Genomic DNA, 72,089 nt, shown 5'->3' on the forward strand with positions numbered 1-72,089 from the left:
AAAGTCTAATTAAGCAGAAATGTGAGGCGCATTGGCTGAGAAATGCTGCGGCCGGATAATGGCAGTCATAATGATTTGGGATGTATGTCTGTCACAGCAGGCAAATGCACTTATTAGATCAGGGTAATTAGAAGAAGACAACAGCTGTAATAGGCAGAAGCGGATTGAGTCGTGATTAAAGAGGCCGACTCTGCAGTACATCAATTGTTTTCTCATAAAAAGGCTCAGCTCTGCAAACGACTGATGAAGGTCACAAAAGGGGATACATCTGAAAAAAAAAAGAAATTATCTGTGACAATAAACAGTGAAGACTTGTTCTTTTGGATAATCTAATGAAGACAACAGTGATTCATTGTCTCGGATGAGCGGCACTATACTGAATCACCCCTACGTTGGCTCAATACGAGGCTTTATTGTGGCGGGACACCCACCGGCAGCCAGCAGCACCGCTGAGGCCTCCACTACTTGATTTACTTCCGTTTCTTGCAATATCAACAGACATAAATGGAGGTGGTTGACTCGACGCTGTGAAATGTATGCCAAATCAATATGCTGTGATAGAATTGTAGGGGAAACACTGCTAGTTAAGTTGTTGAAGATGTTTGGGACATTGAAGAAAAGTGACATGGCTTCTCGTCTGTTGGATCCCCCCCCCCCCTCTCTCCCCATCAGCCCTCATCAGTCAATTCCCCCTTAAAGATTACCTAACACACCAAACGATTGGATCACATTGGCTGTGTTTTGATGGTTGTGGCATGTAAAAACGTTGCTTAATTATTCGTACATTACTGAAAAAGCCATTAGATTTCGTGCTGAAGGCAGCGAACTCGCCGCTTGCCAATCTCTCAGCTGGAGATGTGTGCGAGCTGCCCCCGCTCTCCTATTAGTGCTGCGACTGCACACAGAGATAAAAGCCCCTTAAGGTATGTAGTTCTCGGGGAGGGGAGGGGGGTGGGGGGGCTACCTAGTGGGCAGTTCCTCGCAGGGGGTCTCCAGAACTGTCTGAAAAATGACTTCAAACCAAGGGACAATTGACAGGAGCCCGTTTATGGGGGGCCATTAACCGTTCTCTCGCTGTACACACAATGTGTGTTGATTACCGAGGTTTCTTTGTGACTCTATAAACTGCATTTTTATTTTCCAACTGGAAAAGAACAGATGCTTGACAGGTGCTTAATCCCCCGCTTCCTCTTTTCACCGCCGGTGTCGATATCTTCCCCCGCCGTCAGCAGAACGCAACGCCGCACTCTGCAGCGCGGCTCAGAATTCCGCCTCGGGAGTTTGTCTCCTTTTCTTAGCTGAACCCAAAGCAGCGGGCGGATGGCCAGAGTCTGCACCGCGCTCCCTTTAGTAGCAGGTAAATCACCGTTCCCACTACTGTCAATTTGGCTGCCGGTGCTGACGCCCCCCCCCCCCCCCCACATTCACAGCTTTTATTGTAATGTACATTCATTAAGTTCAGATCAGGGAACAGCGGCGGCTCGCGGGTCGAAACAACAGGAAGCAGTTATCGCTCTGGAGGCGCTCCAACTCCAGGCCCTCTGTCTCACGGCAGTGCGCGCGGCATGCGTGCGAGCGTGTACAATATGTCGCCGATTATCCACGGTATCAAACAGAGAAAAATCCATAATTCAGATCCTCGGTGATCGTCGTGAAGATTGTGTTTCCTTTTAAATCATAACCTTTCATCGACGCCACATCTGTTGCATCATAGACTCGGCTGGCGGGGCACCCAGACGTGCTCACGCTGGGGAGAGCCGCGTCAGCGTGGTGCTTTCGTTTATTGCCTCGGGCCAGTTTTGTCTCGGCAGCTAAGCCTTCCATATCTTCAGGGGGGAAAAGTTCAGCAGCTAACGGAGAGGCAACCTTCGTTCAGTAGGACACGCAGGCGTTTCACTTTTTCATCATTGCTCTAGAATATATTCAAAAGGTATGCAATGATATGCGGGCTCATGAACGAAATTGACCTGATGAAGCCATTTCGCGTTGGTTCACAATCTGGTTGCGGAATCACAGTTTGATGGGAATATGGTAATAAGAGGTAGCGCAGGAGTCAAATCAACATCCCAGATGTTTTTACCCCCTGACGTAAAGACATTCAAAAGAAGAAGCCAACATGGCCCATGAAATGTTCCTTATGTGGAGCCAATGGATTTGTGACTGAAACACACCTTTCAGGTCACAAGTTGGACTCCTGAAACAACGGCTTCGTGCATCAGTGGGTTTAACCGGCGGATACACACGGCGTATTTAAGACTGTGACTAAAGGCATCAAGACAATGTCAATTTAAAACAAACAACCAGGAAGGTGGTAATGAGAAGGTAGAATCATTTTGGCGTCTCATTTGAAATCTCTTTACTTTATTTTTTTTCTTATTACAAATGTACCGAAAGACTGGCAACGGGACCAAAGAGTACCAAGTTGTTAGTCCCTCACTCAGAGAGAAGGCATCACTAAACCGTGTTTAAGCAGCAGAAGTCAAAAGGCTCAGAAACTCGTCGAAGCACTACATGCCGGAGAAGCTTCGGCCCAGATGGCAGCAGCACCGATTGAGCTCCATGGTCGCCTTGGGGCAACGGGGCCGCTTCATTTCATCTCTGGCAGTATCTTTCGCTGCTCCGGGGGGAGATGAGGCACGCCTCTCGATCTGTATAGTTGTATCCGTCAAAACGTCAGATGTCGACGACATGATGAAAGATAGCTGAGCATTGGATTGTAAGGATGAAGAAAGATAATATGTTAAATGGACCTGCACTTATATAGTGCTTTTTCAGCGCTTTGCACTACCTGTCAAAATTCACCCGTCCCTACCCTCACAGAAGAATGGGAGGAGCCGAGACAGCAGCCCTAAAGACTTGTTTGGATTCTTGACTGGTCGTTGGTTAGACTAATGTATGCTCTACTACAACTGTGTAGATTAATGAATAGTGAAGAGTAGTAGTAATATAAGGGGCGCCGTTTGTACAATGTTGCACGTTCCAAAATCCTCCCCTGTTTTGGTACATTTAGCATTATCATATGAAATATGCCTGCGTGACATTAAAGTGGACTGTATGTGGCCCCGTACCTGAAATTAGATTAAAACCCCTGCTCTATAACAAGAGCTAATTCATTTGGACTTGCCATCTTGGCTTGCTCCATGAATTACCGTAAATATTGTAATGTTCAGTCGTGTTGTCATGTCTGACATTTAGACTGAACATTTAACATTTACATTTAACATTCAACATTTATATTCATATTCAACATTTATATACAATGCAAAATGTACCAAAACTGCGCAGGATTTCCGAACGTGCAACATTTTACAAATGGCGCTCCATAGCAGAGGTGGGAACAAGTCACTGTTAGGCAAGTCACAAGCAAGTCTCAAGTCATTGCCCTCGAGTCCCGAGTCAAGTCGAGTCAAAGACGAAGCAAGTCCCAAGTCGAGTCCCAAGTCGCAGCCAACAAGTCTCAAGTCGAGTCACAAGTCGAACCATTTTAGTTTCGAGTCATTTTGAGTCCTTTTATTATAGTGGGGACGGGGAACCCTGGGTGATGGTGCGCTGCCTCACAGACCTAGACTACGAAGGGAAGGGTAATGGTGGATCGACTGTGACTGTGTTATAGTACTGTAACGCTCACCCCAATGCTGCAGCGTAAATAAGGAGGCGATGACTGGCTTGCAACTCCGCTGCATTTATTTATATAAAACAACTCAACTTCGGTCACTGTTGGCCGTCACCACGCCGAACGAACACTTCCGCATACACGGCCCCCCAAAACTCGGGTTGTCTCGCGTAACTACAGCTGGTAACAGCATAACGTGAACACATGCAACATCTGCATAACTGATTAACTAATAACTTTAACTCAGCTCATTACAGTACTTTAAAACGGACGTTGAAATAATGTTGGCGAGGATTTCCATCGGAGTCTGAATCCGGGTTCAAAAATCCCGATTTTTGTAACCATGAACGAGCTGTCTCGTTGATACGGTCAAATGGACTGCAGTGATTGGATGTTGTTCAGGCAGCGCGCGCTCTCTGCATACAGGTGGCGCACATTTTTTTGACAGATGCAGATAAACAGAGCGGCGCGGTGGTGTGAAAATGTTTTTCCCCAGTTTTCATGGGAAGTAGCAAGTCTTCGAGTCAAAAGGCTCGAGTCCAAGTCAAGTCACGAGTCATCGGTGTTCAAGTCCAAGTCGAGTTGCAAGTCTTTGTACGTTTTGTCGAGTCGAGTCTCAAGTCATCAAATTCATGACTCGAGTCTGACTCGAGTCCAAGTCACATGACTCGAGTCCACACCTCTGCTCCATAGTAATAAAGCGCTCAGTTGAATTCTGCTGAGGCAAAAGGTTTAGGTAGACACTTTTGCAACTTACAGAAAGCTGTCAAAGCATGTCAATTTCCGTGACAGAGTGACAGACATGTCAAAATACAATATATACAGGGACGAGATGTCACCTTCTGTGCTTGAACTATGACAACCTAACATGGTCCTGAGTGCTTTCTGACTGTTACTCCTCACAAGATCTCTATTGAGAACACTGTGCACACCAAACTCAAATGGCCCCGTCTGTCCTTCCCCTTTCTAGACAGCCTTCCACTATATCCACTCCACACTCTGTATCCCATGTCCTTAGACGCTTCTGCACCTAAGTGACACGAATACAGGCGACTAATGTCAGGTGTACTGCTGAAGGACCCAAGGAATCGCAGCGTTGAGGGTGTTGTGAAGACGATTGTTTCTCATAAAGCTTTAAGCAGAAAGGCCATAAGCCAAGCAGTCATGCCCTTCAGGTCTGTAGCTTTGTTATGGCAGCTGATGTGCCAAGCCATGTGCTCTTGTTGTTCATGAACATTTGAATTTATGTGAACTGGATTGTCAAAAACCCCATAAACGGGCCACCAGCGTCCAGGTTTGCAACACAGATTAGAGGTTAGAGAGAAGACTTGGATAGACAGCATTGGCCGGTTGTGCTACCAGTCCCGTTCTAAAAAAAGTACTGAACAAAACCAAAGAAACGTCCAATGAAGTCCTTCAGCAGGTTTGGTGAGGTGAGGAAGAGGAGAGTGAACAGCAGAACCGACCTATACGGTTTGGCATTTGGAAAGTCCGAGTTTCCTGTTTGAAGCTTTGTCATTTGATAATTTTGGTGCAAACCGACGAATCAGCCGGCGCAGCCAGAGAGACGAGCTTGACGGTTTACATAACATTTTATAAATGATTTTCTTTAATTACAGAAATCCACAGTCCAACATTTCCCAATATTATTTGTGGAAAACTCAGAGCCAACTTCCCAAACGCAACCGAGCCCAAAGTTTCTTTCCCGCCTTGGTTCTGCTGGCACAGCAATTTTGAAAAAGGCACATTCATCACACAAATAGCCTTGGCAAACAGAATAGTTGCCATTTGTCACCATTAAAAGAAAGTGTTTCGGCTCATGTCTTAGTTCTAATGACAGATAGAGTTTCTCTACAACAGGACTAATATATGGTTCAATATGGTTCATAATTGCATTCCATAGTGGCATCATTTCTTCACAATGTTTTGTTCATGGCTGAATCAGTATTTCAGTAAGAAAACAAAGCAACTCTTCTCAATGAAGCAACGCAAAATAATTACACAAATATTATTTCTTAGGGAAAACATGATTATATTTTAAATGGAATTTAAATCGGTGACGCACCGAGCGGCGACATCGTCTCAGGATATTGCCGGTGCGAGTGCCCACAGCATGTCATATCCACCAACAACTTTAACAACTGCCCCGACATAATCTGAGTGGAAGGCATCGCTCGGCTCTCCCCAAACATAATGTGCGTGGGACGCAAGAAGAAGCAGCGAAGACAACTCATCACATCATATTAATGTTGCTATTGTTCAGGGAACCAGGCAGCTCACTGAATAACGGCCAAACGAAGAGGCAGCGGCCCGTGGATCGACTGCAGCGTCGTTCCTCACCCGTACGGTGGGGAGGGGGGGTGCGAGCGAAGGGTTGAGCTCAAGCTTCATCGCCGATGCATCAGAGTGACCAACAGAGTCATTTCTGTGGTCAGTGTAACCTGCGCAGGAGGAGATCTTTGATAATTTAGCTCGACCAGCCAGCTGTGTTGATGCTCCCATTTTCATTACATTGCTTCCACCTACACTTTCCTCCTCCCACTCCCCCCCCCCCCTCCTCCCGAGGGCTCCAAAATTACATTACGGTCCTCTTTGGCCTTCGCCGTGGAAAAATCAACGACTTCACGGTGAACTTCGTCTTATGAGCCTCAGCGTATATATTTGTTTAGTTCAACTGTGGTTTTGATCATTGGGGGGGGGGACGCTGCTGACCTAAACACATGTGTTATTAAAATAGGAGCCTTCACTGTTCGCACAATCAGTTATTAAAACAGAGATCTGCACCAACATGCTGACACGAGACCTGTCATCGAAACTAAATGTTGTAGCGCTACATTCATGAAAGAAATGCTTCCACTCCAAAAAGGTGAATCTCACCTTCTCTAACAATGATTTATTTCTGCGTAAACGACACCAGGGAGTTCAAACCTTATTTTCATTATTAAACAGCATGACTTCCTAACGTCAACGCTGCAGTGCAGATGAAGTGGGGGGGGAAAAAAAACGACATTCCTGCTAAAGAAATGACAGAGTGTGCCGTACAAGAAGTTGATCCAGGTGACTCATTGCAGGAAGTCAATGCCCACTTATTTGTTTGTCATGTTTACGGCAGCCTTGACGACTAATAACCCTCGCCGGGCGTCTCCTGTGGGTGGTAATCGGCTGCAGCAGACCGGCCCGGCCATATGCTCTTTGGTTATTGAAGGTGACGTGGCAGAACGCTGTCGGCCCCGCCGCGCCGCCTCGTCTGAAGTAGACACGCTGGTCAAGGCTCGCAAAACCGAAGCCCGACACATGCTAATGAACTTGCCTCATAAAATATGCATCGGGTCCTTTCAGAGCCGCGCGGTGGCAGAGGCGTGATCTTGCAGGAATTACGGGAACAGTCATTTTCCATTATGTCGACACTAAATGAGGAGCGACCTGCGGGAGGGGCATGTCCGACCCGCGTCAAGACAGTTCCTGGCGATCTCGCACGGGCAGCTCTGCATATCGCTTCTGACTTTTAAGATGGTGGCGGTGACGGGGGGAATGAATGGATCTAGGGTGCGCGGCTAACCTCGTTGAAGTAATCTCCCTCCGAAGACGACGTTCCAAGTCAGTGTAATTAATCAAAGACAATGAAGTCAATGAGGGCTGCGGTTATGAAATTAGAGGCGCGCTGTCTTCCATTACTGTGCAGCTGATAAATGCATCAGGCAGTAAAAGGGGAACAATAATCCAGGTGTGGAAACCATTAGCTGCCTTCCTCATTCCCACCGTTTGTGGTTCCCTTCCCATGTTTTTAGTGTCTTGACAAGGCCAGAGCCGACTGCCTGGGTGTTGATATGGTTTCCTGGCTTGAAAATAAGGTGTGAACAGCCACAGTGCAGTATTAGGCTAATTAGGCCGTGCCTGTAATACGTCTTTGTCTAATTTGTCTCGTTCTGTGAATGGGCTCACGTTCACTACTGAGCGAATGATGTACAGAGGCTGCACAAAGTATTTTTCAGACTGACCAGAGACCAACTTGTATTGCTCCAAAATAGACATTTACAGCGTAAACAAGTTATTGAAACTTCCAGAAACATTTTTTTTTTTTATCTCTCTTTCTGTCGCGCTTTACTCATGCGTCCCATCTCTGCGTGAGCGACATCCATCCCGTGGCTCATGGGTACTTCCACTGAGCGTAGACCGCGACAAAGCACATCGGACGAAAACAAATTAAATATGCTCGCCTGTGAGCTGGATTATATGTTAGTAATCTTCTGTAAGCGTTGCCTCTTTCATGGAACGAGTGTTCTGTCAGACGACGGGCCGCATCAACCCGAGACAATCTCCTGTGGCCGCGGCTTGTCAAATCCGTTGTGCTCCTCGCCAGAGATGTGATGTCGGGGGGGGGGGGGGGGGGAGAAGCAAAGCACCTTCAAGAAATCACTGCGGGCGCCGACATCCCACACGGCGCGCGCGTCAGTTTGATGTATGAAACCGCCAATGCGTCGTCGCCGGATCCCGCGACGGCAACGACGGCCCTTCGGTGTCCGTCTGCGTTGCCGGGGGGGGGGGGGGGCTTTCAAAGCATTAGGGCGTGGTTTTGTGAGGCACAAACATAAAAGCTGCCCTCTCATCAAAGCGTCATTAAATAATATATGACTTTCGACCTCTCTGGGAAATCAAGGGCCTGCAGGAGCAGGGATGGGTCTGCGGCACAGTGGCCCGACGTGAACCCCACGGCCAAAATGGAGTCACAGCTTCCACTGCGGCGAAAAAGTAATCCAGCTAATTGGAGTGTAAATTCTACACAACCCTCTCGCGCACTTTGCATTCGAGGGTCCTCGTCCGCTCGCCGGGTTAGCGGCACTGAGTGAGCCGCTCGGTAGCCGGGCGCCATCAATCCAGGGCGGCTACAAGCACAAGTGCTCTCCCAGCGCACAGTTGTTATTTGACAGTGAGAGGAAATGGCCCTTTTTTACCGTTGTGATTTCAGTGTTCACATTGCACTGGCCTCCGCTTGCCAGCAGGAAAATGGGCATGAGGCAGAGGGATTATTGCGGGTGTCTAGGGAGCGAACTGAAAAATAGGAGAGATTGGATTGACAATAACCTACTGTCGTTTTTTGAAATGTTCATTTCTGGTGTCACATGTGAAAAGACCCAAACTGGACGTTGTAAGCAGATTACTTACAAATATTGGTTCACACTGAACAATGCATCTGCAGCTAAAAACTAAAGCAAATCAAGGGGAAAGCCAGTCAGAAAGTGTCACCACAAATCAACTACATGAGGGCTGTGTGTAGTACCTGGAGAGGGATAACTCTGCATCATTGATACACAGCAGTCAATGCGGGTAACAGCTAACTTTCTAACTCTGTATTTTCTCCAGGTGATGAGCTCCAGATACCTCTGAAGGGGATCCTGACTGACCCGGGAAAACTGCCCTTTCTTTCGGACCACCGGCGCCACCGCCCCCCTTTCCCCACCCTCCCCCAAACCCCCCCCACACCCCCCACGCGCACAAGGCGTTTCAGCGTGGCTCGGCTCTCGTCACTGGACTTCAACTTGGGGACCTGAACCTCACAGATCGCCAATGCTAACAAGGAACTGCCTGCTGCTGTTCCTTTGGGTTCTTGTTGACGAAGGCTCAGTCTCTTCTTTGCATCCACCCTCGGCGGCACTGGGACGGAGCAGGCTGGCGCGGGAGCACGCCAGGGGTTCGGTGGGCCCGATGAGGAATGGGGCGGCTGGATTTCAGCGGGTCAAAAGGGGCTGGGTGTGGAACCAGTTCTTTGTGCTGGAGGAGTACATGGGGTCGGACCCGCAGTACGTGGGCAAGGTAAAGAGGCTCATTTTTCCAGCTTTTTATGGTGCAAGAGAAGTCATAAATCACAGAGTAAGGAGCTTGGAAGAAATTGAATTGGTGGTAAATGGAGGGAGCGATAGAATGTCAGGGTGATAAAAGAGGAAAGGGAACAGAAAAGCACTCTAATTTATGGTGTTTGCACTTCTTTGGCTCCAGATGGGCAAAATCAACAATATAAACATATCCCAATTTGTTAACAATTATGTGTACGTGAATAAGAGAATCAACAGCATGGTGGAAATACATTTCTGTCCCCCCTCCAACCCTCCAGCCATCTTGGTTTTTAGTCCTTTTTTTGTTTGTCTCCGCCGTGTCTTAACACATTCACAAGTGAACTCTGTAAGGATAAAGTTGTAATTTGGCACTCCTGGCTTACATGGGATAATGGAACGACTGACTCATCTGCCCGAGTGCCGTTGCAATCAGCCCTGACAAGCCGTGCTGTTTGTGGAAGCCTCTGAGGCTAAGAGCGGGGGGGGGGGGCTGCAGCCTAAATCACTTAATCCTGGGCTGCTGCACTGCTTCACAGTAATTGACTGATTCGTTGCCATATGAAAAGCATTTGTAGATGAGATCCTCAGACCTTTGTCGGGGCAATGTTATGGGAAGGGCTTTGGCTCCGAGATGGTTGCAGCTTTAACGGGATACGGACAGAGAATGAGCAGCCTGTTAGCCCGCCAATGATCGCTTGTCCTTTCATACGTTACTGCCTTATTCTGATAGTCTGTTTGCGTTCAGTGGCCTGCAGAGATTTGGAACAACTGCTGACCAACCAAAGACAGAAACTTTCTAAATCATTACTAACAATATTTCTCAGGTGTCTGCATTAATGTATTTTATTAGTTTGACATATTCAACAATACTGATATGTCTGCAATGGATTATTCACAGTGCTGCTTTAATTTACTTCAGTCTTGGTACGTTGTTTGGCATTAGATTCTACCAGTGTTGGTGTGTTGGCAGTAATTGATTTAAAGTCTTAAGCACCATGGAGAAAAAAAAGCTATGGGGCCTATTTGTGTTCTGATGATGTAGTCTTCTTTTTATAACTTAATGAGATTGTAAGAGTTTTTAAATTATAAATGACTCAAAACAATTGCATACACTGTATTTGAAACGTGTATCCCAAAGCCCTCACACCATTCCCTCGCCCCACCTGTACCTTTTCTTGTGACATGAGGTGAAGGTTGAGATTAGTCCTGAGGAGGGAAGAAGTCCTAAATGACCTCCATGTTTCCAGGGAGTGGTCTTTGTCAGAATAACGGACACAAGCAACGCAACATTTCTTTATAGAGACATTTACCATGACTGCCTTTCCTCTTGTTTCTGTGGGATAGTACGACTACAAAAAAAAAAAAAAGAATGAATTTAGACTTGGATTTTCATACAATTTAATGATCGCGACCTAATTTGAGAAATAGAACTCCAAAAAAACAGAAGCAATGATATATTCATTGCACACAAACCTACTAAATCTTTACATCTAGGCCAGTTGGGCGGTCACTAACAGCGAGGAGACTGAGCTGATGCTTAATCGCCCCCTTTGCTCCTTTGCTGGGAGAAGATCCTGCGTGGTGTTAAGCGCTATTTGTCAATTAGTCCCACATCCATTGATAATGAGCTACTGCCTTGCTCAAGGGCAACTGAAGTGTAGTTGTTAAAAAAGGTGATTAGCTCGTTTGCTGCCTTGTCTCTCCCGTGTCTCGAGGCGCTCTGAGCCAAAAAGATCCCTCCGTGGAAAACTCAACCAGAAGTGTAGAAAAAAAAAGAGGAATAAACGGTCCACCGATAATCGTATACGATATTATACCATTTGTATTGATTTTCTTGTGAGGCTGTGAGGTTCTTCTTTTAATTTGGGCACTACTTTGTGAATGAAAATGTACATTTGAGAACAATTGTAGAGAAAACTATGGGAAAATTGACTTACGTCTGACTTGATTTATTACCTCAGTAAAAATTGTAAGGTTTATGGTCATTTTAAATTTATTTTCTAATTCAATACAGCAACGTCTCTATTTTGAAACGATGGTCCGAAATAGTGGAAAAAGCTTGTCTATGTTGTGATTGACAGGTCATTGACGCGGCTTTGACCTGTCTGCCGGGTCATTCTGTCGTGCACTTTCACAGTGAGTTTCGCTGAAGTAATTGCTAAATTTTCTTTTCCTGAAAAATGATTGTTCAGTCTTAAGTTGTACTTAGAGGCTCTTGAGGTTGCAAAAGGTTGCAAACAGCGAGAAACAACAACGGATAAAAAAAAGACAAGATAAATCCAGATTGCAAGTGTCCAAATGTCAAGAGGCATTAAAATCGTCCCCGGGAAGCAGGTCCACTTATCTGCTTCCACCTTTTTAAAAAGATATTAATTAAAAACCCAGAGGAAGTTATCATTAGAAATCCCTTTGAGCAGAAACATTTAACACAAACCCCACGCTGTGGCTCTTCTGAGAACCTCCTGTGGACAACAACCACATTATTGCTGATTAAGCAGAAGGCTTGAGGGGGTAAACGTAGGAGTCGCGTGTGCTGACAATTAGACAACGCTGAGGCCTTGCCTATGCTGAGCAGTGATTATCTGCAAGAAGAATCTGCCATTAGTGATGTGGATGTATACAAAGCCCGGCTGCCTCATGTCACTCTCTGTTAAACCCTCGACCTTTTAGCTTAAAGCCACTCTCCCATTGAACGTAGTATCTGGAAATTCAGACCTAACATAAGCAACTTTGGTTGTTATTTGTAAAAGGGACACATAAAAGGACCACTACCACTGTATAAATATAATATATTTATACATGCATATTTAGTAAAACGTTACAAACTGACAAGAGTAGCGGTGAAGAAGCATACAACGGAAGGAGAGTCTATAAATCCAACAAATACCCAGAATCCCCAGAAATGATACGTAGCAGCACATGAATGAAGGTCAAAATGCAATCAATTTGGACGGTCACACTTAGAAACTAACAAAAAGGTGTGTGTGTGTGTGGGGGGGGGGGGGGGGTGCAGTACCCTTTACTGCAATCCAAAGCATGTGATGGCACGCAGTGGCATGCTCCAATGCCCGGCTTCGCACACCTGCACATAAAAAGGTCGCTCATTTGAATACAAGTCGATAAACCAGTTTTGCCAGAAAGGGCAGACCCCGTTTCTCCCACAACTTGTTTATTCCCTTTCTTCCTGGCTGAAAAGGAAAGACCATCCTCTTTATTGATGGCTCTTCCTCTCAGTCCCACCCCACACCTGGCTGAGATTTATCACCGACGCGGAGCCCGCAAATTTAATCTTTCAATGACGACCTATGAGGAGGACATGAAAGACGTCCGAACATGACTTATGCTCCAGGCTCGGCAGAGACGGCCTCACCTGGCCTTACTGGCGACACCTGGTTCCACAAAGTTAAATATTCTTGCGTTTAAATGCTTTCGAATTTAGCGGTAAAATGCACGAAAACCCGGAGAGGCCTGCATGAAAGCAACAAACGGGTTTACACGCAGCGGTGCTTATTGACGCCGTTGTAAAAATGCTTCAGCTGGCCTGACTGCAAAGCCAGCAGCTAATTATCATGCAGTCCTAAACGGCAGGATTTTTACAGCGTGATTGCTTTGCAGCGTCCCGTGCAAGAGGATCGTTCGGTGAGTGTGAGCCAAGAGGCAAACGATAACTGGGGGTATCCGTGGCATCAATGAGGCACGTCCCAAAGTAGGAACTCGTCTTATGACAAATAGATGATGTGGTCACTGAGACGGGGAGATGTATCAGCACCACAAGACATTTGAGTGCATTGTTAATAAAGCAATTTAATGGTGATTATACATTGAAGGCCACTAAAGGAACTGCTGTAAAATGGGTGGATTATATTTTTAAATACTCAAATAAAAATTCTTATCCCACAATTCTTTGGGAAAAGGGCTGCCTCAGTGCTTCAGTAATGTGAAAGGATCTCTCTCCTCCAGGTTCTGCATGAGGTGTGCCGGTGATTCAGCTGCTCGTTAGAACATATTAAGAGGTTGAGGACATTTACAATTGTAACATGCGATGATGATGAATGTCGCTGGAAAATCCAGAAAAGAACATCTGAAACCAAAGCTAACGACGCCATTCATCTGTCCTGCCAGAGGAATATATTTCACGTATTTGGTCCTCATGGATAATGGACCTTCCTATTGAATTGCCTGGATCATATTTCCAAACGGCGCTTTAATGCCCCCAATCAGTATCACTTACTGCCCTGGTCAACTCTTTCCATTTGTTCCTTGACATTGATGAGGCATATTGTTGTTATTCTGGGTACAAAATTGCATTTTGTATCAAGAACACTGAATTTCTTAATCAAGTGTGATATGAGAATCCAGCCGTAAACCAGCCGTAAACCAGCCGTAAACCGTGGCCTCTGAGATCAATGACAATCATGTACAGGATCGTGATTCCTCAAAAATCGTTCTCATAACCTCCGTTATTTGCGTGGCAAAAGATGACGTCATAACCGACATATTTTTGGGAAACATTTTGCAATGTACGATTAAGCTGCTTCTTATTGAATCTCATCGGTTCGTCAGATTATCGACAAAAGGTCGCAGTTATATCAACGGCCGTGTTGATGAACCTGCCCGACAACTGCAGGTGAGACGCAGTGAAATCCGGTAGAAAGAGCTTTGACCTCCACTATCGATATGTCAATCTATCAAATATTGGAGCCCCCTCTCCTTCTCTCTCTCTCGCTTCCTCACACTCACATCCGTACACGTGCAAATAAATTGTATTTTATCCCTCCGCCCTCATTTCTCCTTGACGGAGGCATGACACGAGCCAGATAGCAAGCGGCTGCCTGTCAGCGCTAAAGAATCGGCTGGCGGGCCAATATCGATGAGCGATAATAAGCCCCCGCGGCGCTTGACACACTGTTTTCTTCCCGTCAGGCGGCTCGCCGGTGCACCGACAACCCGCCAAACGGCGCCGCGCGAGCAGCCGGGCCGCGTCGTGACAGGCCGCTAGCGAAGGGGGGGGGGGGGGGGGCTGGGAACCGATACCGACGCCCTGTCATCGCCGGGTTGCCGGTGCGAACGGCCTGTGGGATTGAACGGGAGTTTCAGAGCCGATAATGAACGGCGGCATGAAAATGAAATCCGCGACAGCGGTCGGGATGCACAGGAAGCCCCAACGGGCCCAGAATGATTCACGCTGATTAACAGCACATTGGGGGGAATTCTGATGAGGGATGTATGAGTGCGATACGCAAGAGGATCAATTTATTCAAACTGTTTTATGAAAATGCAATCAATGACCTTGTGGTATCAGTGGGGATTACAGGAATATACAGCATACCAGGAAACACCGCTCATTCTACAAGGTGCACGACAGCAACTGTGTTCGTTTGAAGGTTAGAGAATCAGGCATGAGGGAATAATTTGGGTCGACACAATACCAAAAAGTGTGACTTCAATGCAACAATCCTCTGTGTATCCATGTCTGATTAATGCAAAACAAGGCAGTGCCATGATGAAACCAAAGGATATATTCAATTCTCCACTTTAGTTACTGACTTCTCATCTCAAGTGGGGAACATGAATGCTCTACAGAGCTGTTATGCTTTGTATTTGGGGAAAAAAAAGAAAGAGCCATTTAGTTTCTGTTAAACTTTAGACTACAACCCACACTGATTTCTATGCTAAATCAAAGAGACGATTACAAGGACAGGTACGTGCCAACCCGTTTTCAGAATTTTTAGTGGTTTGTGAACGTCGTTGCCGGCGTACGAGGTCGCTGAGCCGCTCAAGTACGAGAACGTAGGCCTGCCATCGAGTCGCCGCCCCCACATGCATTCCTGAGAGCGCCGCCGCCGCATCGTCCCGGCTGCAGAAATCCAATTACAGCAATTTCTACAGAGGTTGGTTACATTCACCTCCGAAATCACTCGTATTAATCAATACGCGGGTTCGCTGCATAACAAATGAGGAGGCCGTGTGCTGCAAATGCCCGAAAGCAGGCGTGAGCGCCGCCCCCTCCCTGCGAGCCGGGAGTCCCCCGCATGGAACAGTCACTGACCTGAGGTGTGGGACTAGTTCACAGCCAGCAGAGATCAGCCATCACTGTTCCCCCCCCGTCGTCGAGCTGCTTCGGTCAATGAGTATCAGGCCTGCCGATATATTTGTTTTGACAGTAGTGCTAATGCAGTGGGTTTGGGGGGGGGGAGGGGGCCCGGCCATCTGCACTGCCTCAACCTGCTCCGGACCGGGGTTAGTGGCTGGGGAGGAACATCTCTGGAAGATCAACCATGCCTAATGCATGTCCACTCAGGACTGTGAAAGTTCACAAAAAGAGAGAAACAACAGCCAAGGGAAACATCTGTTCAACAAAAGCATTAACTAACCTTCAAAAAACTGCTAAATGTTTGACGGTTTGAGAAAAATGTGTGGGAAAAAAACCCCACCTCCATGAATGCAAACACACTCACTCAAACAGATGGTGGGAGTTTGGCTGTGAGCAGGAATCTTATTTCCTTTCCTCGCTCTGTACCTGCTTCTTTTTATAGCTGCCAATTCAACTGGTTCCCAGAGCGCGGCGTCGCGCTAATTATGCTTATCATGAAAAATGGAGGGTGTGGAGATTCTCCCGGAAATACGGGCGCGTGTGATCGCACCGTCTCGCGGAGCAACGTGATCCACATGAGGTGTCACTGAAGCCATCCTTTGACTTATGTGCAGATAATGAATGCGATTGTTAGGAGTTGTGAACAATTTTTTCGTCACTCTCTCTGGACAAAGACGGATGTGACTGAGTGGTTCTCCCCTGCATCACTATTCATTTTCTTTTTTTTATATATAATAACCATTGTTAGAGTAATGACATTTTTTAATTAATACAAGTCAAAATTCACTTGGCCTATAATTAATGAGGCAACGTGCCTATGCTTTTTATTATTTGCATTTCTTTTTCATCTTTAATTGCAGTGCTGAATCATTAGCAGGTGCCTCTCTTGGGTGATGACGTACACTCACCGGCCACTTTATTAGGTACCCCATGCTAGTAACGGGTTGGACCCCCTTTTGCCTTCAGAACTGCCTCAATTCTTCGAGGCATAGATTCAACAAGGTGCTGGAAGCATTCCTCAGGAAGTTTGGTCCATATTGACATGATGGCATCACACAGTTGCCGCAGATTTGTCGGCTGCACATCCATGATGCGAATCTCCCGTTCCACCACATCCCAAAGATGCTCTATTGGATTGAGATCTGGTGATTGTGGAGGCCATTTGAGTACAGCGAACTCATTGTCATGTTCAAGAAACCAGTCTGAGATGATTCCAGCTTTATGACATGGCGCATTATCCTGCTGAAAGTAGCCATCAGAAGTTGGGTACATTGTGGTCATAAAGGGATGGACATGGTCAGCAACAATACTCAGGTAGGCTGTGGCGTTGCAACGATGCTCAATTGGTACCAAGGGACCCAAAGAGTGCCAAGAAAATATTCCCCACACCATGACACCACCACCACCAGCCTGAACCGTTGATACAAGGCAGGATGGATCCATGCTTTCATGTTGTAGACGCCAAATTCTGACCCTACCATCCGAATGTCGCAGCAGAAATCAAGACTCATCAGAGCAGGCAACGTTTTTCCAATCTTCTATTGTCCAATTTCGATGAGCTTGTGCAAATTGTAGCCTCAGATTCCTGTTCTTAGCTGAAAGGAGTGGCACCCGGTGTGGTCTTCTGCTGCTGTAGCCCATCTGCCTCAAAGTTCGACGTACTGTGCGTTCAGAGATGCTCTTATGCCCACCTTGGTTGTAACGGGTGGTTATTTGAGTCACTGTTGCCCTTCTATCAGCTCGAACCAGTCTGGCCATTCTCCTCTGACCTCTGGCATCAACAAGGCATTTCCGCCCACAGAACTGCCGCTCACTGGATGTTTTTTCTTTTTCGGACCATTCTCTGTAAACCCTAGAGATGGTTGTGCGTGAAAATCCCAGTAGATTAGCAGTTTCTGAAATACTCAGACCAGCCCTTCTGGCACCAACAATCATGCCACGTTCAAAGTCACTCAAATCACCTTTCTTCCCCATACTGATGCTCGGTTTGAACTGCAGGAGATTGTCTTGACAATGTCTACATGCCTAAATGCACTGAGTTGCCGCCATGTGATTGGCTGCTTAGAAATTAAGTGTTAACGAGCAGTTGGACAGGTGTACCTAATAAAGTGGCCGGTGAGTGTATAAAACTGAACAGATTGAGGAGTTGTGAATAAACAGACCGTAATTCATTATTTTTTGTAATAAAAGAAATCTGCCCGGCAACAGAAGCGGCTGCAATTCCTCAGAAAAGACGTTGATTAAGCTCCACCAGGTGTTGACTCCACAGGAAGACGTTTGTTATTCTCTCTGCTGGGGGAGAGGGCGACAGATAAACGTATTGTGAACCAAAGCAATCAAAAATTCTGAACAAAAAATGGATTTTCACAAAAGCATCTGTTGCCATGTGTGTGTGCGTCGACCTCGGCTCAGTGTGAGATGTCAAAGCTTGAGCCCCATTACGTCTCCATTGTTGCTCCAACAGTCCATCTGCCGCCCGGCTCCCTTTCGCTTCGCCACAAGCGGAGAGAGAGAAGCGACAACTTTGAACATGCTTCACAGGAAGGAGCGGTGGTGTCCTCACGTCATGTCCCTAAAAGGACAAACCAGGCCCAGTAAACCGCGCTGCGGATCATGTGGACGGATTGCAGGAAGATTACAGGATTACAGAATGATAACAAACTAGCGACGGATAAAAAAAAACTAAAACAATGAAAACCACAAAGAGAGACGCTACCCCCCCCCCCCCGAGTTGCAGGATGCTGCGTCTGATGTAAGTGCAGCGCCCGGGGGTCGAGCAACAGTCCAACCACACAAAACACACACAGGACATGGCGGAAAAGGCATGTGTGCGTTTGACGACTGGGTTCCGTCTGCATCAATCCACGGCCACAGGAAAAACAGAGAGTGAATTCATCCTCTGTTGAACTTTACTTGCTTAAAGCAGAGCGAAGGTTTCACAGAAATCTTCTCGTTTTTGTCGCACACCGAGGCCTCGGTGTGTCGGTGAGAGTAATTATTGCTCCGCAGCCTCACCTGCAGACCATGTCACACCACCACAATCATTACAGCTCCAACAAGTGCTTAAAGACTGTTGCTCTCTTTAATGATGTGAGGTGTTTAATTAGAGGGGCAGCGCTCTGCTTTATTTGGCGGTAGACTGTGTAACTCTTTTAAAAAAACGCCACATGCTCAAACAAAGCAGCATCGGAAATGTTTTTATTCACGTTTCGCTTGGGCGATGGAAGCATCCGGCGTCAGTGAATGCAACAGCAGTGTGAGGCAGGAAATATACGAGCCAGCTCCATCTCCATCTGTTCCTGTTATTCTGACCTCGTGGTTCTCTCGTCTTGTCTCTGTGTAGCGAGCCACAGCGGGCCATAGGTGAGGTGAGGTGAGGTGAGGGGGTGGGCGTGTTTACCACTCAGCCGGTACAATGATGTGGGTTTGTTGATCATGTGTTGAAGTGAAGCATCACATTAAACTAAGGTTTAACACTAATACTAATAATCATGGTAACAGCTTTAGCTGGTGACCACAGTTAAACCGCAGCTAAAGAAAACTCTAAATAGGCCACACAAGGAGTGGGAAGCCTATATATGATATTGCAAAGAGCCTAATTAATCTTCTTCACCAAATGTATCATGCTAATGTTTTAGAGATTAATAATGATTGCAGTTTGCAATTTACTTTTAAAGTCTTTGATTATATTTTTTCATAGTGGAGCCTCATATTCCCCGCAGTATTTAGATAGACGATACTCATAACTTATTGTGCGACCTACTGGTCATGCATCAAGGCTCCCGAAGTAGAAATAGTGCTCACACGTCTTTGATGAATAACGCACCCTGGATGATAACACCACAACTATGTTAGTGGGAGCTGGGTAATTTTCGCCGATTCAGCAGTGTGTGAATTCACGAGTTTGTGCTCGTGTTTGCGCGTCTGGTTTTGTTCTCAGCGTTAACCTACAGAGATTTTCATCGCTGCCTCCAAAATTTCGTCTCCTCTCCGCGCTGTAATTATCACAGAGACTCACCGGATAATTGGCCATGTGCAAATGACAGCGTGTTTACCTTTGGGGCAGAAAGTAAGGGGCTGAATAACTCATTCAGTCATCAGCTTGTGCGAGGCAGCTGCACCACGGCGGAGGTTAGCGAGAGCTCACGGCTCACTACGTGCAACTAAAATAGTTAAGGATAAGGATAGGGTAAGATTGTGGTAATTCCAAGGATAATGCCATTAGAGGGAAGAGAGGCTTTGCTTGACTTATATTAAGGCTGACAAGCCAGCACGCTAATGGTCCCAGTATTTAAATCAGATCAGTTTGACACCACACCCTTTAGCATTGGCTTTGTTGCCCCGATGCCAAAGCTAAAGGTCAGATGCATCGCAGCTTGTGTTTCATTAAAACATCTCTACCTTGTCTCAGGGAATAAGGCTGCGGGTCGATTCCATGTACTTGGATGAAGAGGCTAAAAATCCTCACCCATGTACGGTGATGATCACGTTGCATTAGAGCCCTTAAATATTTCAACGGCTTTGAATTGTGCGGCTGATCTCTTCGGGGAGGTAAACATAACTGTGTCTATAGGCTTTCTGCCACGGCCCACAGTGTGTTTGTCTTGTACAAAGAGAGCTGCCGTGGCCCTGGATATATATTAACAAAGATGTTCTCCCTCCAGAGCTGGCAACGGTGCCGAGAGTCGTCTGGTCGCAGAACCTCCGCTGTCGGGCGTCGACAAATTGGCCTCGTTGAGTGTTTGCCTCTATTTTTCAAAGCCCGATTCGTGCCACTTTGAGGGAAAGATTTTGGAGTCCTCCCTGAATAGAAATGGTTCCATGATGTCGAAGAGTTATCACTGCGGCGTAATTGCACGGAGGAAGATACATTATTTATGAGAGATTTAGCCTCATTAATCTGTGAAACGTTCTGAAAGTACGCCCTTTTCATTTTTCCTGGTGACTTGGTGTTTCGCACATCTTTGCAGAGACACAAATTTGCTCTTTGATGCTCGGCCAGTTTCCTTGACTGTCTCTGTGAAATAGTGTTCTTTGACAGCTCTTCCCCAGTGTTTCCAATGAATCATTATCTGTGCCAATGTTTGCACTCAACCTGTCTTTTCCCCCGCTTTTTGTCTCGCAGCTGCACACTGACCTCGACGGGGGGGACAATGCGGTGAAGTACACTCTCTCGGGAGACGGCGCTGGCTCCATTTTCACAATTGACCAAACGACCGGGGACATCCATGCCTTAAGGAGCCTTGACAGGGAGGAGAAGCCTTACTACACCCTTCGCGCCCAGGCCGTCGACATCGACACCAACAGGCCCCTGGAGCCGGAATCCGAGTTCGTCATCAAGGTTCAAGACATAAACGACAACGAGCCAAAGTTTCTGGAGGGCCCGTACACGGCCACTGTCCCCGAGATGTCCCCAGTAGGTAAGGGATCCAAGGGGCCAGTACTTGGCCTAATCGATAAGAATCATCCACACTTTGTTCTCCCTTCCTCAACCACACAGTAAGCAATACTGCGCCGCCACATTTGGACATTTCGGTTAGTTATTCCCCGAGTATATTTCACAGCTTTGTCTTCATACAGCCCCCCCCCCCCCCCACTCTCCCAAAGGGAGAATAGATCAAGGTAATCCGCCACAAGAAGAGTTCCCTCTGGATGTGAACGCAGATGGAGCCCTAAAAAAATAAAAACTGAAGACATCTGCAGTCTCAAGAGTATGAAACGAAAAGCCGGGCATGCGAAACACTCCTGAGCTGCACGACGCCGTGTTGTAGAGTCGGAGAAGCTGCCAAGCGGCACGATGGTTAGCTGAAGGGTTGGAACCTTCTGTGTGGAGTTAGCGCGTTCTCCTCGTGTTGGTCCAGAGACAAGCGGCTGAGCTTAATGAACGATTCAAACGTCCCATCGATGCGGCACGCGGTCTTCACGCTTCGTGAGTCAAGACTTCAAGTGAATTTATTGTGCTGTAGTTTTTTCTCTTTTTTTTTTGTTGCATTGCGCTGTTTTCTCCAGACATAAGGCTAATGGGACTTTTCCATTGGATTATGGATTATTGCAGACAACAGTAACAAAAGTGGATGATACTAACACGCTTTGTCTGGCAAGATAATCTCCACAAATGAACACTTGCTTGTGTCACTTCTGAAGCACGAATGCAAGCTGTTGTAAGTCATGACGCCAACAGCTCTAGAAATAGAGACTTTTGACTAATAAGAATACACTGTTTAAAAATAATCTTTTGTTGTCACTCATAGTTGAAGCCATTAAATCCCACGGCTGACAATTACGCATTGCCAAATTGTGAGTGACACCACTATGAAAAATATCTCAGCACGAGAACACGACCGAGAGTCTGAAAAACTCAGTCATATCTAGAAAACAAAAAAAACAATCATCAAACAAACAGTCAAAGTCCTCATCAATATTCATAGCAGCAAGACTTGATCAATGGGTTCATTAACGGTTACGTTCTCCTTGATGTCTTAGAATCCCCCTCTGGATGTTTTTTTAATGTTAGGGAGTAAACAAAAACTAAAAGGGAGAGCTGCTGAACATGAATATGCACTAATGGTTGGTAATGAAGACTATGGACAGATTTGATGAAATTGCTTATTCTCAATAATCCCCTAGAGTTGTATGCAATTATTTTATCCCCAATCACTAAGAAAGGAAACGATTAAACAGAACAAGAATTTTATTGAGTGAGGAATTTAAAAAAAAAAAGCTCCCATTGTCTCCAAACATTTACGATAGTTAATAATATCAGATTTAAACACACGGATCAGTATTTCCATTCTTCTCTCTCCTTCCTCATATTCAAATACAACATCTGTATGCATTGTGTCTTGTGCCAAGTTAATTGGTTTCCTCTGCAGTACATTCCAGTGATTTGTTGAATATTGTAATATAAATAATACTTAGTGAGATAGATAATCATTATTTTTGCAAAGGTCTGTATTCCCCTCCCGTGTTCATCAACATGACCTTTCAGGCCGCTTCCTCCTCGCCGCTCACACACCTCCACAGTCGCAGCAATAGGATTCAATTGGTTAGTGTCTCACACTGATGAGAGAGGCACGTGTGGCTTTGTGAGGAGGGATGGACGCGCTAATCTCTCCCACCTAACGTTTTAATGCCATTGTCACCGTCCGCTCGGACCGCAAAGCCCATTTTGGATGTGCAGCCAGGTCCTTTACAGCAAACCGGGAGCTTACCCGCAATTCGAAATGTCCATTCGAAACCGCTCGGGGCCTCTGGTCGGTCGGATCCCGCTCACACAGGCGCTGCGCCGATGCTGCGGTCAAAACTCAAAGTCTGCGACGTCGCCCGTCTCAAACTGTCCTGCGACCCGCCCTCTCTACAAGAAACAAGAATAAAAAGCTCTGGCTGAGGAGGCATTTTGTTGGTTCACCGCTCCAATAAACCTGGGACCTTTGGACTGAGACCGCTGAATTTAAATACAGTCTAAACAAGGAGGGTGTTGGGTGCCAGCTAGTTAATGAGGATGAGCCAAACCTCCAACATGTAATTATTCTGTCCTACTTCCCCAACAGTTTGGAACAGTGCCACCCTAATGCTGTCCTCGCCATGTCCCTTTGTTCTCTTAATGGTAGCATTGTTATTGGCACAATAGCCCTTTTTTTTGTTGCCCTCACTTTATTTGTTTTTAATTAATGCCCACTTAGTAGTACCGCAAATGCGCAACTTTGCACAACCTACAGCAAGGCAATTGAACAACATCTGTGCACATCCCATCTCCTCTTCATTACACTCTATCGGCGCCTTTGACCGTGCATGGTTAGCTAATTGTCCCGGCTGTGATTCACCACTCATTGGTGCCGGGTGAGATTGCTCGATGAAGTTCCAGGAGTTTGGTTTGCAGTCTCGAGAGGACACACATATATTTGAATTCGATGTCTTTCCACTCTTTTTTTCTCTCAGGGGCGTATGTGACCCAAGTGACAGCCACGGATGCAGATGACCCTACGTATGGAAACAGTGCCAGAGTGGTATACAGCATCCTGCATGGCCAGCCCTACTTCTCTGTCGACCCTAAAACAGGTAAAGAACCGGGATGCCACACAACAGGGATTTAGTAAGTGTCTTCCAAACTGCTGGGACCGATGGGGGTACGCAGGAGATTCTATTTGGGTCACCCGGTCAATTAGCATAATATCACATTTTTTTTTTAAAAATGGGTACCAAGAAGAAAGAAAAAAAGTATATAAGAAGTAGAGCAGCTCGAGCTGCTCGTCGTGTTGGAGGAGCGAGCACTTTTTGCAACATATCAGGTGAACTCACAAACTGATCTGAAAACCCACCGGGGGAGGGGGGGTGGGGGGGGGGGGACCGTCTGCGAGGGATACAGAGTACTCAGCAGGAAAAGGGATGCACAAGGCATGGGTGACACTTAAGACGGCTCTAAATCTCAAACGCTTTCCCATGTTGGCTCCCCCCATCTGGGGCAGTTCAAAGCGCACCAGAATAGGCTCACATGTGACAGATACGCGGGAATCTGTTTTGCCGGTTACGCCCCCCCATGCCTGACTTTTTGCAAACTGTGACCGTATTTTAAACTGATGCTGGAAGAAAAAAAAAGAAAAGCGTGGAAGTAAACGTTTGCCCTGCTGGGCCTGCGTGTATCTCCAAGCGCACATCTGCAACGAGAGTGAACACTGCAAGGAAAAGGTGAACAAGGGAAGAGGGGGGGGGGCGACAATCTCACGCATTATCTCTCAGGGATTAACTCAACTCGCATGTAGACAAAATGATGGAAAATAAATATAGCCTTTGATTTGCTATCACATGTCTACGGGGCCTGCGGATCAAATTGTACATCGTCGCATCCTCGGTGTGTGGAATGGAGACGAGTGGAGGGAAAAAGTGCAGACCTTCCTCCCCTTTTAGCATGCCAACCTCCCACTGACCCAACCAATAATCTGCAGTACAAACGCTTTCTGATCTCAGGGTCTCTGATCCTCAAGTGAATCATTATATGGCTCCTCCAGTGTTCCCCATTGAATGTCAAGCGTCTCCGGTTCGTAAAATGACCTCTATTTTAGCCCCGGTGGGAGCTTCTTCCTGGGGCGTAAGTGTATTGTAAATTTTGAGGGAAAATTGTGGAATTGGCACCAAATACATTTCAAAGGATGCAATGTTTACCGTGTCTTTGTCTTCATCTTCACTACTTCTATCCCTCCCTCCCGCCCTCTCTTCCTTTTCCATCTTTATTCCCCATCAATCTTACCCTGCATCAGGTGTTATAAAGACGGCCTTGCCCAATATGGACAGAGAGGTGAAGGAGCAGTACCAGGTATTAATCCAGGCCAAGGACATGGGGGGCCAGCTCGGGGGGCTGGCCGGGACCACCTTCGTCAACATCACCCTCAGCGACGTCAACGACAACCCGCCCAGGTTCTCCAAAAGTGAGTGCCCTTTTGTTAAAAAAAATAAAAAAAAATTTAAAAGATTTTTATTTTGGGAAAACAATAATAACGCAGATGACCTCACGCAGGTTCTATTTTATGACCGGGAAATAAACAGTGTGCAATTACAACGGGGCAGGGGGTGTTCATCGAGTCTCACTGCCTGTAATTGGTTTTCATTATTTGTCATTATGTGCTGTCGTAAGCAAAAACTGTGTATTTAGCGTGATTGCATCTACATATTGCTGGCAAATAAACCAGGGTAGGTGTTATTTCCCTCACGGGGCACCCTTCTATATTTAGACGAGGTTTGAGCAGGATGGGGCTGCACCAGGGATTGTGTCAGTGTAGTTAAACACTGTATTTCATCCGGTATTTTGAATAAGCTGCTGAACCAGATTAATTCGATTGTACCGTTCAGCAGGTCATGTACGAAGCAGGGCTGTAAACACGTTGATCTGTAAAACCTTCCCCTGCTACATTGGGTGCAGAAAATCTATTATATTCCAAAACAGCAAGTGTACAACAGGAAAAGGCCAAACGGGGCAGGGTGTGCACGGATGCGGCGTCTTCAGGTTTCAGGAGGCGACACGCAGTGGTCTCCTCTGAATTTAAATACTACGGGCGGTGTGGCGGTCAAGCTCGCCTGGCTGCAGGGAGGAGATGATATTTCCATAATGCTGTCACAGCAGGGGGGGGGCCAAGGATGGCGGCTCCTCTACCCTGTCCTAAACCATAGAGGGCTTAGAGGTTAGAAAATAACAAGAAATTAAATGGGAGTTTGCCATATTGGAGATGCTCATCGGTTGATTCGGTTTACTTATATTATTGCTCCCTCCCACATCTGTCTTTTTCCTTGAGCCGCCCCCCCCCCCCCCCCCGCCGCCTCACCTCATCTAGATTAAGTATTTGTAAACCGTCAATCCTCTAATGGCACCAGATGCGGTGGCGATGTAATGCCTGTAATGGTCATGGTTAATAGGGGTGTCTAACTGCATGGGACGACTTTGTTGAATTAACATTGAAGAACGGGGACCCACCGACCCCCCAGGGAGAAACGAGGTTTAAACGTGCCCATTGCTTCCAGGACACTTAGTTCTTTCTTGGGAGGTTGGTCCCGTGGCTTTGGTTCATTCATCCACAGCATGATTCATACAACATTTTTTAAGTGTGCAATTTTATTTTCTGATTTGTCCAATAGTTCATCGAAATGAAACTAGAAATTCATCCAATGATTTAGATTTGGAAAATGATTGCATACATAATAACACAAGGCCTCATTTACATATTAAAACACGCGGTTTGAGGGAGCCTAAATAATAACAGCCTTAATGTAAGTAATAAACTGTGAATTTTCATCGTGGGTGTCTGCCCTTAACTGCGGTTTGTTAATTCCTCTTTAACAGCAGCTCCCCGTTTTGCCACTGGCGCTCCTTCCTGTCTTTCAAAGGACATTCACCTTAAAAGACTTTGGAAACGAATGCCTGTCCTTGACAGTACTTGATTATTTATTGAACTCACAGCAGCCAAATGTATCCATTTATCTCAGCTCCCCTTCTCTAAATCCTCGGATCAACACGGAGGGAAAGGCTCAGATCCATTGTAGAATTGAGGAATAGCCAATGAGTTGGCGTGCTGTGATGCACACGCACGGGCAGTGCAGCTAGTGTAGCGCAACATCAAGCATATGTCATTAGGGGAAAACACTTAATTCAATATTTTCCAATGGTCTAAGCGAATTCGGGTATTTTGGTCCCCAACCAAAAATAAGAAATGTTCCTGCCGAGCAGCCTCCGCTTGTAGCGCTGTGAGTGCCTCGACACTCTTATTGTAGACATTTGTGTTCAAATTCATCCACACAAGTACACACTGTTGTCTCTTGCACACAGCCTCTGCTATTCTTAGCGTTTGCTTGTCATATGAGGGCCAAATAAATCAAATCCCAAGGAGCAAACATTGTTGTTTTGCGGAGCTGGTCTTGGCTGATTGGTTGCTGCAGCGGCAGCACAATGTGTCAAGTTGCATCAAACGTAGGAATGTGTTGAGAATGTGTTGAATTAACGCGAACAATGCAGGGACTCGAGCAGGAGGAATTCCACTCGTACATAACAAATAGTCACAAATAAATGTTTGTGACCCTTTTGACACAGCACTAGTGTCAGAAAAACGTGTTTAAAATGACACATTGAAGTATGTAGCCTGAACCCACAAGATGGGAATGAAATAATTTCCAAACTTTTCATAGTGTCTTTTACTAAATTCCCAACGGAGCCACGGTGAAGCCGACCAGATGTTCACTCTGCTTTTGTGATGCAAAATGTTTCACGTCTCCGGGATGAGCAGATGCTACCGTTCAAAAAAAAAAAAAAAAAAAAGGTACTGATTTCAGAGAGCGAAGCGCGGAAATCAATACCTGAATACACCCCCCCCCTCTTCATCGGGGGGTAAGTGAATATCAATCAAAAGTTACTATCGGAGCCCCGAGGCCGTTGTGCTTCTAGCGCAGGTTGAGCCGCCTTGATGTCTGAGCCGCTTTGAATAACGTGCCTTTGGGGTCACAGGTGTGTGTGTGTGTGTGTGTGTGTGTGTGTGTGTGTGGGAGAGAGCGAGGCTGCACGGAGGACGCAGAGGACGCGAGGAGCTCAGTGTCCTCCGCCCCCCAAAAAAGTGCTAAACACTGCGTCCATTGCGGCGTTTGTCTGTCCGCAGGTTTCTTCCACCTGCGGGTTCCAGAGTCTTCGTCCGTGGGGTCCGCCGTGGGCAGGATCAAAGCCCACGACTTGGACATCGGGAGGAACGCCGAGGTGGAGTACACCATCGTGCCGGGGGACGGGGGCGCCATGTTTGACATCACCACCAACGACCACAACCAAGAGGGGATCATCATTCTCAAAAGGGTACGGAGCCTCAGAGAAAGAACTCAAATACCAAGTAGATTGTCAAATGAACTGTGGGCAACATACTACTTTTTCCAAATTTATATTTTTTATATTAAAAGGCCTCCAATGAGAGAAAAACCTGATTACTTTTTATGTAAAAAAAAAAGGAAATGATGTTTTATTACCGGTACCCATCGGAAGATGTTAAATAGTGGCAGGTCTGGAATCAATCGGAGGCAGAAAGTAAAAGGTAACTTACATCTAGATGTCCTAAAGCAGGAAGGTAATCAAAATGTAAAAACACTGGGAATCTGAACATAAAGTACGAGGCGGGAACATCGACATCAGCAACAAATACTAATAATGAGACACAAAAAGTGAGAGGAAACGTAACGTTACGAGAGTGTCAATCAATACAAACAAAGATCATATTAATACCGTATTACACGAGTTGATATTCAGCAAATCTATGATACTTATAAGTTATATTAAAATGCTTTATATTGTTGACTATTGCATTTTGAATATGTATGTGTCCTTAAACTATGATTCAAATATCATAAGAAGTAATGGGAATATAAAAACGGACACCTTCCAAGCTTCATGTTCACAAGGTGGTATGTCTGCCAATGTCATTGCACACACCCAAGGGAGGTTTATGTACAGTGTTTTTGTATTCACGCTTACTGCTAAACATATATGCAAAATAGCGCCGTCCGGGCCCCGCGAAACATGAATAAATCCCGTCACATCTCGACAGCAACACGCCGAGTGATGTCACCGGCAGAGACATTAACATTAACGCCATGGGACAAAGCGATGGAGGGAGTGACTCTTGAAAAGTGATATCGCAATAAATAAAATGAGAAGGACCGTGTGAAAAATAAAAATGCCGACGCGTGAGCACGTCGTACTTGTGTTATGGCGCCGTAGCAGCGGGACACTGGGCGGACGCCGCGGTCGGACCTGTGATCTTTCGGGGGTGTGATGTTGCTCGCGTCCTCGCTCTCTGCGCTTTAAAGCGCAGCTCCGGGGCGATGGAGCAGCTCTCTGCAAGTGCTGGGGCTATATAAAGCATTCACTCAGCATGTCAGGGCCCATTTACTGTGCCATATGCTCTTTTTTTTGCTAAATGGATTGATGCATCAAGAGCATGCTGACCCACAGCGAGGGGTCCCGGCCTTTGGTTGCACCCTCTTTGGATTTAATAGCATCCGTATCTCATTTGATATCTGATTTTTAACGCATGCGGCATTCGTGAGGGGAGGGGGGGGGGGGAGCGGGGGGTGAAAACCCCTCACACAATAGACCTAGAGGCACAGTGATATTAGAGACATTTATTATGCTGAGCAGAAATCCTCCGAGGTCCAACATCTAATTGTAAAAGAAGACCCACAACCAAGCCAGGGGTGAGAAGAGAAGGACAGCGGTGGACTAAAGGGGGAGGAGGAAATAGAGCCATCCATCCAGGACATTGAGTTCTCCTCTAATAAATAGCTACACTATAATAAACTTGTGTATCTATATATATATATATACACAGTACATATTGATGAGGCAAAATTAAAGTGATATCATGGCCTTATTGTGTCTTGGGGCTTCACAACCGCTCCGTGGGGAACACACATTCATGTTGTTCTGGTTTATGAGGAGAGAATCTCCCCTTCATTTGTGTTTTATTTTGAGCTCTCCTCGGGGTACGGCTGGTTAAAGACGCCAAGATCCATGATATCCAAACACACTACTAAGTAGAAATATTATTATTACTCCACCCATAGGCTTCACTGCGGAGACTACGGGATCTCTTTGGACATCCAACGCAATCACTCCATTTTATTGTTACGGTTCCAGGAGACAACTGTTAGAAGAACAACCTACTTCTGAGATTGTGATGAGGAGCAAAGCAACACAGAGGCGATGAATGAGATCATTTTCATTAATTAAATCATCATTAGATCGTGTACGGGAGAACCTTGGCTCACTGAAGAGTGTTGTGTTTGCCTCTTGACTTCCTCTGCTTTTCAACATTGTGCAGGTTTTCAAACTGCAATTGCTCTGTGCCATTACGACTACTCAGTTAAAAAAAAAGAAAAATTGAAAAAAAGCTGCTAATGCGTGCACACGTCTGCCAGCATGCTATTTAATCACATCAAGTCAGAATCTCTTGAACAGCTGGCACATGTTTGGCTCAGTGTCTCTGAAGGCGCCACGCAACATTTAAGAAGCATAATCATAGGAATTCGTCAAAGTTTGGAGAATCTCGCCCACGCATCGCACTTCACAGGTGCAGTTCCCCTTGTTGAATGCACAGTCTGACAATCCCTTCACACTCGGCACTGCATTTTCCCTTCGGCGGGAGGGGGGGGGGCGACCCCCGTGGCTCATTCAAATGCCATTTGTTGTCAATGCTCTTGCGCTTCAATGGGGTAAAAAGGAAGCGCAATGCCGAGTTTGCATAATTCAACAGCCACAAAATGTCTCTCCGATATGGGAAGAGAGAATAATATCAGAAGGAAAGATTTTTGCAAGCAATGCTGTGATGCTTTGGATCAAATGGAATTATTTTCCATGGAGATGTAACTTGTATCTTACCCAAAATACTGTTACCAGGATTTGGCACCAAACTCTTTGAATTAAATGAATAGATGGTGAGAGAGGTAACAGATGAGTCACACACGTTAACCACCACTTATTCTGCTTCACCGTCATGGGAACTTTATTTTTTACCAAGGCTGAATACGTCGTTTAAATCAGTTCACTCATTTAGAATAACTGTATCAATCACATTCTTCACCAAACGTTCATGTTTCAAAATAGCGTCCTTCAGACCATGATCAAAACGTTGCAGATTTTAAACCCAAACTTACTTCTGGAAGATTAAAAACAAGTGGGATCCTCATTAAATCCCCTTTCTTTCATGCAAATTCACCTCCAGAAGATATTTTAAGGAGTAATGCTTTTTTTTTTATTCATGTCTATTTCATTTTGGGGATGAAGCGTATATTTCTTCTGATTGCAAAAGTAGCCAATTTTCATCTGCACTTGTGCCGTTCAGGGTGTTTCTGACGTAAGTCCTTAAAATATTCTTTTAGGGAGAGTGAAAAATCTGCATTTACTGTTATTTTTCGGAAGTAACCGACTGAGGAATTCGTTAACTGGTACATTTTTCAGTACATGCCCCAGCACACAAAGGTGCGTGATCCTTTGATCCCATAAAATATGCAGCTGAGTGAGCAATTGATTCCCTTCTCAGTGTAAAAACTACCTCGGGATGCTCCGTGCATGTGCGCGAACAGGTATGTGTGTGTGAATCGTGTGTGCGTGCATACATATACTGTATGGTCCTAATGTGATCATAAGCACAGCTATAGATCATGGTATGGTGACCTTCTCCCTGACTGTAATGGGATAACAGAACGAGACAACAAGCAATTATAATGTTAATGAGGAGAGTTATTTGTTTACATGGTGCAGACCCTCAGTGGATGGCGAGCATGCATCTTTCCTCCCATTGTTTTCCTCGCAGTGTTTGATATGCCGCCATGCAGCAGCCAGGCAGCATGATGTATTCCCTGCAGTGGTAAGCTACTGCACAAAGGCATGGTCCATGGGGGATACTCTGAGCCCCCTTAACTGACCAAGCTTTGCCCCCCACCCCCCCCCCCCCCCCCCCATCGTGTAATTTACGAAACAACATGTGCCTCTAACACACGTGGGCTTGTGATATTAGCAGGACATGGACGGAGTCAGATAGCGAGAAGAGAAAGGATGAGCAGTGCCTCGGAAAAAAAAAAAAAAAAAAAAAGGTGTGGGGGGGGGGGCTGGAGATGAAGCCTCTCCGAGTCGTTCCAAGAATACTGACCCTCCCACTGACTTGTCTCATTCCAGATTGGTGGAATATCCCCGGAGACAGGTGTGCAAATGTGTGCAGACAATCTATCTCGCTCCCTCTCTCTCTCTGTGTCTCTCCTTTTGACTTTTTCCCCCCCCAGTGCAGAAAATAAAACCCACGGCGGGACGGAGACGAAAGCCACATTGTACACAGAGCACGGTTTGGCAGACCTCAAATTAGAGACTCCGGAATGTTGGTTATGATAAGAGGATCAGGCTGAGTAATGGGTTCAGAGGATGATCGTCTGTTTCCCCCGTCTAACGATACAGGGGAAGAGGGAAAGAGAAAAAAAGAGTCACCGATGCATGCAGGGGGGGGTTTTGCGCATCCCATCTGCAAAACATGGGATTATGGGAAACAATAGGTAAATCCACCAGTGAGTTCCAAAGGAAAACGCTCTGACAAATACGGGCGCTCACAGCACCAGGCACACGTGCACACGTGCACAACTGCAATACGCACAGATTACACACAGCAATAGCCCTCATGTCGGCAGCGTCGGCAGGATAACCTCCGGTTTTGTGTTTGCTAAATAATTCCTGGTCAGATTAAATGCCATTTGTCCATTTGCATGTTTATTCCCCTCCTCCTGGGAGAAGAAGAGATGGCAGATATGCGTAATTGAAATATGCTGTTCTAGGCCTAGAGGAACAGCTTTGTTTAATGGCAGCATGTGTGGCATAATATTTACTGGCTCACATTCAGGGAATCCATTTTAAAAACGGGACTATCTCCTCACTGTAAAAACTGAATGCACCCAGCGGCCACGGTGCAGTGAAAGAAGAGCATCTGCTGCAGACCTCTCGCGCTGCCTCCAAATCCACTGCCCCACGGCGCCAGAGGGGCTCACACAAAACACATCGTGGAGAAGAGCAGGTGACTTAGAGGGCTGCACCAAGCCGTCATTTAATGGTAAAATATGTATATATATGTATATAAAAAGTACATCAAAATGTTTCAGCACCATGGACAGAGACAGACAGGTTCAGAGCGATGGAAGGAGACCATGTTTATTAAATAGTAAATGTATAACCAATACAGTTTTAATAGGCTTTTAATAATGTTTATGACAGTTTAATAAACAATTATTAAGCAAGCATTAAACATATCTTGTAAAGCAAAGTAGTATTTAAATTAAATTGATTAATTAAATTAATTTGACAATTTTCAAAAAGTCTGTAAAAAGTCGTAATGTGAGCTAAATCTAAATCGATTAATAGCCCAACATGTGAGAAGAAAATGTATGTCATTTTATGCTCGGGTAACCTCACCCTTTAAAATAATCAATTATAACTGAACCCATAACAATTGGTAGACATAATTATTTAGCATTTTACTTTTCAGCAGTAAAAAATCCATAAACTAAATGCCAATTCAACCTAGTTCTCACCAGGCGACACACAAATGCCAAATAAATCATCCATTTTTTTTTTTTTTTCAGCTTCCCGAAAAAACAGCATGTGACTAATGCCGCAGTGTCGCATGGCATTTAAGAAAAGAGCTCGTCAACGACAGCGAGCAACACTGATAAACATTTGCATCCATACCAAAATGCCACTAATTGCCTAAATTGCCGTAGCTCAAACGTGGCCCTACTTAGACTCCCCTGAAGTCCCAGCCATTTGCGGTATTGAGGCAAGACGCCCTTTTCATCCTTTCTGGCATCAATTAAGGACTTAATTTCACCGGAGTCAGACAGTGACTGCCGTCTAATTTCTCCATCAGAAATGTCATTACTGGGCTGTTGGAACAGTAAATCATCTCGGAGAATGGAAGCAGTAAGTGCCTCTCAGGCTTGATGAGACACTAGCAGGCAATACAAAAAAAAAAAAAAACTAAAAACATGTTCAAATGACAAAAGTAATGAACGAGCCGCTAACCTGACTGAGGCTCCAGAAAAGATAGAGGAATGTCGGTCTGCTAACTAAAAAACAAAGTGGGCTGTGGCGTGATACGGCGCTTAGCTCACACAAGGACACATCCACGCATTGGAACCTAACTAAGTGTCCTTACCTTGTGAAGGCGTATTGTATAATCTCTAAATTGCCACCGAGAGAATGCAATATATAATAGCTTATAACTGATAGCGTTAAGAGCTCATCCGGCAGCACGGTTCCAACTGAGCCTTGCTCACAGACGGGGGCTGAATCTAATCTATTGATTGTAGTGCTGAATGTTCCAGCGGGTGGCGAAATGAGTTATTTCGGGTACTGGTGTGAAAGGAAGTTCCAAAAAAAAAAAAAAAGGGAGTTTGAGAAGGAACAACAGGACATCAAGGTGTCAAACGCGAATGAATAACTCCTCACCAGGGATCCACGCAGGAAGCGGTGTGTGTGTGTGTGTGCGCACAAAGTAAAAAGAGAGGAAAAGGAGGTGGTGCTCGGGGTCCAAGTGCCTTCTCTCCGGCGGCCTGGGGAGGCGTGGGTGTAATAGATTAAACCAGTGACTGGGAGGGGGGGGGGGCTCATCACATGGCCTAACCCGACCCTATGGAGAGTCTTTCACACTCACTCCACTGCAGTGTGGACGGGGGCTGCTGGCGAGGCTCAACCAGGGGGCCCCGCTGCTGAGAGCGCGCTCGGGGGGGGGCTGGGAGTGTGTGTGTGTGGGGGGGGGGTTGGAGATGCTTCAAGGCAGCCAAGGACACAGACCCATGTGGCTGATGGCAGCACAATAAAGTGAGCATTCCCTCTCCATGGTGCTAAGATCTCCCTCCCCACCCACCCACCCAACAAGAATTCATGGGGACAACAAATTGCTCTCTGAGGCATGTGAGCTTTTCTCTGCTGCTGATGAGCTCGTTTGTGCTCGGCGGCCAGTTGACTGCTCACGGCGCGGCAACGATGGCCAGAGAGGACTTTCTGCAGTCTTCTGCATGGAGGGAACTTGCTGGAGACTATCCGCGACTGCAGTGACCTTATAGAGGAGGCACTCACACGCAACAGAGGAGGATGACTCAAAGCACTGAATCGTGACGCCTCATCTCTGAAGCTCGGCGGGATTATTTTCACCTTGAAGACAGAAAATAACTTCTGTGGCTCATCGGCGTTGTTGGGACTACCGGCTTCCAGGTGACGGGTGCTCTCGCTAGAATTAAGCACCCAGACGCGGCCCTAATGTACAATTAGAAATGTATTATACATATAAATATATATTAGGTATTCTCGGCATGTCTGGCTGAGCTTTGGTTCACTCCCGGAGGATGAATCGTGTGAGTGGGTGTAAACGATTCATACGTGATATTGTAAAAATAAGATTCTCTGCTAAACGGAGTCAAGAATACTCAAATCATAGATTAAACACTTGCACTATTTTCCACCCTATTTAATCTCTTCCACTAATACTTATTGAAATCAGCCCGCTAATGACTCACTGGGCTGTAATCAGGACCTTTCAAGGGGAAAGGCTCTTTGCTGTTGGCAAAAAACTCTTCTTCCCCCCCCGTATTGAGAAGAGTATTGAACTCTGCTATCCTAATACCGAACATTATACACAAGGAAACAGAACATATTCAATATGCACATCTCTCCCTGCTTCTCCAATGCCCCAAATAACCGGCAGGCCATGAAAAGGAAGAAGGTGTAACGCGCTGCGGGGGGAGGGCACCAGGAACCCGTTCCCACTTTGCATACCATCATCAAGTGGATCATCCATTGTTCAGTATCCACAAGAGTAAAACTGACAATTCTCTTGTGTTTGAAGCGAAATGCTGTACCTGCGAGACTGCGATGCCCTGATTAGTCCTCCCGTTATGAATTAACAAATTCCCTTGGAACATAACAGGTTCAACTGGCAGAAAAAAAAAAGTTCCTTCATTCAGTATCACTGGCAGTGCAATGAAGGTGCACATTTACATATCAAAGGGCGCTGCGCCATGTCTAGAATTTCAAGTGTGTTCTGTTGTGATGTTGAAGAGCAGCAGCACTGACATAGGAGGAACTCGCTCTGCGCTCCTTACAAAATTCCTCCGTTAAATACACTTCCTTGTTGTGTCCGCTGTAACCGACAGAAGGTGCGGCACGAGAGGAGCCCTGATGAGACGCAAATTTCAACCCGCGTCGCTGTGTGTGTGTGTGTGTGTGTGCGCAACGGGGCTTAAGGATAATAAATGTGTGGGTACGGGTTATACTTACTCACACAGCACTGGCTGTGGGAAAATAAGTAGGTCATCCTCCAGAAAGAGTAAAAGAAAACCCCCGGAATGAGACGCGCAGTCAGAGAACGAACTGCTGGGGTTTTTTTTTTTTTTACCCTTTCTGAGAATATTCCCTCACGGCCTCCACATCGATTCTCCCCGAGTCAAGCGTTGACACATTAGCACGTCTTCTCATTAACTCTGAGTTTCTCATTACCCCTGACTGGCCCCATTTTATTCCTGGTTAACAGCAGACATCCCAGAAATACTTGGACATTGGTGAATCTCAGACTCTCAGCGATACTGTTCTACACCCGAGACCCAGGAGATGTGAATTCTGAGAGCCTGCCAGTTAGTCACATGGCTGTCCATGCATTGTTCCATCTCTCCTCCATCTTCCATCTGCGTAAAGGAAATGAGCTGCTGCGTCGTCCCCGTCTAATAAGTCCCCTTTAAGAGAAAAGAACCGGCCCTGATTCGCCACTTCAGTGTCTGCAAGGATCTCTGCGTACGTCAAATGAACTGCTTTGCGTTCAGTTGTGAATTGGGGCTACAAGAATCACTTTGTTTTGACGTGCGATGTCGTTCAGTGATGAGACGTTTGAGGTCATGCAACCAGCCCTCTTTGGCAAAGAGAAGAAAAAAAAAAAAAGGCGCTGGGTAAATAAAGCATCTCCTCCTCAACGCGACGTCCTCCGCTAACGCACGATTCCTAAAAGTGAGACAGTTATAAAAAGGTTGAGAGGTTTTTTTGCCCGCGGTGAATAATACAGCGCGCTGAGATGGAAAGCACTCTGTCCCCTCGTCCCACCCCCCCCCCCCCCACGAGGCGCCGGGCTAACGAGGGCCCGGCGTCATGTACACCTCCTCCCGCTGTCTGGTCCAACCCCGTCGCCCTCCTCCTCCTCCTCCTCCTCCTCCTCTGCTGAGCTACGCTACGCAACTCGGCCCCCACTTAGCTAACCGTTCATTTACTTCACATTTCACTTATCGCATACATTCCAAAGATTTTAAAAAAGGTCTCGATGGAATTGCTGCTTTGCGTTCCTTCGACTGAAGCAGCGCCGCACATTCCGGGCCCCTTTGGGGGGGGGGGCGTGAGTTGCCGAGAAGTCTTTTCAGTCTGCAGGTGGGGATCAGCGTTTGAATGACGCCTGGAATAAATTCCATTTTTTTTTTTTCCACGTCACCGTCGCTTCGGGGAGCTCCGTCTTCTCTCGGTGTTGTCACTTGTTGAGAGAGATTGAAAGGGACAGAGCGTATTTCCTGCTGAAGGGTCCCTGTAGCTGCGTCTAGCCAGTTGCATCTGGCACACTGTAATCAAACCAATCACGCTGGTTGATGGTCAATGATTGCTTTCAGATTGGCTCGCCTTCACATTGCTCTCGCTTCCCTTTTTTCTCTTTTTTTACGGACACCTGCCGCAGCAGCAGGCCTGTGAAACCATGGAGATGCAGGAGAGGCAGGCGGCTCGAGGAGCATCTGGAGCCGCCGCGAGATCACGGCCGCGCCGCCTCTGATCATTTCCAGGGGTCTACTCTAATTAGAGTGCTAATTCATGTGCATTTAATGCAGAGAGAGACGACTGGTGATGTGTTTGCACCCACCCCCCCCCCTCTCACACCGCGTCACCATTTCGTTGCGTCGTCAACAGTTGTCTTTTGGCGCGACGTGCCAGAGGCGCCCGTGTCCTGGCGAGGGCCGATAGCATTCATGCCGTGGCGGGTTCCCGTGTTGCTCGATTTGAAATACACAGAAAGGAATGCCTCTCATGTGACCCTCGGAGCAGCAGCGCGTGGCGAGCGCGAGCCAGCGCAGCCCGTCACGGGCGAGGGGGCAGGAGACGGGCGGGGGCGGCGAGGGGGAGGCCTTAAACGCGGATGTCACTGCCGTCGGGTGTTTACACCTCGGGCCGCAGACGCGCCGAGCTTTTCGGATTCCACCCCTCGCCTCCGGCTAATTGACCCCGAGCTGATATGTCGGCTGCTCCAGGAGGCGGAAACATGAACTCTGGCGAAGGGGGGGGGGGGGGGGGGGGGGGCGTCGTTTCTGCTTAACCAAGACAGCGAGGCTTGACATCGGATGGGGGAGTGTTTAAGGGGGGGGCGGGGGGTGGCGGGGGAAGAGAATAAACCATTACAGTGGATTTTGATTGACAACATGCAAATTGGAAGCCATCCAAAGACTGACACTTTTTGGATGTGAGGGGGGGCCGATGTTTACAATCGTTTGCAGTTGCTCACCCTTGAAAATGCAGACGGAAATAAGCGGAAGGCAATCTCGCTGTCATCTTGTTCGCTGCGTTTCTTCAAGTGCTCTTACGCGTTGTGTGCTGCGGGGGAAAGTAAATTAGAGCACGAGCGCTACACGCGTGCTGAACCACAACGCTATTAGCGTTTTAAAATGAACAGTAAAAGCGACATTAAACTGGCTTTTTTTCTTTTTTCTCCTTCCTTCTGTTTCTTCTGTTTAGCACCTGGACTACGAAAGCAAGAAGGCGTACACCTTTAGGGTCGATGCCACCAATTCTCACCTGGATCCACGATTCCAAAGCTTCGGGGCCTTCAAAGACACGGCGACGGTGAAGATTAACGTTTTGGATGTGGACGAGCCCCCGGTGTTCAATAAGCCCTCGTATGTGATGGACGTGTACGAGGACACGCCCGCGGGCACCATCATCGGCGCGGTGACGGCGCAGGATCTCGACGCCAGCGGCAGTCCGGTCAGGTGAAGTCGAACGCCTCTCTCTGAGCTCCAATGGACTCTTCACACACACACACACGAGTAGAAACCGCGTCCAACTGTAGAAAAAAGTATCAAACTTCTGGACGGAAGGGTTTAGAGTGGCGTCAGATGGACGAGGCGCTATCCCGACAACACACACACACACACACACACACCCCATTAGGCACATTTATTTGACCAACATTGGGTCTGATTTTACTGTCGATTACTCAGGCTAAAGCAGTGGGTGTAGCTCTTTATATGGACTCCATTAAATATTGTGCAAGCAGGGCTGAAATGCTTCAGTTTTTTATCCCTAGAAACAGTCGTAATTCCCAATCATTGTTATAATTGAATTGAAGTCAAGGCGGCCTCAGAGCGCATATAATACATTTCTTATTTATTTGTTTGATTTAGTGCTTGCGGTGCTGTAGATTGAACGGACAGAAACACGGCGAGAGAATGTCAGAGGGAAGCTTTTAAAGAAGCGCTAAGTGTTCTCGTGTCATCCACAAGGACCAGGCATCGCACTGCGGGGAATACTGAGACTGAATACAGCGGATCTTCCTGCACAGGTTTTTTTACTATTAAACCAAATATCCCTGGGTGCTCCCGCGAGGATAGAAGAGCCTAAAAAGGGAGAAGTACTGCAGCCAGTGATTGAAGCTTTTAGAACTCTAATCCATCCGTCAATGTCTCCCGTCTCCATTCATCGATGTCATCACGGCCTTAATCTTGAGAGTATTGTCAGCTTTACTCATCAGCGGACTAATCAATCTATGCAGAACGTTTGACATTGTCATTGTCGTGTAAAATCATTCTCACATCATCGCATGGCAGCTCAGGACCTGTTATATATTATGATCTAATGACTTTATTATTAGGTACCTGTATTTTTGTAGTGGAAATAATATTTAGCTTTTGGTCTAACAAAGAACTTGCCGTATATATTCAGTTGAAATGTTTACTCAATTTATAAAGCATTTTACCAAATGGCTTATAGTTAATTAGGACATGAGCGTTTTTAGACATATTCCTCAGCGAAAAGTGATAGAAATAAACTGTCACTGTTACGGACTAGAATGTTGTATGTACACCTTTTTCCCCACAGTTAGATATATTTTTTATATACACAGTAAACAACTTTGTTTAATTAAAAAAAGTTTCAGCTAAGTGAGTAGCTGATGCAAAGTTAACGCACGTAACCCCATTAAGAGCACTATTGAGTAACCTTCATATCAGGCATTCTAAATTAAACATAACGCTGCAGAGATGAGAAACAAAATGAATGCAAAGTTGTTTTCATTTTTCATAGAACTCAAACATTAACGCTCGTCTAAATGAAGTCGTAGCCTGACATCATAGAGTCATTTCACAGCTCACTGTGCTGCAGTTAGTCTCTCCTGAGCTCACCCAGTGGAGATTCAAACGTCACTGCTCTGTTTTATGGATCCGACGCACTGATTCATACTCAGTCCCTCCCATGCACACACAGGTACACACACACTGCACTATAGTCTAGCACATTACTAGAGTGGAAGATAACAATAGATCGTCATTTGCAAAGACAAAAGAAGTGCGTTCTTAAAAATTCATGATGACCGTTTTGCTTCGGACCTCCTCTCACGGTACTTTTTGATCCCGCACATCGCAGTAATGCTTCCTGCAAGATGTGACGCATAGCGCCGATACAGCAAATATATCTGTTGCATGCATAGTTGTTTTATTATGAATTTTTTTATTCCACAGAAAACAAAAGAATGAGAAGAAGTATGTACAAAAAGGATTCATATTTGTCCCAGAGTCTTTAAATATTCATCAATTGCACATCTGGCATTGTTCATTTGTGTGCATCCGAAGGAGAAGCCTCGCGTTCTTCACTTCCAAAATAATAGACCCGAAGACCCATCATGCATAGGGAATTATGCTTTTAGACTTTGGTCGGACTGATCCTGCTGTTTAACTCCATCTGGGGGAAACAAAGGGGCCTCATGAATTCTGCATTGTCGGCCTCTGACTCGAGATCTTCCTATGGTTTGATAGCCTCTCCTGACTGAACTTTAAGTCTGCGTCTGAAACGACGGCATCACAAAGTCACACCGAGGTATGATCACCAACGAGAGAGAGAGAGAGAGAGAGAGAGAGAGAGAGAGAGAGAGAGAGAGAGAGAGAGAGAGAGAGAGAGAGAGAGGAGAGAGAGAGAGAGAGAGAGAGAGAGAGAGAGAGAGAGAGAGAGAGAGAGAGAGAGAGAGAGAGAGAGAGAGAGAGCTTTTAAAAAAGGACGGCGGTGTAAAATGAACATGAACTTTATTGTGATCACCTTTTCGATGCGTAATCTTCTCTGTGCTAAAATAACATTTCGGCTGCTCAAACATGGTGATAACAACGTTGCAGTTATATCTGCAATTTTCAGGTCTGAGTCGAGCTTAAGTAGAGTCTTTAGATCCGTTATTTCTTTCCCACAACTGTTGACGAGCCGTATTGTCTTGAAGATGAACTCAGGGACGGAGTCAATTCCAAGTAGGACTGCTTTCTTTGTGTAAAGGAACGGTTTCATACAAGCAGATGTGTAGTATTGGGTCTGTCTGACCCCAGGTCCACGGACACTGTAACGTACGCTGCAGTAGCAGCGAGACTCCCAACAATCCGACCCCCCCCCCAAAAAGCCTCAGTGCCCCGAGGATGCTTTAAAAGCCACTGATCTTTTGAACCCTCGGCGGGAGTTCGGCCTTAATATTCATCAAAAGACTGTTCATGTTCAGCGCCTTTTTTAAAGAGCGACGTGAAACAGAATTGAATGAACCAAAGCTTGTAAAAAAAAAAAAAAAAAAAAAAACTTTTCTGATGTGTTTTCTTTTAATAACGTTTGGATGTTCTCTAAACCTCTTTATATTAATGACTCAAGTCCCGTTGAAGTCTCTACAGTGTCAAATAATATTAATAGGAAACACCCTTTGGTGGTCCAATAGCTGGGCAGGCAGAATAGTGGTGCTGAAGCCCCCTGAGTAATTAATCCTCCGTCCAGGCATCAAACCCCAACAGCACAACAGCATATTTCCTCCCCTGGGAACACAGCCGAAACACCACAAAATCATTAATGAAAAAGAGTCTTTTAAGATCAAATGGCATGGCGTGATGAACGGCGCCGTTTCGGTTTCGGATCTCTTTCCGCTACGTTGTCGTGTGAATTCAGCGTCCCTGGGTCCGGATCCAGGGAGGTGCTTCTCGGAGAGGACATTTTGCACCCTCCGTTTTTCTTTTTCTTTTTCCTAACATTCATTTTCGTCTCCCCCGTTTGCGCGGCGCCGGGCCAAAGTACACGCGCCCCATTACGGGATTGGAATGTATCTGCGGCCCTCAGCATATTTTCTGGAAATGACCACTCAGAATGAGTAATGAAGGCGACGGCTACATTACTTTACACCTCGTCTCATACACACGAGGCCCGGGAGGGAAAATCACCGTGGTTTAATTCTCCGGGTTTATGTTGGAAATGGACGCCATTAAACAAAAAAACAAAAAAAACGTTCTTTCAGGTATTCCATTGACTGGAAGAGCGACATGGACAGCTACTTCGACATCGATCCGGTGGAGGGAACGATTTCCACCAACGAGCTGCTGGACAGAGAGAGCATCGCCCGGCACAACATCTCCATCGTGGCCACCAAACTCAGTGAGTACGACGGCGGCCAGGTTCCGCCGCCATGATGGGTGCGAAGGGGTTTAACACACTCGAGTCAATACTCAATCCCATTTTGCCGGAAAGGTTCCACGGTGACTATAAACCGTGATGGCACGTATCTCTGAGACATTGTCTCCTCTGGCATGCCCTGCTCAACTCTGATTTCTATTTTTTTTTATGTCTTTTTTTTCCCCACATGTTTATTGACTTTGGCATTGAAAAAGAGCTAGTCGTGCCAGAGTCAACTTTTACCTTCGCCGCAGTAAAATCGGAAGCTTCTGGAGCTTTACGGCGTGTTGCGAAGGAAGGAACAGACGCCCCGGCTGTGGCTTTTAAGACGTGTCATCGAGCTAATTATGTTTTTATGAAGGAAGTGGAGCAAATTTCCCGGATAAATAAGCAAATCCATCGTCATCAAGTCATCAAATCGGCTGAGAACCGTCAAAGTCATTATCCCAGAGGCTGGCTGGTGCTCAATCAAAATTACCCACGCCGTATATTCATTAGAACAGACTGAAATATGGGCTGTTAAAACTTGAGTCACTGTCGCCTTGGCAACTGATATTACTCCCTTCCCCTCAAGGTCATTGTGGTCACATGCTTATTCTGCATCCAGTTGTGTGTGTGTCTTTGGTACATAAATGTCAAGGAGCTGGAGGAAGAGGTGGAGCCAGAGGAGGAGGGGGGGGGGGGGTGATGGAAGGTTTTACAATACAAGCATGTTGCATATTTAGTACATCCAACCCAACCATGGGAGGGGCGTAAAAAAGCCCACCTGCTACCATCTGAGGATGATTCAGGTTTCTACTGGTTTAAAACCAGCTTGGAATGAAGCCTCTGGCCCCCCCCAGAGACGTGCCTGTCATCAGCTCAGATTGGTGCATAAGTAGCTAAACGTTTCAAGGGCGTCTTCCCGTGTCACGGTAACACGTCTCAGGCTTTTCAAATGTCGACTCATGAGATACTTTGTTTTTAAACCTTTTTTAACCTCAACCAGGATCTTTTTCATTAAACAAACTAAAAGTAAAACTCACACAGCATAACATTGGTACCAAAAGTAACTCAACAATGCTTTGGGACACAGGGGGCGTCTATTTTCTGCGTTCCCACCATTAATTGACCTGGCTGAGATTTGACAGAACTTTGTGTCGAGTGCTTACCTCCTCTGAGGTCCACTCTATGGTCATCTTTGGGATGTGGTTTGTCTATTATTCAGACTTTAAAAGCGTGAAAAGAGAGAAATAGATATTGAAGAGAGACACCTTGAAAACCCACAGTAATAATTCCATTTCACGAGGACAGGTCTCGTACTGAATAAAATCTGTTGTGACATTTCGACACCCTCGGTTGGCCCCCGCAGAGCAGTTCTCAACATTTTAGTAAATTCATGCAGAGCTCCACTTTTGACCCGGGTTTCCTGCGCTGACTGTGTGTGTCCTTGCTGCTAATGCTTTTCAATACTGCTCCACCCACACCTTTTATTTCCCATTACGGAAGGACCGCATTTGGATAAAATTCGCACAAAGTCCCGCGTCGGAAGATCAGTCCGGAGCCGCGGAGGGACGCCGCAGTCATGCAGCAAAGCGAGAGCGCTCTCTGCTGCTCCCCCTGCTAACCCTTACCCTAACCACAGAGCGCTGGATGAGGAGCCGGGGGGTTAAATTAAATGTTTTGCCATTTAAGCCCGGAGTGGAAGAGCTATTAGGTGCAATAATGACCTCGGGAGGAGGCACGCTGCACGTCTGCTTACAGCGGATTGAGTGCTGTTTCACGGTGAAGATGGAGTTTGTGTTGAGATGTTTTAGTTATTCTAACCAACGTTGCAGTATTCCTACTACTTTCCCAATACTTTCTCTACCTCGCAGGGCTTTTTTTTTTTTTTGATTTGCGGTTTAATGCCTGCTCGGTTGATTGATTTTTTTATTAAGATGAGCTCATTCATAAAAAAGTAATACCCAGCAACGAAGCAGTAAAAAGCAGGCAGCTTCATGGCTAACCAATCAAGCTTCCTGCAGCATTACAGAATCTGCGTTAATAAAAATAAATAGAGCATTTATGATGGAGCTGAAATGCTGACGCCAGTCAGATTCGCACCTAATCGCTATGCCATTGCTCCATCTAGTGGGCTGAGAGATACATCACCAAGGATAAAAGGAGAGGCAGTTTATGGTTATGGAGATGAGGTCTTGAGGTGATGAGGAGGAAACCATAAACCTTGTATCAGCAACCCAAAGGGCCGTAAAGAATTTTTGGCCCTTTTCTCACGGATATCATTGATCTAGATTCAAGTCGTTCAAACTTTGTGGATGCCTTAGAAGTCAGGAACTCGATGACAGAAGAGATTTTTTTTTTTTTTCAGTCCGTAGTTTAGTGGGTTCGAAGCAGCAAATCCCACGTCAGGTGTCATTTATACCTCCGTGGGAAGATGACCTTTTTCCGTCAAGGTCAGAAACCAGTTGCTAACTGAGCTGCGGCTGCGTCTCAATCCCCTCGAGACGACCCCCCCTTCTTGCATTCTTCCACACACCCATCCACTGGCACTCACGCCCACAAGAGCAAACTAAGCCCCCCCCCCTCCTCCTCTGCAGAGCAAAGCCTATTCCCACATCAAATCCATGAAGTTTACCTTGCTTGGGCTTTCGCACAAAAAGAACATTTCCCCATTGTGCCGCTGCGGTGAGGAAACATTGTAACAAACAACCCCGGATTGGAGTGGTCCCTCTCTAGGGGGCTTTCAAACTCTAATTAATATGGGCTGCACATCTCATGGCTAAAACCCATAACACCACCTGAGATTCTCTCTTTGGAGCCACATCCCATTATGAGAAGCGTGCTTTATCTGTAGTCAGCACACGGGAGTCATCTAGTGTGTGTGTGTGGGAGTTTTTTTTTTTTTTTAAATATTTTTATTTAATTCCCCTTCAATCAAAAAGCACCATAAAACGTCGGCGTGTTGGGTGCAATTCATGCGGCGACACGTTCCAGGCACACGAGGCTCTGCGGCGGCGCAGCAGTCAGCGCTTTAGCGTCCCGCTCAAGGTCACTCCGGCCCGACGCCAGCGACGAACCCCCCGCGCGCTCGGCCCGGGCCGTGGGACAGCAGTACAGCAGTACCTTTCCGTGGCCACGTGATGTCAGTGCTGCAGAAAAAAAAAAAAAAAAAAAAAAAAAAACAAGGGCTCCCACATGGGGTTCTTTTCAGCGTCACAGTGAGCACTCCGTAACGAAGGCCTCTCCCGTGTCTCCTTCTCCAGACAGTCCGGTCCTGACCAGCCGGGTGGCCGTCGCCGTCAACGTGCTCGACATCAACGAGTTCCCGCCGGAGCTCGCCAATCCCCACGAGACCTTCGTTTGTGAAAACGCCAAAGTGGGACAGGTATTTCCTTGAAACGCTCTCTTCTCTGCCTACTTCGTGCCATCCAGGCGTGATACACAGCAGGTTTAAGATGTGTTTATTCTCCAGGGAGTGGACGACTGTTGATTGCCGTGTTGTTTTTCTTCCTTTCAAAACTGTGAGACTGGATGTGAAAGGTGTGGACTCATTACTTAATGCTGGTAAAGTGTCAATGTTTACACTTCAGCCGAAATAAACACTGATGTTTAGGTGTGTGGGGATCCGTTTTTCTCTGCTTTTTGTTAGCATTTGCTGTTATAAGTACACATCGTTAGCTTTCACTTTGACGCCGAACAGATGATTTCGGGAGTTCTGCTCGAGACCACTTGAATAAAACCTTTCATTTCAAAGGGGGGCCGCAGAGAACCCTTCAGCGCGGACTGTGGATCTAAATATTGAACGGATCGTGGCGTGGACTTCGATTCAGCCAGATGCAGAAGAAGCGTTCACAGAGCACGGCGGCCTGGAGTCCATCTCAGATAATATATTTGAGATGCAGTGGAGGGGTTGCCTGAGCGCATTGTAAACCACCTGCGCCTGTAAATTAGCCCATTAACTAGCATCGATATGCAGTTAGCGTTCTGAGGGAGCAGCTTCCTTGGCAGTCTGTCAAATGGCTGCAGACTCCTCATCACAACAAGGAGCTTTTTCTTCGTCCTCGGCCTGTCGCAATCAAAACAGCGGCTGTGCCCTGCATGCGAGGGCATCATGGAGTTGGAATTATTATCAGCATTTAACATGGACTAAGGACTCTTAGAAAACGGGGGTTTGAGGCCAATTTGATGCCGGAATTCTAAAACAAATGAACGAAAGAATGAAGTCAGGCGTCTGAAATCTGCTGCTCCATGCTCTGGGATGCTGCACAGATGAAAATAACCTACAAAATAGAAGAGTAAGAGTTAAAAAAAAAGGCAGAAATCTAAAGCCAGACAACGACAGCCTTGTATTCCGATCAGCTACAGTCACCACGCCTCCCTCCTCCTCCGCCCTGCAGTGCAAACATTCACGTTCTTCTAGTGTTGCCACAGTCTGATTCCACCAGGTGGTTGTGCACAGCTGCTGGATTACAGAGAAGCGCAGATCCTCTCCCTAGATGACTGCACTCCGGCTGCTGAAAAACATACAAACCGCCTGATTTGGAGAGTCCCCCCCCGCTGGGCCGGGGAGGGAAGGAGGCCGCTAATCCAGAGAAGCAACTAACTATGCTTATATTAATGTGCGGGACGATCAGCAGGGAGGCTGAACTGAGACCTTAAAACTGAGATATGCTAATGCTAATGGCTTAGGCAAAGTAGAAGTGCAGACAGTCTCCTTATTTCATTATTTATTGCACTTAGGGTCCCGACTGGCCAACTGGTCAAGTGTGAAATGAGAAAAAGCAACCACAAAGGAAGCATAGAACAAGAATATCTAGTGCTGTTAGGTATTTGGTATACTTAGGACACACAGTGCTGTTATGTGTTCCTCTTTAATGCATTCCGTCTCACAGGCTTTTTATAATGCTAACCCACCGTGTCATTATTTTATGCTGACATAATTACATTTACATTTACAGCATTTAGCTGGCACTCTTATCCGGCGTGGTTTACAATGCAGCAGAGTGCAAAGGCAGAATGCTTTTAAAGCCATTAAACATATACAAAAGAAGCCGGCAGTCAGAGCATGCACGGCTCCACTTGTGATCGAGTGGAGGTTATGAAGCACTTTACTGTGCAAAAAAAAAAAAAAAGGAGCATTTCAGTCACTAGGTTATGATTAATAGACTAATTAGAAAATCCAACATACCTCACGGCTTATAAAAGGCAAATACTGATGATGAATTCCCCACTGAGGGATTGATAAAGTACGTCTGCGCCCTTCTTTTTTAGCAACGGAAGCTTATGGACAGTTTCATTACCTGCACATATTTTCATTGCTACGGAATTCACAGCATATCTATTGCTTCCACATGGCGACGGCTAAGCTATCTATGTGTACATGGGGGGGGGGGGGGGAGAACTATTGGTGGGGAGGGGTATACACCCTTCCGTGATGACACAGTTGATTGGATGTCGTTATCAGCTTCAACCAGCATGTGTGCGCAGAGCGGAGCGGCCTCCGCCCGGTCGGCCGGACCGGGGCGCGCTCACGTGCACTCAAAGCCAGGTGTGGTGTTACGAAAGGGCTAACGAAGTGGACGCCGTCCTCGTCCCTAAGCTGCAGATTGATTGACGGATGCCATGAGATGATGTTGAAATGATCTTCTTGAAAACACACGTTTAAAAGCAGTAGAAAGTAATGTGACGAGAGACAGTTGGACAGTTAGAGTCAAATCAGGTATTAAAAGGTCTGCAACTGCTCCACCTGCGACACCCCGCCTGATTCATGCAATTCCAGGACATCCCTTTGTGGTCAATTTTGATTGACACTACGCAATATTTCAGAGAAAAAAAAATTGGAAAGCTTTGGATTTAATCGTTACCAGGTTAATTTGGTCGCTAAAAAGAAACCGGCAGTTAGCGCAGGACGAGCGGATCCTCTGAGAGACTTTGGGGGGGGGAAGAGAAGGAAGTCGGCTCTGACTCAGCAGCAAAACTTAAATGTTGCTTCAGCACACGCTCCGTGAGGATGTACTTTTGTACAACATTTAAAAGAAGGGGTGTCTGTTCTTGACCCCTGAACAAGCTCCGATAGTTTTGAATTAACTGTGTGCATCACACAGTGTGCTGAGGTGATGTAGAAATGTTAACAAAAAGGACGACTCGGTGCCTCCTTCCAGCGTCAGTTGACCTTCTGTTCAATGTTGAATAATTTCACATCTCCGGCAGAAGTATTTTGACCACGATTTTGCAACACGATTTTGCAACACAAGGCAGTTTCCTGTCAATAAGAGCACCCGATTTATTCAAGCCAGGTCAGAGAACAATACTCTTTTGTGTGATCAAAGAACATTTGTGTTTATTTTAGGTGATTCAGACTTTCAGTGCAAAAGACGAGGATCTACCGACTGCTGGACAACAATTCTCCTTCAGATCACCAAAGGAAGACATAAAAAACAAGAACTTCACCATCCGGGACTTTGGAAGTAAGTTTTCTTTCATTGTTATGTTACTTTAACACATTTTGGGGACATGGAAATCGGTACAGTGCAAAATATCAAACTGATTTCCCATTAAAATTTTGGGAGACATTTTACATTTCAAATAAGCAACGTTCCTTAAGGTGCTCAACACAACATTAAGAGCAAAGCTTAAAGCTTGCCTTGAAGCTAACGTTGCTAACAGTGCAAACAATGCTAACAGCGCCGACAGAGCTGACAGCATTACCGTTTACTATTTACATGAGAGCAGTGCAGGTCAACACGTAGCTTAAAGAAAACGGCTTGTTAGGATCTCGACATGAAGTTTTTTTTGTAATTTTGACAACCATTTCCTATTTAAAAAGGTTGTTGCTCAAAACTCAAACAACTAAAAATAAGTCAATGATATGCAGTCAGGCGTCTGAGGATAAGGGCACATATGACACTCGGCCGAGGCCTTTGAAGTCCAACCACAGAGACGGGTGATGAAAAGCGGGGGCGGGACGCGGCGGGTCGAGGCCCGGGGAAAACGAACGCATTCACCATCCTTGACAACACCGGGTCCGAAACCTCTGATCCACTTTTTACCTTTTGGACATGCCGTCTTGCAGTTTCCCCTGACTGCCAGAGGGCCCCAACCCACCCACCCCCCCACCCCCCCACCCCCGCGCTCTCCAGATGCAGAGCGAGATCTGATGGGCAGGGACAGGGAACACAAACGGAACACAAACAGCACACAGGCGCCGCAGGAGAGAGCGAGCACAAACAGCAGCGCGCTTGTGCACAACGTGCAAGGTGTGCTGGAGCGCCTCACCTGTCAGGGGAAAGTGCGAGGCCGCGTCAGTGGAACAAACCCTGCGTGACAGGGGTCGGGCGGTCTAGCTGTAGCCGACAGACCCGGTCGGCTCTGACCTGACAGCCCCCCCCCCCCCCACTCCCACCCCTCCGGCCTGCGCACTGTCGGCCTCCATCCGCTCGGCCCGTCCTCGCACCTCCGGCTGTCCTCCCGAGTTGTTCCCTTTTGTGTGTTTTTATTTATTTTCCATATCCATCATCTCTCGTTATCTGCCGTTTCTCCGGAGTGACGCCGCCTGCACTCAGAGATAACGGAAAAACAAGCGGTCCCAACCTGCGTGGCGGCGGGGGGGGGCAAGACGCAAAGCGCCTCGGGGGAACGATGTTTCGGGTGTGGTTGGGTTTTTAGGGAGATTTGATCTGAAGAAGAGTTTTATCTCTGTCATACTTGGACCTCCAGACTAGTAATGTAGCTCTGGTGGAATACTTGAGGTGGGGGTGGAGGGGGCGAGGGTTCGTTCTCCAGGCCTCCCCATTCAAATGCAGAAGAATTTTCCAATCCAAGACCACAGGCCCCCCGTTTTGAAGATTTCTTTTTGACCCACTTTCATCCAGACAACACAGCTGGGATTGTGACAAAGCGGAACGGCTTCCGACGGCGTTTGCAGGAGATCTACCTCCTTCCCGTGGTGATCGACGACAACGGCTACCCGCCCAAGAGCAGCACCGGCACCCTGACCGTCCGGGTGTGTGGCTGCGAGTCCAACGGCTCGCTGCTGACCTGCAGCGCCGAGGCCATCTTTCTCCCCGTGGGTCTCAGCACAGGAGCTCTGGTGGCCATCCTTCTGTGCATCATCATCCTGTTAGGTGAGAACTTACGCATGGATCCTAATGGAAAACAGCGAGTTCTTATCCGTGTTGCCTCATTGTCAAGAGTTTAAAACGGCAAAAAGTAGGAAATGTTTAACGTATTCTTCCTTAATGTTTCAGAAAGGGTTATTGTTTGTGTTTGTTGCGGTAAATTCATTCCCTATGTTGAATTATTTTGCATTAGGTTTGGTGATTTCTTCCGTTTAAAGTCCGCCCTGGAGATATTTTTAGGTTTCGATTGGCTCGTGGTGTGTTTTACAGCAATCTAAACACGCTGAGATGACCGTCATACTTGGTCTGGCGTCCCTTCAGGAGTGTCCGCAGTTAATTATAGAACCCATATGAATTTGGTCGTTCAATGAGACGTTTAGGAACTGGAGGGAGGGACGCTTGGCTCAATAAACTTAATCCAATCTCGCTGCTCTGTGGCTGCTTCCCAGGCTTCAGCTTTTCACATTTACCACAAGGTCAAGGTTGTAAAACTCCTCCTCCATCCTCTGCTATTAATGTCTAAACTCATTAACATAGCAGGGAAAAAAAATAAATGTAGCTTCATGGACTTTTGGAATTCTGAATACGACACGGTCGGTTATGATGGGAGCTCCTGTTTTACAGTGGAAGTCAAGGGCAGCCATGACCTTTGAATGGAGGTGTGTTTAGTTTACTCTTTTTTTTTTTTTCTTCCCTCCCTTTTATACACACTGCCGAAAAGAAGCCAGTGTGAAACTCCAGCTTTGTCTCCTCACAAATCACCTTTCGTTATCTGCTTGAATTGAATTGCTTTGTATGCAAGAGAATTAAAAAAAGCACACGGATGACAGTGACAGTGTGTTCACTTCGTGTCGGCGGAATGCCATCAAAGCTCCAAGTCCACCCCCCCTCCCAATTTTTTTCATGAAAGACTGAGGCTGATGCCAAACAGTCACCAAGAAGCATACGGCAGGGAAAAAATCAGAACTCAACGTTTCCACAGAGCCACTTAGTTCCTGTGGAATCCAGGATATTCCAGGATGACCCAGTTGTCCTGTGAGGAGAAATGATGGAGGTAAATTAAACAGGCTTTCATCCCATGTGGACTGGGTGCATTACAGTCAGGAGCCCCGTTCACCCAGGGGGTCCTCCAAGAACGGACTGTTGTTGAAGTCCATCTTGGCGCCACCGGGGGGAGCTGGCACACTACACACATTTAGGGTAGTCAAAAGGAGGCACAAAGAAAGTAAGATTCAGCAAGGATAGAAATAAGACTTTCTCCCCCCCCCCATCTGAATGTATGTATTGTACTCGTTCACATGAATAATTTCTGTTTCATCTTGGCCGTTTCTCTTGTGCCCCGATACAACTGTATATTAAAAAAATCCAAAGAAAAACACCTATTTTCAGCACACATTCCACCGAAGAGGCAGACACAGGCGGAGACAGGAGAAAGGCAGAGGAGGAAATTCATTGAAACGTTTGCTTGTTTAAAATCACACTGTGGAAGTGCAAATATGCAGAACTCAGGCAACCTCCGAAGGGTTTCACGAAAAAAAAAGAAAAAAGAAAAAAAAAACAGTAAACTGTCTGCTTTGGGTATATTCTCAGAGGTACAATTTCCTCGTGCTATGTCTATTAAAATTATATAATGGTGGCAAAGCAGTTTAACTCCCAGAAGGCATTGAAATGCTGAAAACAGGATGAAAACGGCGCCTTAGATTTCATTGGGATTGCGTGTACTGTATCTCGGTGCTTTGCGGGATTTGACAAGGGTAATATGCAAACAGCCTCGGTAGCTGCCCTGCGAGGTCGACAATGTTGCACAAACATCCCCGGCAATCCATCCAAGAGCTGTTTAAATGCTTCAGTCTACCGAGGCGGTGAGGCGACCAACGCCGCCTTTCTTCCAGCAACGCTGCTAAAATAACAAAAAAAAAAAAAGGGGGGACATTTTGTCCAGTTTGAGGCAAAATGACTTAACTTGTGCCCCATGGTCTCCTCCTTTCTGAGGAAATGGGTTTTAATGGTCAGTGATTGGAGTGCGTCAACAGCGGAATAACACTTGTGATCCGCTCCCCCCAGTAATCGTGGTGCTCTACGTGGGCCTGAGGCGGCAGAAGAAAAAAGAAACCCTGATGTCGTCCAAGGAGGACATCCGGGACAACGTGATCCACTACGACGACGAGGGCGGCGGCGAGGAGGACACGCACGCGTTCGACATGGGGACCCTGCGCAACCCGAAGGTCGTCAAAGAGAACCTGTTCCGCCGGGACGTCAAGCCCGAGACGAAGCGGGGCCCCAGGCCGCCCGCGTCGCAGGACAGCGCCGACATGCGGGACTTCATCGCCGAGCGCCTGAGGGAGCACGACGTGGACAACGCGGCGCCGCCCTACGACTCGCTGGCCACGTACGCCTACGAGGGCGGCGGCTCCGCGGCCGAGTCGCTCAGCTCCATCGGCTCGGCCGCCGCCGCCGCGGGCCCCGGGGAGGACTACGACTACCTGGAGGACTGGGGGCCCCGCTTTAAGACACTGGCGGGGATATTTGGGGAGCAGTCGGAAACTCGGTCGGACTTCGCCACCACAGAGAATACGCAGTGATTCACGGACTCGGAAAGCAAATATGTAACAGTGGTCTCTAAGTTGGTGTCGCACACAAACACACACACCTTGTTTCCGTTTACCCTCTTGGTATCTGTGCTCATCTTTTTCCACTGGTTTCTATTTCATTTTGGTACTTTTACCTGCTCGGTCCCAAAATTGTAAAAAAATAAAAAAGAAGGAACACGGGGGGGGGGGGGGGGGGGAAACGCTCTCAGACGAGCAGCTTTCAGTTGAATGTTCTTCACTAACGTTTGGTTTCTTGTTGGGGAAAACGCACACACACACACACACACACACTCGGAGATGTTATCATTTCCTTCAACATCCTTAAAAGTGCCTCAATATAATTGTTCTTTCACTTGCTATTTCATGCCACACATCAAGTGTTGTACCTTCGACCCCCCCCCCCAGGTTAGGCTCATTCGGTCAGCATGTTGTGCTCTGACTGCAGCTTCTACCCAACGTCAACTGTGTGGGGACAATGACGTGGCCGCAGTTTGGCCAAAGATGTTTTGAATGTTATTTATTGTTCTATTTATTTATTGACTGAGTTTGATTGAATTTTGTGTATTTATCTATTTATCTCTCAATCATCGACCTGTATTTTTTATTTTTGGAGACACTCGAGCAATTTTGTAAGTAAAAAGGCCCGTATGAAAGTGTATGTTTCTGTTAGATGGGTCCTGTGAATAGACTTGTACTAGAGTTGAAAAAAAACGAGAAAAAAAAAAAAAAACATTAGGGCTCAATCCTGCAGTTCAGTCATGTAATAAACACAGTTTTCTTAAATAAACCACTCTTCGAACAAAATCCCTTTCTTTGTTCATTTATTTTGCTCACATTGTGTGCCATCTATTAATAGTTAAAGTCCATCGCCCACAGGATTACAAAAATACCGTAATGTGCATGAAGACGAGTTGGAAGTGACATATTCTTTATTCTCCTGCAATTCTTAAACACATCAGGACTGGCCATGCTGATCCGCTGGTCCAGTATCTCATGGAATGTAGACTGCCAAGGAGCTTTGCACAGTCATTCATGGTCTCAAGAGCATGACGCCTGCATTGGTGCCACCACTCGTTTTTTGGTTTTGTTTCAAACGAGTGCTTAAAAATTAATTTTGTGGTGCCTTGTGATTTTGGCTGCAGCACCTATAGACAGTTAAATTTGTTCTTATGAGATTATACAAAGACATATCTACACATATACCTGATGGATTGGCAAATCATCTAATACCAACATTCATGAACCCAAATGGCTTCGGGAGTCATTGGCATTTCCTCTAAAGCCACCAGAGAAATGGGACGGGTTGATTGGGCTGTGAGCTAATGTTCTCCACTGGAATATTTGTAAAACTCAATGTAATGCCATCACATTTAATCTCGCCCCATCATCCAGATTTACATTGAATTTGACCCATTTAGCCAACTCAAGGTGCTTACTAACTAAAGTGGTTGCAGGCATTATTTCCTGAAACCCTTCCCTTTACACTCACCGGCCACTTTATTAGGTACCCCATGCTAGTAACGGGTTGGACCCCCTTTTGCCTTCAGAACTGCCTCAATTCTTCGTGGCATAGATTCAACAAGGTGCTGGAAGCATTCCTCAGGGAGTTTGGTCCATATTGACATGATGGCATCACACAGTTGCCGCAGATTTGTCGGCTGCACATCCATGATGCGAATCTCCCGTTCCACCACATCCCAAAGATGCTCTATTGGATTGAGATCTGGTGATTGTGGAGGCCATTTGAGTACAGCGAACTCATTGTCATGTTCAAGAAACCAGTCTGAGATGATTCCAGCTTTATGACATGGCGTATTATCCTGCTGAAAGTAGCCATCAGAAGTTGGGTACATTGTGGTCATAAAGGGATGGACATGGTCAGCAACAATACTCAGGTAGGCTGTGGCGTTGCAACGATGCTCAATTGGTACCAAGGGGCCCAAAGAGTGCCAAGAAAATATTCCCCACACCATGACACCACCACCACCAGCCTGAACCGTTGATACAAGGCAGGATGGATCCATGCTTTCATGTTGTAAACGCCAAATTCTGACCCTACCATCCGAATGTCGCAGCAGAAATCGAGACTCATCAGACCAGGCAACGTTTTTCTAATCTTCTATTGTCCAATTTCGATGAGCTTGTGCAAATTGTAGCCTCAGTTTCCTGTTCTTAGCTGAAAGGAGTGGCACCCGGTGTGGTCTTCTGCTGCTGTAGCCCATCTGCCTCAAAGTTCGACGTACTGTGCGTTCAGAGATGCTCTTATGCCCACCTTGGTTGTAACGGGTGGTTATTTGAGTCACTGTTGCCCTTCTATCAGCTCGAACCAGTCTGGCCATTCTCCTCTGACCTCTGGCATCAACAAGGCATTTCCGCCCACAGAACTGCCGCTCACTGGATGTTTTTTCTTTTTCGGACCATTCTCTGTAAACCCTAGAGATGGTTGTGCGTGAAAATCCCAGTAGATTAGCAGTTTCTGAAATACTCAGACCAGCCCTTCTGGCACCAACAATCATGCCACGTTCAAAGTCACTCAAATCACCTTTCTTCCCCATACTGATGCTCGGTTTGAACTGCAGGAGATTGTCTTGACAATGTCTACATGCCTAAATGCACTGAGTTGCCGCCATGTGATTGGCTGCTTAGAAATTAAGTGTTAACGAGCAGTTGGACAGGTGTACCTAATAAAGTGGCCAGTGAGTGTATATTCCTGATGTCTTCATTTCACGGGTTCTGTCCCAAATCCCACCATCAAGACCTCACAACCTTCCTGGCAGAGAGAGAAACGACTGCGCGGTTAACTGGTTTTCTCCAGACAAATCAGCAAACAAACGCTCTTCGACCGGGTGTTTCCGGATTTGGTTAAACGTCCCCGTGCCAAAGGGAAGGCAATCAAGTCGCAAGAATTACGAGCCGCGCCGAGGCTTCGGTGAGGTATCAAGCGGTACCATTTCCCCCCCCGGTCATTGAACGGAGCAGCTCAGACCTCTCTCTCTCTCCACGGTCTGGTGACGACGTAATGGAAGTTCTGGGCGAGAGCCAAAGCAGTGGGTGACATACAATGCAGCTCCAATGGATGCAAGGTCTCTCTCCATCACATCCTGCAGGTATCCCTCAAGGCCGAGTTTCACTGAATGTACGCTGAAGTACAACTGTGACATAAGTGACCTTTCTGCACCCATGCAATCCTTTCAAATTACAGCCCTCTGAAACCAACAATGTGGTCACATTTTGAAAAGTGAAAAGACTAATTTGGCCATAAAGAAATCCACGGTAACTATGGAAACAGCAAGATTTAACCTAAAATGCGTTTTTATTCGGTCTTCACGTGCTGCAACAGTGGAACCAATGTGATGCTGAGGATCCATAACACTTCCTTTGAAGGGGAGATTGTTTCTTTTAACTGTGATAAGACTTTTTGTTCTTTCTCATCGGTAGTGCTGAAATGATCGGTAAACTGTTTGCTTGGGGGGGGGATCAACACGGTTCTTCTACATCTTTACCAGCTGAAAGGCGTCAGGTCTTTAGGCTCACTAGCGACACATCCTGTGAAAGACCTCAACGCAGAGATTTTTAATTGCCTTCAAAATTTGGCAGAGGCATTGATGGTTTTCAGGCAATAAATCCAGATGACTTTGGAGTCTTCCGTCTTTGAGGCTGACATTAGTGGTTCGAGTCGAATGGCCTGACACCTTGCAGATGGATTGCCGTTCAATTTCCCTTTAGCTCTCCTTCATCAGGTCAAAGTCTTAAACTTCCCAACACTTAATGATCAAATACCTTTAAACTGAAAGACATTCCCTTCATTCTCCACTGTAATTTGTGATTCGACCTCTGGACTTGTAGTCGTACGTTTTGTACAGTTTTCTTTTTTGTATGACATCATGATAACGGAGTCCGTATGATACCTCAAGCATGAGTACCAGATCCCTGGTTGAACTTGAATCACAAAGCACAATCAGACATTTAACAACTTTTAGTGGAGCATCTAACGCACAAAACAAAATCTCACTACCAGTCGTCAGGTTTCTAACCAGCTGCTACAAACGCCTCCGCTTTGCGTCGTTGTGCAGTGTACTGCTGTGTTACCATGTACGTTGTGTGTGACTCATTTTGATAGTTTTACATAGTACATAGTTTTACATTTACATAGTTCATGCCGCTTTGTGGAGTGTGGGAGTGGAATCCGTTGTATTTCACATACACATTACGGTTGAAACAGAACACAAATCTTTAAATCAAAATAAGACAAAATTGATACAAATCAATAGGACCAGCCGATTGGTTTGGGAGTGGTGGATTTGGTGAGTGCATTATATTTAAATTCACACAGCCGGCTGCTGCTTGGCGCGACGCTTTCCAAAAAACACAACGTTCACACGTGATGACTCGCCGCGTCCAGTCGTACTCGGCTGTAGAGACAGACCAAACAGAGACGTCAGCAGGAGGAGCGAGGAGACGTGGGAGTGAGGGAAGGGGTGGTGGTGGTGGGGGGGCTGCCATCCTATGCATAAACATGAGAAAAACTGGCACAATCCACACAATAGCTGTGGGGAGAGCTGCTATTACTACGAGCCAAAGCAAGAAAAAAACAACAACATGGCATCGATAGTGTTTTTGTTGGATGGGGTTCAACTACGTGTCCCAGGGGACGCCATGCGTCCGCCGTTATTGTTCATTTCCCCCCCCCTGCTGGTGCTCCACCATAAGGACAGCGAAAGCAATACATGAAAATATCCCATCAGATAAAAGTTCATCACAACAGCCAACCGTTTTCTAGGAAACCGCTTCACTTTGTGACATCACCATCTAAAAAGGGTGATGGGAGTGTTGTTCAGTGGGAACTAAGGAGTTTACAGCAAGTAGACCACTCTGTTATTACCTTTAAGTAAGAGGAAAGATTGGAAATAGAGATATGCTTCAGATAATCATGAACACCCCGATATTGCACACACTGAGGCATATGGGTGCTTTAATTAATACCAGTCACTTTACATTATTCTGCACATGAAGGTGTTTTCTGAGAGTGGTCATGCATATGGAAATCAAGCTGTCCCTGCTGCGGTGGAGTGCTCTCCAAGCTGACAGGTTTGCCTCATAGAAATATGCTGATCCCGGTTTGCATATATTTGTAGCCACTAACCTCTTTTAACCCGTTTAATAATGCAGCAGCGGCGGTGACTAACCTTGAGACAGTGGCATGTCAGTAAACACAGCAGCCATCCTTTGAGAACACTTTAAGTGGGTGTTAAGCGATAATCGCGACACGAACTGACGGAGGGAGAAATGCAGTTGCTCAAAAAGGAGAAAATTAACCTGTTAATCAAATAGGCCTGTGGGCGGCTCGGGTTTGATTCAATGGGAAATTCCCACAAGGAATTTGATCTTCATGAAGCCTAAAAGGCTGACTTGCTGGTGACGATATTGCAGAGTGTTAATGTCGGCGTGGTGTTGAAGGGATACACAGTGATCAGTACCTCCGTCAACCCCAGAAGCCCTTCGACAGGGCAAAAAGTTAACGGATGGAGTTTTTTGAGTTTAGGGAACATAGGGCTGAAGAAGCACAGTGTTTAGGGGTCATTTTTCAGTGAGTACACAGAGCTGGGGGGGGGGACATACATAGTGGGGTCAAACCCCATTTAAATATGGAGCGGGGATAAGTGGTTGTGCACCGCTAATGGCTCTATACAGTACATGTGCAGCTCATTCACTTAATCACTTAAGACGTTTCAGCTACCAAACACGGCCTCCTCTTTGGTGTTACACCCGAGACGGGGGTTGAAAAGAAGTCAGCCAGTGAATAAAGAGCTTTGTATTTTTACTGGAAAAAAGTACTACAGAAAAATTAAGCCACAAAGTGAGGTTTCAAATCCGTCGACACATTTCTGGATGATGTGTGAAATTCGACATTCTTCTTATAAAAAGCACCTCTACTTTCCATCTCGTCACATTGCACTCTAACATTTCAAGTGAAATGAAATGTTACTCAAAGCTCAACACAAACGCAGACTGCAGATACGCAAATACGTCATGACGGGACGCTGCGTGATAAAAGGACTCTTCATAATGTCAAATTAATGTCATTAACTCAAAAAAACAGAGCCAACTCACAAGAAGCAGTCACATTGATTTAAAACAAAGGATGACAAATCCATCCATCAAACTACTGCAGTTAAACACTTCCATGTAACACTCATGACTCAGAAATGTCATGCATCTGTCTCTAAGCCCATATACCCCCCCCAATAGCAAAGGAAAATTGACGGCACATTTTTTGAAGCCTCCTGGGTCAAAGTCCAGTCTTTTTTTTGGGGGGGATTATTGCATCATTGATAACTTGTGAGTGACTAAAGTTCCATATCAAGAGGATTTAAAAATACAGTTCTGCAGTGGTGCTTCTGGCATTTTAGCACACGTCACTCAAAGAGAATACAGCGAGCAGACCCGAAATGTTAAAGCTTTTATAGCCACTAAAAAGGTGGTAGTTAACAGCAGTTTGTGTCCATATCAGTGGGTCTGAATTCACCTCGCTGCTGCGTGAAGCCACCCGGTTTGGAGTCTTTTTGGAGAGCGTCAACAGCCCCCCAGCCTTCTTCCCTGCACTGCTGATACTGTAAGTGATTTGACCACAGATCTGTGAAATTGAACAAATGACCGATCAACAGCAGAAAGCTCTCGGAGAGCTCGCGCCCCAACGACGCAGCGCAGCGTCCCCTGCGAGGTGGACGCAGGGGACGTCGGCCTCCGTCGGCCTACATCGTTTTTTTTTTTTATGAGCAACATCGCGATATAATAATGAAAAGAAACTAAGAGTTGCCAATCCCCTCTGCTCCAGACCATGAAGCCAATAAATGCTGCTTTTCACAGCATCCACGCACAGAGCTTTTGTGCACTGCCTGTCAGTGGAAAAGTGACGTGTGCTTTGTGGTTCAGACAATTTAATGACAGTCAATATGTCTTCATCATCCAAACCGGTACTGATGAATAGATTACATGAATTACATATTTATTTTTATATATATATTCATGTCTTTTCTCCATTTGGTAGTTTTTGATTTAAGAGGTTGCAGAAGAAAAAGAAATAATAGTAATTTTGTCCAATTTCAGTGTGCTTTATCATCACAGAATGTAGATTTTATCTCCTCGAGTCCTGTCCCATTTTTGCAATGTGAAAAGTAATTCAAACATTTATTTAGATCCGCGTGGTACTCCGGGGGGGGGGGGGGATGAGCCCGCGTCCACGTGAGAGTGCTGTAGATGTTTGATCTGCTTGGCTGGCTCTCGGTACCGTGTGGATGTGAGATCTGCATCATCTGACCTTCGCAGATGGACCCCACCGACAACATCCAAGAAGATTCCACTTGAAGATTCCCTGTGGCCTGTGTCTGTTTCCACTCTCAGGCAATCCAGTACTCCTAATCCCTAAAGGGGGGGGGGGGTACTGGAGCTGAGCATTTATTTATTCAAGTCATCTGTACTTTTTCCCCCTTTTACGTTTGTGTAATCGCTGTCTTTTGTCTAATACTCATGACTTTATGTGTTTTTCTATTTGTTAATGATCTCCCTATTTGCACTACTTATTGCTAGCACAAACACACCCTGGGGTATTATCTCATTTCCTACGCCTCTGCAACATCATAAACACCCGAGTGTTCTCCTGCCACCTATTCAATAAAGAAAAGGAAGTTCCCCTCCTCTGCTTCCTAAAAGGTGAAACATTTCAACATATCTGTATGCTTATATCCCGTTTCATCAGACATTAGTTTGCTTATTTTTGGAAAGAAATAAAAAGTCTTTCTTGACGTGCAGAAAATGTTCAGCTCTAATGACTTTGCCAAAAGCACCTACATAGCTGAATGTGAAAACTCATTATCCACGTCAGTTTTATTCACTGATGAGGAGCAAATGATTCTAACCGAGCCGCCTGAGGGGGGGAGAAGGATTAGAAGAGAGGACGTGGTGACACTGCAGTGTCCACGTTTAGGCTGGGAGTTTGGTCGTGACAAACTGAGATGGGTTTTGAACCCTGCAAACAACTGAGTGACTGGAAAAAGCAAATTGGTACGCGTTGACATTCGATGTGCCGGCCGACTGCTGAAGGAACGCAGGACAAAAGTGGGACCAAAGCGATGTTCAAGTGCTTTGTGTCGTGGTTTGAATCCATCCGAAATCCACCCGCTGCTCATTTCTTTCAAATTTTGAGGGGGAAGGAGTTTCCATTATGCAGGTTATATAATCAGCACAGCTGTTGTTTGCATGCTTCCCTAAAAAAAAAAAAAAGAAGTTTTTAATTGGTTCTTATAAATGTTTGTGTACTGTCTTTGTCTAACAAGACATGCCAAGCTCTAGAGTTTTGCATTCTGAACTCATTCAAGCACAACATTAGCACAGTTTATAAAGATTTTGAAGTCCTTGTCAAAGGTCTTTGGTGTGTTTACTTTTTTCGATTATAGAAGGTGCAAAATTGTATGCACCTCTCAGATTTGTTGTGCATTAAATGTAAAATGCATTCCCTGTGATTTCCTACCAAATGAGTTTAATGAGAGGATATAATTAATTGAATTAATGTTTTACAGAGATACAATCTAGGTCCTGCATAAATGTACGTGTGTTTAACTTAAGTTTCCCTCATGGATATTGGCAAATGAAATGGGAATTTACATAGAATTAGTAATAACAGAATAATTGCACATCTAAAAACAAGTCTTCCAAACATTTGTATCCGAGAAGCAAACTAAAACGTCTGAACACAAGCAGAAGCTCTTTCTCAGTACCGTTGTTCTCTCACCAGTTCCGTTGAGAACAATCATGCAAATGAGTTCAGCACTTTTATTGGAGCTTGATTGTGAAGATGGGAGCACAATCCGGTGTCTAATGAGCACAGTAGAATAAAGGAAGAATGGAGTTCTGCTTCGACTGTGTGGAATCAGTAAAGAAGTGGAACCAGTCTTCTGCCTTTCCAATAATGAGGGTGGGGGGGGGGGGGGGGCAACTCTGACCGGAGGCAATAAGCTCCAAAAAAAAAAAAAAACCTCTCTGATGAGGAAATGAACTGCATCGGGCCTTGGAAGCTAAAATAGCTTTGAACTCTGCATAATTCTGTTGCGGGTAGTCGTTCACACTGTCAACTTAAAAATAAGATTGTCCTCTCCGTGTGACCGAGGCCGGTCGGGGGGGGGGGGGGGGGGGGGGGGGAGCAGCGTGAGTTTAGTATTTAGGTCAGATCAGCCAGGAACCATAAATAAAGTCATTGCCTGGATCGCTGGTGCAGAATCTGTGGGGAACCGTGGTAACGAGCGAGGTCACAACATGTGACCCTGTGGCAAACCAAGCAGCTGCACTGAGGGCGGGGTCCTTGTGTTTACAGCTTTATTGAGCAGTCACTGGCTGGACGGGACGGGTGTCACTGCTTGTCTCAAAAAAGACATTTCTTTACTTAAACACATAAAGCAATGAATAATAAAATAGTTTTTTTTAACAATCTAGTAAAAACAAATCGAAATGGAGACAGCGTCTCTGTCGTTTGACATTTAGAAAAAGCTCTAAAAACAAGTTGTTAATAATTGATTTGATTGAGTTTAAATTAGATAATATGGACGCCATATTGTTGTCAGAGTGAGCTATAAATGGTTTATCTGATAAGCTCCCCATCGCTTCTTTCAACACGTTTACTTGTTAAATTACCTAAATTCCATCCTTCATGAACAAAGGGCTCCTTTCTCGTCTCCCTTTAGATCACTTTGACCGAAATGAACAATGATCAAGTGTTTGTAGACATGTCCCATATTTAGTTTAATGCCTCATGTGTACACATTAATGCATCATTATTGGTGGGTTAACGTCTTTTTTTTACCTCGAGTGGTACATCCGCCTCCGTAAACATCGCGAAACAAGTCGCAAGGCCGAAATTTAAATCTGTTTGTTCTACGTAGAAAAGCCTTTTCATTCATCTCTCTGCGTCGTGCTGCCAGCTCCCAACCAAAAAGGAACGGGATCACCACATTCATCCTCTGAGAACTCTGCATGTCTGAATTCAATCTTCATAGCACAGTTTGCCGCGATTGAAAAACAATTAACACCCATTAACAATGATGGAGCGAAATGGGCAGCGAAAACAACACACGCTTTTTGACGACGATAACAATGGACGGACAATCAGCAAAAGGACACATTGAAACGGGATCAAACATGTGAGAACTACACAAGAATTTCTGTCTGATAACCTTAAAAAAAAAAAATCCTCGTGTGTTCCTCAAGTCTCAGAAGGGTCCTGAGAGAATAATTACTGATCATCAGAGTCTCCCTTGGCAATAATGTCCTCTGTAGTGGGGCTGTTACTAAACAAATAGTGGGGGGGTTTTTCCTCACGGACTCAAATGTATTTTGCTTCTTGATTGACAGGAACGGAGCGACACCAAAACCGACCGCTACATCTTTGCAGATGGTTAAGAACCCTTGTCGTTGAAAGATTTTAATTGACATCTAATTGCTTGTGTGCCGAAGGTAGAATGTTTTAATGACCAACTAATGTTTTCCTGCTAGATTCTTTTTCAAAGTTTCAGCAAGTGTGACCTGTCAAATTGAACAGGTTAATTTTCACGCTAAGCCCCCTTGTAAACCAACACATACAAACTCAACTCAGTTATAATCCATATTGTTTATGCATCTCCACTTAAAGGCTTCATGCAAATCATTTCATCCCCCCCCCGGTGTGTTCAGCTTGCCACCTGGGTGTTTCAGGTGTGGAAAAAAGCTCAGGAAAACCCAGATTTCCTGGCGTACCCCGAGCCCCCGTGTGCCTGTGAACCAGTGCTTCTGAAGCCTGGGCGTAAACGGCGGATTATGCATGAAGCCCCTTTGCAGCAAAGCACTCAGACAAGGTGACCCCCCCCAGAGAACGAGTCTGGAGTCGAGAAGATATGAAGATCAGCGTGGTCATCCATGACCGCCAGTCCCTCACTTTACACACCACCTTCACCTTTCCCCCCCCCCGCGTTTCCGGTCAAACTGTTCAATTCAAGATACGGCGCCGCGCTGCATCTCCGCTCTGCACCCAGACATTAACGCCTTTATCTCCACCCACACTGAGGGGCCATCTTATTCCAACACAGATGGGCATTTGCCTAATGTAGGGAGGGATTCACTGAGGATGGTAATCGCGGTTCAGGCCCCGCTGGGAACGTGGCCGCTCGCATAAGGAGGAACACCTGTCCGCACCAGGACTAGTAAGCTGGAGTTAGGGCATCACACACAAGAAAAAGGCGCAGCTTTAGCCGACAGCTGCGTTCCTCATTTCAAATTGAACAAGTTCATCTTTGCGTGCCGTCTCTGATGACTCCATTGTGCGATGAACTAAACTAAATAATAAAAAAGGGAATAAAAGCGCAACCGTTGGTCGTTAAAGAAGCGTAACATGTGCCTAATGTTTCTGATGAGAATAGCGTTAGTTTTAATAATTTGAATTCCGAGGTGTGGAGCCGGCTAAAACCATCAAAGACGGTGATGCTCTTCAGCTTTAGGATTCGTTCACTCGGTCCAGGCCCCTCTACGGCACACATGCACCATTACGAACAGTCACGTGGCGCAATTTGGTCCCCAAAGTCCAACCAAAAGGCAGTGAGGTCACGCGCTTCCTGCTGGTGGGCGGCTCCGTGCCCCTCGCCGCACTCGCTGTTCAGCCAAAACTGATAAACTCTCAACACTCCTCAACTTTCTTTCGTGCTTTTGTTTCCGACACCTCTGAGAGATGAGTTTTTTTTTAGTTTTTTTTTAGTTTCTCTTCCCTTAAGATGCCTCCTGAAAATCACGTCAGAGTCTTCAAAGCAACTCAGGCTGACTCTGCCCCATTTCAGTGACAAGACAGGCACGGCATTCTCCTCAAAAACAAGGATCCGCTCCGGAGATACTCTTCTTTTTTTTTCTTTTTTTTTTGCTGGTTGTGACTGTGAGGCAGTGGATTTGCTCGCAGTGCTACAAAGCTGAGCTTTAATAAAGTTTCGGCGTCAAGAAGGAATCCCCCCCCCCCCCCCCCACTGTTTGAGACTGAGGTTTTCTTATCCCTCTCCGTCGGTGGCTGCCTAAACTGCGATATCGTCGAGTCCGACTGTCAAACATCCGCCACGGGGTGGAGGATGAGCTTTGGGGGGCCATTTGAAAGCAAACAAAGCAGACTCAGCCGGGCGCAAAGCACATTTTCTGATGCGTCGCCACCGACCGCTCCTAAACCTTCACCCCACCCCCCACACCACCTTATTAGTCCCGACTGAAAAGCTCCTTATCGCAGGCGAACTCGCCACAGGCCCCTCGGCTGACGAGCTCCACGCGTAAGTTGCAAAAAACGATCAACAGTTCCGCTCGCTTCTCGCTCCAAAAAGAGGGAAGTTTAATGGCCGAGCAATTAGCGGCGGAGGCGCCAGCCGAGGGCAGCCGGCTGTTTCTGTGGAGACGGCTCGGGCTACAAAGCAGCGTGACCTCACTTCACCTGCCTCTCTGTACACACCCGGGCCGGATCAAATATGGAGGGTGTGTGCTCCAGTGGGTTCTTAATTTAGTGGGAGACTTTCGTTTTTATCCTGCAGCAACTGAACAACCACAATGTGAATGGTGCAATCTATTCACATATGTATCACTTGCCTTTTTTGGTTCATTTTTAGACAGCTTCACCTTTCTTAGATCACTTTATGACATTTTATATGTGAATACATAAGAAAATGTGTTTTTAGGATCTAAAGCGATCAGGAAAACTCCGTTTTTGCAACATCATGATTGATGCGAGAAAAATGTTGTGAAAATTTAAAAAAAAAAAAAATTCCTCTCCTAAAAGTCACAATATGATGTCGGTGTTTAAAGAAATAGTTGGACATTTTGGGATGAACACAAGTTTGGTTAAAATATGAATAGTTTTGTATTCCTGCACAAGTTATTCTTATATCTCTGCAAAAACTATAAAGTAAAGTAAATGTCTTTTACTGTTAGACAGCATTGAATAATCACATTATGGTGTGCAATATATGTGCCGACTAGATGCCGACCCAAACTGCATCAGAGCTCTGTCCCTGTTTTCAAAATCCACCATTTATATTACAGGCAGAAAGGGGCTTGAGATCTGGACCCTGGACATTTTTGAGAGCATCTCATTATTTACCTGCAAAATACTTGAAATGATGGCATTGACCATGATGCACTTTGTGAAATCTCATCTAAACTGCCGGGTACAAAAAGAGGAGCCTTTCCAGGCGAGAGCATGCGGGGACGCAAACAACGTGGAAGTGGGAGATGATTCACCGGTTAGAACTGGCACAGAGATTCAATAATCCACAACTATGAGCGTTCAGGGCTAAATCTGCACCTCATCTCTCCATTTTCCCAACGTGATGAAGGGATCCACGTACCCGAAGAAAGGTGTTCATTTCAACAGCTACACTTTCATGAGAAGATGTCCAAGTGTCGAATGAGGCGGTGCATGAAGGCACGGCGAAGGCCGCCAGAGCTTTGACCTGACGACGGGACGCCATGAAATGTCACGGTCAACCCATCCAGGTGTTGCTTAGATACTTCCCTCAAATGTCCCCAAATGTCCACCTCGCGGTGGCACTAGAGGAAAAGTCACGGCGGGTAATTCTGTGCCTCTGAGTCTTTCAATATCTCAGGGCGAAAATCTCACATTATTGCTCAGGTTGTCGAGGGTTTCACCTTAAATGTCAAACTGATGCTGCAGGCATCGCCGGGGAGGCTACACAGTCAAACTAGACAATCGCCGAAGGGCGCGAAATGAGAAAATGTTAACCAACCGAACCAACGGCATTAACTGCATATTACATTCTTTGAACACAATGTATTAGTGGGGTTGCTCCAGCAGCCACTGCACCACCCGGCCTTTTAGAAGTGTTCAGTGCTGTATTTGTAAGTGGATGCGTGAAATGGCCTTTACTTTGATATTGCTGTGACACTGTAGCTATACATTTCTGTACTTAGCAATAGTTGTTGAGCCATTTCATTTTGCACAAGGTGGCGGAACGAAGAGTCGTCTTTTTTTTATCAGCAGGCGAGCTCAGTGCCCAAAAGGAGGCAACGATAACCTTCCCTTCAATCCCCAACAAAAAGCTCATTTAAGGTCAGTCATCGACCTCACTTAACTTCCAACGGATCAACACGAAATGATTGAAAAGTTGTAAGGACGCAGCATCTGATTGCAGAGAAAAACATGCACCATGTTTGGTGCCAAAGGGCAACCCGGCATACGCTAGGACATTACTCAGGATTCCTCATTTGTTTGTTTATTTTTGTTCAAAAGGGAACCAGGTAATAAACCTGGAATAATGAGAAATGCAACGTTTCAATTTCCATGTGCATATAATACAACCAACACAGCTCCCCAGTTCTTTATCTCAATAACATTATTCAAAATACAAATAAACATTAATACTATAACAACAATAATAATCCACCATCATCATAGCGTCATTATTTGCATGTACATTCAAACATTATGCACCACATTCACAAAGCATGCAGTCTTTCCTTAGCAGGAAACTACAACTCCCACAATGCCCCACGGCAAACCAGGAAGTACCTACTTTACACACCAGTCCGCGTTTCATGCTTTAAACATATAAAGCTAAAGAAAGTAAACACAGCAGCAACATACTATGGCGACATCAGACAACATGAAGCGCACATCATAAAGCCGACAAGAGACATTGGAAAATAAGAGAGCTTACCAGGTGGCTGCACACCGGGTTGAAAGTCATTACAAACTAAGTGAATCTCGCGCTTCCTTTTCACCTGGTAAACACCGGTCACATGTCCTCACAGCGCAGTCATCTCTTAAAGGGGCGCCACACTATTGCGCTGCCACACCTCAAAGATTCTCCATAAGTGTTCCAGGGCCTTTATATGTATAGCTCTGGCAGGTGAACATTTGATCACACATGTAAATAAGAAATAACAAAACTTCACCAATTACAAAACACCACAGAAAACACAACACCCATGGCTGTTCACAAGCATTACATAGAAGTGCATCACATGACAGAATACAGAACACATCAGAGACCTGCCAGCTGTCAAATCCATCCGGACTATGCAATTATAGCTGCAATACAACCATTGATCTAGAATTAGGTCAGAAGCAGGAGGAGGTGTTGACCACTTTGTTCAAGACCTCCATGTGATTTACAATTGGTCTCCTCTTTTCCTTTTAGGAAGAACACTTAGCAGTCTTACTTATGTAACTCAAATATCTCATTCCCTGAACCTTTTTCATGTGTGGAATGTCAGGTTGGCTGTTTTGTGAAAGAACCAACCTTAAAATTCTCCTCACTGGGGACCTTAATCATTCACTGAGGTTTTTTTTTTTTTTCCTTCTGCGAATGCCAGCCCCTGCACATACGGAGTGAATCTGAACCTGCTGTAAGCCAGAAAACACACTTATACAAACATCATGTGCACTCAGCCTGGAAGGCGCGTTTCAACACATCGAAGCGCATCGGGAAACAAAGCGCGCTCTGGAGCACGTGGCTTCGGTTTTTGGTGCTTTGTGTCTACGCGCTCTGGAGGTGGACACGGCCGCTGATCCTGAGTCCTGCGGACCTCCCACAGAACACCTCAGGCGTTTTTTTTGAGCACCGAAACCGACCGACCGCTCTTGTTTAGAGAGGTGACGTTCTTTCCGACATCCTTCCAACAAGGAGTGCACCCGCTCTCTTTAAATCGCGGTTCGTGTGCAGTTGCGGAGTCTTTCATTCACTTCAGTTGCTTTCTGGCAAATCAGAACACAGTCTGTCAGTCTGAATAAATGTTTGCCGTTAAAGGTTAAAGAAAAGCGTCACTGAAAATACTTTTCTTTCCCATAATGAAGGAATGAATCTGAAAATAACCACAAAAAAAGGAAAAAGAAAAGCCTGTATGATCTTTAGCAGGTGGTAACTTAGCAATACCGGTTGATGGTTTTTCAGCTGCAGTGGATATTGAATTGGTGTTGTGGTGTCAACACAACTAATGAGACCCCACGCGCAATGCCCTGAGGCCACCAGACGTGTCCACGCATACACACCACCAGGGACCCATGTGTTGCTCATCCTACTTGCATTACTTTTATTTTTATTTAATTGCAATTGAATTGGACAGTGTTTTAGTGCTTTCTTTAACTTTTTTAAGGTTACTCAATGACCAATTTGAGTGATTCTTCAAATATATGATGTAAACAGAGTCCCGTTCCTTGTTGTAGGGATTCTGTACAGGAAAGTATCCTAAGACAAATTAGATTTTTGTTGGACCCGTCCGGAACAAGACGTGGTTGTGTCCCCGCTTAGACTTCACGATCCTTCATCTCAAAGACACTCGCTGGAGACCTTTAATAATGAAGAACCTCTCACTAGTTCAAAGGAGCATGGCCCGGTTCCTTTCTCTGAGACACGTCTGTCAGCGTGTCAAAGACATCCATTTTTTATGGACTTTCATTAATTTGATTGAATAATTCAGAGACCACTTTGATGAAGGCGACACCATTTCTTGTTGCTCTCGTCGTTGTCAGTTTTCACATTTTGTCCAAATGAGATTAAATGCATTCTACATGGTGAAAATGAATATACCAAGTTTCGTAGACTAGCCAAGTGGGCAATGAAATTAACCATATTATTTGTATTTTCCAACTGCTCCAGAGCCTCCTTATTGGCTTATGTAAGCTTAACTCACACTGTGTGTGTGTGTTTAATGGAATAAATGCACTTAAAAACACCCGTTGCTTCACCATGAATCCTCAGGTGCTAAAGGACAGAGGAATTAAAATGCACCTCAATGACTTAGCAAACTGCTGGATGGAGCTACAGCAGCGTTCCGATCATCATCAACGTCACACCTTGGCAGGCGATCTGAAGTTCTGCCCCCGTACAAAAAGTACTCCATTACATTTGGAAAAATAGGGTTCAATTTGTGGTCCAAGAAACGGCACAAGAAGTCAGTGGGGAGGGGGGCCAATTTAAAATGCTGCATGTTTAGATTATAAGACAGAAATTCAAGTCAAATGCCTTCATGACAATAGTCTGAGCCTTTGAAATGTTCCAACAGATTCAATAATTTATTAGTCGGTCGCCCAGGTGAACCAAGTTTCTCTTTTCTGGGACTCCAACCCAATTTAATTTAAATATAAGGATTATAAAGAAAGTGTCTCCATGATATTTGATGGCCAGAAGCAGCATACGTTACCAGAAACATTCATAAGACATAAAAAAAAAAAATCAAGGCTCCGTCAATGCTCATTAAAATGAAATGGACAGACTGAAGAACAGAAGAGGGGAGACAATGGCCTCGGGCTGAACTTTTACCTCGGCGTGACCTCATCTGGGAGCGCCCCCCATTCGTCTGTTCGCATCCCTCACAGCTCCAAGGAAACACTGCTGAGATTCTATTTGTACACGTGGGAGTGTTTCCCCAAACAGACCCTGCTCTAGTTCATTTCATTATGTTTCACTCCGATTCGAATCTCTTCATTCAAAACCTTCTCCACTCTGTAAGTAGAGCAACACACAAATTCACATGAAGCGGACCAGCTCTTTTAAAATTATTTTCATCAACAAGGATTCAAGTTTAATTTATTGTTACCTTGCGATGCTGTGAAATGTTTGAGTTAAATAGGTTCATTCTATACCCTGGAGACCATTGTTTTTGAAAAGTGAATTGAATTCAATGGTGATGCTGTTCTTTCTATTAATGTGTTACCTGTTTTGATTCATCGGATCACAGGGACGGGCCCTTTTTGATGATGCAACAACTTGTTCATGTTAGAATGTGCCTCACCTGGAAGCACTTAGATTGAACCAATAGCACAAAAAGGCTCGAATTAAAATCCGTTAATTTGAATATTTCATAACTTTGACACATTACTGCAGAGATAGCAGCCACGGACCGTTGTGTAATAGAGTGGATCTCCTTACGCGTTGGGTTGACTCATTCATTATGAAACTGCTGCTCCTACTACGACACGGTCCAGCGGAATCGATGCAATTTACTCCCGTCGGGTCCACTGCAGGACAGATGTTGTGCTGTTGGCTTCCTGGAGGCGTCCTGCACTGTATCGGCTCTGCCCTTGCACACAGAGACCGGGGGGGGGGGGAGAGGTCACACACCAGTCCCAGGTGGGACCATCGGTGGCAGGATGCATCCGTGCAGCAGCAGAGTGATGAAGTGCGAGGGAAGGAGACGTCTGGAGGAAACGTGCAGGGACAAGAGAGGATGTAGGGGAGAGGGAGATAAGGAGGGGGGGGGGGCGGCTAGAGTGACCTCTCCTGTCCCTTTGAAGCTGTAGTTGACTTTCTGATTCCCCACAGAACAGCTAAGGGGGGGGGGGGGGGATATACTCACTGTGCCTCCTTTGAGGAAGTAAAGGTGACAGTGGAAATGAAACATTTCGTCCTCGACGGGTTGAATGTGAATTTGCTGCTCGCGCAATCACACCCGACTCTTTGAAAACCCGACTTTTTCGGGCTCCGTGTTAGAAATCACTGGAAATGCAACTATAAAACAATCAGACTCCTCAATATGAGCTGGCAGCTGCAAACAGAGAGGCTTAGCATTTATGGCGAGGCATGCTGGGTAATTGTTGTTCGATCTGCTCTTTGTGTCTGTTATTATTCTTGTTTAGTTGCAACTTAACGCTGAGGCAGAGGCTAATGAAAATCTCCCCAAGCTTGCCTGTAGCTAAAGAAGCTTGGCCGAGTGTGCCCTTAATTGGGTAGGACCTTTTTATATATATATATATATATATATTCAGCCACTTTATTAATGTAACAGATTATCATCCACTTGCTAGAAGAAAACAAGAAGAAAAAACACCCATGTTGATTTGTGTCTCACATCTCCCCCCCCCCCTCGTGCGCCTCATCCTAAATTGCAGAGGAGCACGTTTCCAAATGCCCCTGCACAATGTGAATTCACCAGAGCTCAGCACCTCCACACTTTAATCACCGTCGACTCTGAAACGAACCAGAACGCAGATCCGTTGGAGCCGCTCCGTCCTTCTGAAGGGAAGCGGGAAGCCGTCTCTGCAGACAACTGCAGGGGATGCGGTGGAGTTCAGCGCCGTCAAGGTGTTGCAAGGAGATATCAGAATAAAAAAAAAA

At 45.9% G+C, this 72,089-nt stretch overlaps 1 protein-coding gene across 1 annotated transcript; it reads left to right on the top strand.

Moving 5' to 3' along the window:
* Positions 1–9,108: 9,108 nt before the first annotated feature.
* Positions 9,109–53,789, top strand: LOC119198554 (cadherin-12-like). Its single transcript, XM_037455882.2, has 11 exons — positions 9,109–9,424; positions 20,664–20,958; positions 23,477–23,596; positions 24,793–24,960; positions 27,670–27,857; positions 38,340–38,593; positions 42,127–42,263; positions 45,527–45,648; positions 48,613–48,730; positions 50,135–50,386; positions 52,445–53,789. The coding sequence occupies exons 1-11, from the start codon at positions 9,179–9,181 to the stop codon at positions 52,960–52,962; spliced, it is 2,418 nt and encodes an 805-aa protein (XP_037311779.2). The 5' UTR covers positions 9,109–9,178; the 3' UTR covers positions 52,963–53,789.
* Positions 53,790–72,089: the final 18,300 nt, after the last annotated feature.

This window comes from Pungitius pungitius, chromosome 19 (assembly GCF_949316345.1).
Source record: "Pungitius pungitius chromosome 19, fPunPun2.1, whole genome shotgun sequence".
In the NCBI taxonomy this organism is placed as follows: domain Eukaryota; kingdom Metazoa; phylum Chordata; class Actinopteri; order Perciformes; family Gasterosteidae; genus Pungitius; species Pungitius pungitius.

Bases quoted from the DNA above. Each gene is read 5' to 3' on its own strand.
- LOC119198554 (XM_037455882.2), top strand. From the start codon at position 9,179: ATGCTAACAAGGAACTGCCTGCTGCTGTTCCTTTGGGTTCTTGTTGAC. The intron at 42,264-45,526 runs GTGAGTACGACG...CTCCTTCTCCAG, and splicing joins CATCGTGGCCACCAAACTCA to ACAGTCCGGTCCTGACCAGC. The intron at 50,387-52,444 runs GTGAGAACTTAC...CGCTCCCCCCAG, and splicing joins GTGCATCATCATCCTGTTAG to TAATCGTGGTGCTCTACGTG.